Raw genomic sequence first — 72,089 nt, 5'->3', positions numbered from 1 at the left:
TTAACTTCTGAAAAAAGACGCCCTTCAAGTTGCACTCTTTTTCCCTCACCCGGGTTTTGTCCCAATTTGGTTTTCTCGGGGAGGTTTTTAACGAGGCGACGAAGGGGACGTCTTGAAGTTCAAGTATGGTTCATCCCCCCCCCTCCTCCCCCGACTGCTTGTCCAGGTCGAACGATGAAGGGATTAGATACATGGAAACTTCTCCAATATATGTATGAAACAAACATGTATAGTATTCTCCAGTGAATAAAATAAAGCAGTATTTTGTACTATCCACCAAGATATTCTCCAATGAATGAAATAAAACAACATTTTTTCGACACCGCTCGAATTACTTAACATTCGACCTCGCTCGAATTACTTAACATTCGACCTCGCTCGAATAATTTAACATTCGACACCGCTCGAATTACTTAACATTCGACCTCGCTCGAATTACTTTACATTCGACCTCGCTCAAATTACTTTACATTCGACAAAGCTCGAATTACTTTACACTTGACCTCGCTCGAGTTACTTTAAGATCTATGATCAACTACACCGAAACACTACACACGAGCGGCCAAAAAGCCAGGGACTTCACCGCATAGAAAACAAAAAATGACTCCGAAAAGACACAGCAAAAAGGTAATCATTCCATTACAACTGTTATATTACAAAACTTTTTACAAACGGCCCGAAGATGCCCTCACAAAAATAGCAGGGCAAAACAAAAAAGTATAAAGGCCCTACGTCGCGTCATCTCCTTCGGCGTACTCATCATTATACCAAGAGTCGGCGGCGAGCCTGTCCGCATCATCATCAATATCGTCCCCACCAGGCGTACCGGGGTCATAACTACAGGCTTCACGGGCCGCACGTGCTTTAACACGGACACCCTCGAGTTCAGCCTCGGAAACTTTCCCGTCGACCTTCAGGGACTTGTACACATGCTGAGCCTCAGCATGGACCAACATCTCATACAACTCCCGCGGCACGACGGGATTGACAGAAGTATGAGACGTAGACGGCTGCGACTGCCATCGCACTTCCTCAGCCTTCATAGCAACAACTTGTTCGTTTAATCCGGACAACTCTGCCTCCAGATCCTAGATCCACTCTTCTAACCTCGCCACCTTGAGCGCCGACGTCTCCACCCCATTATCCTGCTCAAACCTACAAACACGGAGGGTGTCATCTAAGGCCGCTACGTCAGATACGGCGGCCACCCTACTTTTTTGGCACGTGTCAATTCCTCGACCTTAGCACTCAACTCGCCCCTCAGATCAATAACCTCCATTTCCCTCTGCCCAAGCTCACTAGTTAAGGAAGCCACCCGCGCTTGAAGGTCGGCATTCTCACCTTCACCCCCTTTCTCGCCTCGAGCTCATCCTCCTTAGCCTTAAGAGCCGCCTCAAGCTCGCTGCATCGACCTATGGCCTTCATCAGCTCATCATCCCGCTCTTTCAGCTCCTTAACTTTCCTCGCCAACTCCTCTTCTCTCTGTTTGAGTCTGTCACGAAATAGCTGAAACTCGCTATCTTGGTTAAAGACGTCAGCCAGTGCTCGATGCGTGGTAAGGTATTTTTTGTACTTAGAGGTCACCTTCTTAAAAATGGTTGTCCTCCGTTCATCCCATCGGTCGTGCTCAATCCCCATAATGAGAGTCTGACATGCAAAGGAAAGAAAGTCAGCATAAGCAGATTACGCATGCGAGACAAATCCTAAACAGTAAAAAACACTTACTCGCAAATCCATGCCAGAAATACTCAGCGACAGCTCCGCATCACTCATCATCTGAAGCGCCGCGTTCTCAGAAGCAGCGCACAAGGGGGCGAAGGACGACACCTCCTGTTCAGAATTAGCCAAAAGGTCGTAACCCACGGGAATGATTACGTGTGGGTTGGGACCCTCCGTCCTCACTTCCACGCGGGTGTTTCTCTTCAAAAAGGCCTGCACCTCTTCAGGATCGATGTCTGAGCCTGAACCGTCGTCCTCTGCGAGAACCGCTCCATCTCCTCCGGCCGTCGATGACGCACCAACTTCAACAACCCGTATAGGCTCCCCACCTTGATGTACCCCCTTGGCCTAGGGGACCTCCCCGCCATGATGGCATCCGCCATAAAAACGGCTCCAGCGTCTGGCACAAGTGCGGGCGTCGCCCTCGAGGCAATGACCTTCCTCGTTTCAACACTAGTGGCGACGGTCTTCCCAAGTTCCATTCTTCGCCTCTTTCTCGATGGAGAATCCTCTCCATTAGACGACTCATCTACAAGGTGGTAGATAGGTCGGGAAGAGATCTCATCCCGTACAACAGCATTCTGAGGAGAGTCCCTAGCTGACAGAGCTTGAGTACGACCTGCGCGGATGGACCAGCCAGAGTAAATTGCATCCGTACCGATGCAATAGCCTGGCGAAATGCCGGCAGTGGAGCTTTCTTTTTGGAAGCCCGTCGACCTGTCACCATAAGGAGGTCGTATCAACAAATAACGGTAAACAACAGAAGGCCAAAATGAAAGTAACACTTACTAGACGAGACCTTCGGTCCAAAACATTTGTAGAAAACCGCCCAATCTCGAATACCCGCCATGTGAGGTAACACGCGATCCACCCAGTCTTCAATGCCGATGACGGAAAAGGGTGCACGCCTTTAAGCTAAAAAAACAACACAAGGAAACCACAAATGAATGAAAAACGAAGGGACGAAAAGAAGACAACAAGTGTATGCCAACAACACCTACGATTATGGTTCCACTGCTCGGGAAATCCAGCAGGGTCCGATACCAAGTGTTCGATTTTGATAAAGAAGTACTTGTGCCAAAACCTCCGATTGGTCCTGTCGTCCATTCCAACTATCAGCTCTCTAGTCCTACGATGTCGTAGGTGTATCATAGTGCCTCTGTAAAAGCTTGGTGAAAACAAGTGTAGTAGGTGGCGGATATCGACCTCACACCGGCCAATTTCGCATACTTTGTCAGCATCAGGAAAGCTTTATACAGATACGGGATAGCAGTGCCGGGCAGATGTTGTAAAATCGACAGAATTCCTCCGCCAGCGGGAGAAGAAAGAGAGTATAACCAATTAATAAAGGGTAGACATAAAAGGCACAATACCCAGGTCGATGGACCTCCACGATGTCGCCACCAGCCGGAACTATCCCGACGTGAGAAGGCATACGATATGTAGATCGGAGCTCAACTATATGAGACGGCTCAGTTTCAGAGATCACCTGAACGGGAGCAGGAGCAGGTTCCTTATGAAAATCGCTTCTAAACAAGGAGTTTCTAGGAACTATCTCCTCCACGGTAGGAAAGCTCTCATCCTCTTCAACCACGAAATCCTCGCCGCCGGAAGAAGGAGCCACCGACAATGGAGTGGCGTCGGAAATTTCATCGTGACTACGAAGGGTGTGTGACATGTCGACGATAAAAGGTATGCTATTGAACCCGAAGAAGGAGGTAGCGACTAAGGTAAGAAGGTGAGATATGGAATCATGAGAGCAAAATTGAGAACTGAAGCTGGCAAAGAAGATCAAAAGAAAATAGTATTCATGCAAGGAAATGGATGGTGGAAACTTCTAAAAAACGAAACCCCCACCTATTTATAGGGCTGGATGGCTCGAGAATTGAGGCAAAAGATTGTCAACGACACCAAAACCAGAGCGACAGGAGCGCGAACGCTGTCTCGGGAAAGTGCGTAATGATGACGCGCGTGGCTCTGACGTCACCCCATGGCAACCACACCAATCATGACTCCACTGATTGTGTCGCTCTCTTGACCTTTGTCGACCCGGCTTATGCAACAGCCAAATTCTCCCGAAACAAAGGCAAATCAAGTCTGCTCATCGAGGGCGTGCAAAGCCACGACCTCAACAAGCGGAGGGACTAATTATATAGGTCCAAATTTGGTGACTTGGTGGTAACGGATAAGTAAGACAAATGACGAGGTCAACCCTGATATAACGATTGAAGGTTTCTCTCACAAAGGCTGTTGCCAAAAGCGGTCAGCCGAGGTGAGAAAATAACGGTAGAATAGGTTCAAAGGTAGACATAAAGAATATTACTTTGGATATTCTTTAGGTTGTACTGTTTAGGGTTTTTGGGGAATATCCCTTATAAATAGGAAGAGATAGAAAACAAAAAGAGGATCTTCTTCACTTTCTGATAAGAACACATTGTAAAGGCTGACAAAAGAGAAGATCCAAAAGTTGCCTTGTTCGTTGATGATATTATTGAAGCACACATTGTTCAATATTTATCCATAGATCCAAAGATTCCACACCCATCTTGACTTATCACTTTCTACGTCGCTGACAGAGAAAAGGAACATCCCAATCATGTAATAATTGGGTGGTAGATCCTTTCTTTTTTACATTTATTGTCATTATTTACATTTATTGCATATTCACGCTATCATATTTATTGTCATTCATAGAGTATTAAATGTATTATTTAATGCTCTTGAGAACTACACGTCTCACGAGTATTCCATTTTATTCGATCTAGAATTTATTAAGTTCAACTAAGATTCGCCCTTTAATTCATCATTAATTGGTCTAGTTAAAAGATTTAGCACCTTTTTGCTCAAACAACAATTTGCAAAACTTCAGCATTCTCACGAATATAGTAAAGCACAGAAAGCTCATCTGGGCGACCCCAAAATACGTCAATTGAAATGGCTTTGAGACATGAATAGACGCATCGAGGCACATGAGAAGGGTCGCTCCAATTAATGATGTTATCCTGATAGCAATAAAAAAACAAACTTTACACATAAAACTAAAAAATGATGAACAAACAAACATACATGAATTTAGTACTATATAATCAAATTGAAAACTAAATAACTAATTTCAACATTCAGTATATATAATATAATAATATTAATATTAATCCATTGTGTCAAAGCCGAAAAGCTTTAGAAAGCGCTTCATGTATATTGGGTCACTAAGGGCAAAAATATATTTGTAATGCAAGAAAATTGTAGCAAATTCCTTTGTAAATTTCATTAAAATCTAATATATCTCTTACTTGATTATATTTATTAATTAGTACTGCTCGATTCAAGATAGAATGTGTGCGCAATAAGCCTCGTTCCTTAGTGTCTTGCCTACTCTAAAGTGCAGCTTAAATGAAGGGAAGTGCCATTCCGGAGCTTTTTTGAGCTTCGGGGCATAAGCACGCCATAAATGAGTCTTTGATAACATTGTATTAATCCAATTCCTCATAGTTGAGTTTTAAAGAGCCGCAACTTTTTATTTTCTTTAGATATGTTAAAGATAAAGGTGTATGAGAATGGATTCAAGAACGAGTCAACCCCTTACCAAAATAAAAATGGTACATAGAGGATACGCTAATATTGTAGTATTACTATATCTCTTGTATTTAAGGTTTTATACTCCAAAACATGTTATCAGAGCAATAATCCATTGAAAGAAATTCTATGTTACAACTCTATGTATTAACTTATAAAAGATTATATTAACGAAATATGGATATTGAATAATGGTGGCACATCGGGAATAGATAGATCATTATGCACAAAATGACAAATCAAACAAGTTAAAAACAATTAATCAGATAATAACAACATTAAAACATGACTAGGAATATGAATTAAATAAAGAGAATGTTACCATCGGAATTCAAATATCATTTCATGCCTAAACATTGACGGACAGAGTTAAGCACAAGCATTATTGGGAAAAAGATAATGCTTAATAAAAATAAAGAGAATATTTTTTTGGTGGCGTACCGCAATACTTGGAACTGCAATATATAAATCTTCAACGTTGTGAAATGCTTGCATCAATCTGGCAAAAGAGTGGACTCTCTGATATTTCTTTTCATCTGAGAGTCGCATTGGATTTTTAAGATTGACATTTGCTCCAACTAAGGACGATACATCCAAAATAGAATGTCTCAGAAACATCATCCATCAAATTTATATTCTCAAGTTTATGTATTTATCTCCAAAAAAAGTCACTTTTTTCCTTATCACTTCTATTGTCAAAGGATCCATCATCATAAATAGTAACTTTAAGCTTTTTCAAAACAGGAGAAGTTATAAGAAACTTAGTTACATTATCATACTCATCCCTTTCAACATAAACAGATTGCAAACATGGGACAATAAGCTTATGAATGGTGGTGGCAAATGGGTGGGTTGGGTCTGATTTGGGCGGGTTAAAAATAGGTTAAGCAAAAATAGGTTGGGTCTCAACCGCCCATTTTTTATGCGGGTCAAAAGCGGGTTGGGTGTCAAATGGGCGGGTTGAATATGCTTTAACCCATATTATATAAGTGTAATATTTTTTCAAGTGCAATTTATAAATTTTCTTTTGCTAAGATTATTTAGTGACAAAAATTTAACTGGAATAATATATACTTTTGATCATTAACTTTATTCAAATTTGACTATCATCTTGTAAACTTAAGTTACTTTTCAACAAAATATGACAGTTTTTATTTTAAGAAGAAAATGTGACCAAGATGGCAAGATGCCTGTACACACAAATCTGTGTCCCAAACTTAAAAGTTTAGCCAAAAATTGATGGAATAACTTGTGAACATCCTGAATCGAACGAGATTTTGGAAAGAATCTGATTAGGGTTTTGTAGAATGTTCGAGAAGAGAGAGAATAAGAGAGACTGAATTTGTGGCTCGAAAAATATGATTAGCCTTTCAGCCTTTTTCTATTTATATGTGTGTCCTTTACAAAAGAAGTACTCATTACAAAAGAAGCCTAACTAACTAATTAACTAATGGCTATGTACAATAAAATAATATCTGGCCAAAACACTAAGATTGCCTTATTGGGCCTGAGGCCAAATATTCTGATAGCCCAACACCCCCTTCAAGTTGGAGGGGGGAGAACAACTTCAACTTGGAAGGACTGATGAAGCACGCCAGTAAGAGGCTTAGTGAAGATGTCGGCAAGCTGATTAGAGGTGGTAACATGAAACAACTGAATCAAGCCATCTGCTAACTTCTTCTGTATAAAATGAAAATCCACCTCGATATGCTTGGTTCTCTCATGAAACACCGGATTCTTAGCAATATGAATGGCAGCTTGATTGTCACAAAAAACATAAACAGGATAAGAAATAGGAACAGAAAGATCAGGAAGCAGCCTAGTGAGCCAGGTAAGTTCAGCCACCAATTTACTGAGTGCCTTATATTTTGCCTCAGCGGAGGAGAGTGAAACAATAAGTTGTTTCTTAGATTTCCAAGAGACCAAACAGTCACCTAAAAAGACACAAAAACTAGAGACAGACTTGCGAGTATTAGGGCAAGCTGCCCAATCACTATCAGAATATGCTATGAGAGTACAATCAGGGGAGTTAGAGTAGAATAGCCCAACATCAAAGGTGCCCTTCAAGTATCTCAACATGTGGAGGGCAACAGTCATATGAGGCAACCTGGGAGCTTGAAGAAACTGACTTAAATATTGCACACCAAAAGAGAGATCAGGTCGAGTATGAGTCAAGAAGAGAAGTTTGCCAATCAGACTCCTGTATCTTTTAGGATGATCAAACAACTCCCCAGAATCAGCTTTCAACTTGGAATCAAATCTAAAGGAGAAACAACAAGGGTCACCTCCAAAAAGTTATATGCTTTAAGTAAATCCAAGACAAACTTTCTTTGATTTAAGAAAACACCAGAAGGAGAAGCATTGACTTCAATGCCCAAGAAATAGTGTAACAGACCCAAATCTTTTATTTTAAACTCATTGTCCAAGAAGTCTTTCAAAGCAGAAATCTCAACAAGATTGTTCCCTGTTAAGATGATATCATCTACATACACAACAAGAATCACAATGTTACCAGAAGACCCTTTAACAAACAAGGAATAGTCATTTAAGGAATGAGTGTATCCTCTTGAACACAAAGCTTGAGGCAACTTTGCATACCATTGTCAGGAAGCTTGCCTCAAGCCATAGAGGGATTTATTTATCTTGCAAACTAAGGGAGAAGATGAGGAAGATGAATAAATGGAAAGACCTTGAGGAAGCTTCATATAAACCTCTTCATGTAAATCACCATGAAGAAAAGCATTATTTACATCAAGTTGAAACATAGACCAACCCTGCTTGATAGCAACAACTATAAGGCATTTAACAGTAGACAACTTGACAACAGGTGAAAAAGTTTCAGTGAAATCACTCCCTCAACCTATGTATCACCTCGAATCACAAGCCTTGCTTTATACCTTTCTACACTACCATCTGCTCTATACTTTATTTTATAGACCCACTTGCACCCAATGGGTTTCTTTCCAGCAGGAAGTTCAACAATATCCCAAGTCTTATTGGCATCTAGTGCCTCAAACTCCTTTCTCATTGCCTCTTGCCAGGCTGGAATATGAGCTGCCTGAGCATAAGTGTATGGTTCGGATTCAGTAGGCTGAACAGAAGAACAAGAAAAAGAGGCAGGTAGCTGACATTTATAATCCTGTAAATAGGAAAGAAGATGATGTGGTCTGTCAGATCTCCTTAATGGAGGGATACTAGTTACAGGGACAGGAAGAATATCAGGATTGAAAGCTGGGGGTTGAATAGAGGAAACGGGATTGGAAACAGCAGGAGAATTAGGTGGAGAATGCAAAGGAGCAGAAGTTGTAGCTTGAGAATCAGAACTCGGAATATTAGTAGTAATAGATGGTGATACAGGAGAAGAACTGTTGACAGGAGAGGATGGAGAGGAACTGTTGACAGGAACATCTACAGTGGATATAACATGAGGAGGTGGCTGAGAAGGTACAGGAGTAGTAGTGTCAGGAGGGGGATTCATCACTACACTCTAAGGAAGAGAATGGGACTGTGAAGCAGGAGATGGAGAAGAAGAAGACTTATCAAAAGGAACACAAGCTCATGAAATACAACATCTCTAGAAATGAAATTTGTGAGTATCTAAACAATATAACTTGTATCCCTTTTTGGCAAAGGGGTATCCCAGAAGCACACATCTCATTGCCCTTGGTTGGAGATTATCTCTTTGTGGAATTGGTACAGTTGCATAACACAAGCAACCAAATGATCTTAGGTGAGAATAATGTGGGACTTTCCCATATAATATTTCAAATGGTGATTTGTTGTTGAGCAATTTAGAAGGAAGTCTATTGATGATGTAAGTTGCTGTTAATAAGCAATCACCCCAGAACCTAAGTGGTAGTTTGGACTGAAAGAGAAGTGCTCTAGATGCTTCAAGTAGAGTTCTATGCTTCCTTTCCACCACACCATTTTGTTGTGGTGTGTGAGGGCAGCTGGTTTGATGAATGATGCCATTATCAGAGAAGAAGGAAATGGCTATGTGACTGGAACCAAGTTCCAAGGCATTGTCACTTCTAATGGTTTGAACATTCACATTAAATTGAGTTTTGACCATGAGAACAAAGGCTTTTAGAAGAGAGAATGCATTACTTTTAGACCCCAATAAGTGAGTCCAAGTAGATCTGCTAAAATCATCCACAATTGTTAAAAATTTATCTAGAGCCAGAGTAAGTAGGTGTGTGATAAGGACCCCAAGTGTCAACATGAATAAGTTGGAAATATTTATTGGTCTGAATGATGCTGTCAGGGAAGGGCAACCTAGTTTGTCTAGCCATAGGGCATACATTACAAGGAAAATATTGTTTAGAAGAAATAGAGATAACAGAAATAGTCTGCATTCTCACAAAAGGAACAAGTGCAAGTCTTTGGTGCCAAACAATGTCCATATTATCTTGTGCAGCTTTATTACAAGTGGAAATGGAAGTATTTACAGAAGTGGGAGAAACATCAGAATACAAGGTGCAAGAAGTAAAATTTTCAACAACAGAATTGTGTGGAAGAGATGTCAAAGGCAACTCTGACTTGTAGAGTCCATCATCCACTCTACCAAGCTCTAGAGGCTTCTTCAGAAAATGGCCCTGGATAAAACATCCAATATAAGTTAACATAACTATACAACGCAATTATTGTACCAGTCTATTCACAAATATTAAATTGTAATGAAAAGAAGGGACATAAAGGACATTGTGTAAGGTGATAGATTCCTTTAATGAGTAGGATCCTATACTTGTAACCTTGACTTTATAGCCATTTGGAAGAGAGACTAGATAAGGAATAGTTAAGGGAAAATATATTGAAAAGGACATCTTTATTTGAGGTCATGTGATTAGCGGCACCAGAATCAATTATCCAGATTAGTTTTGTAGAGTTTGTAGAGTTGGTGATTTTTGTCAGCATACAAGAACTAGAACCATACACTATAGGATCAGACAACAATATACCAGCAAAATTGGCAGATGCCATAAGATGAGGTGGAGTGATTGAATCAGATAGTTGAGATTGCTGAAGCAGATTTATCAACTGAGTCTACTGCTGCTGTGTTAGACCAGGCACTGCAGACTTTTGACCCTCAGAAGCCACAATAACACCATTGTTGGCATTAGGAGTGTGGCCAGATGAATTTGGATTGGAATCATTGGAGAATTCACATTCTGTAGTCACATTGGCTGCAATTCTCTTGCCTTTGGTAAACTTGAAATTAGGAGGAAACCCCTGAAGCTTGTAACACTTATCAATTAAGTGTCCAGGCTTCTTGCAATATTTGCAAAAAAGATTACTCAGGTTTCCTTTACTCTGATCAAATTAACCCTTTGAGTATAACTGCCTTTGAGGCTGAACAAAAGATACCTTGTTGTTGAGGCTAAACACATCAACGGATGCAAATTCAAAACTGAAATTTGGACCAGGATTTATTTGTTTTTTTTTTCATCTTGTAAGAGGATGTTATAGGTGTTATCAAGTGATGGAAATGGTTGCATCATCAAAATATTACTCCTAACCCCAACATATATCTCATTTAGACCCATTAGAATTTGGTGGACTCTATCCTCTTCTTCTTTCAGAAGTTCTGCTCTAATAGGGCACCCACAAACATTTACCTTATTACTACGCATTACCCTCAATTCATCCTATAATTTCTTAAGTTTGTTGAAATAGGAAGCTATGTCAAGAGCCCCTTGCATAGTGGAAGCAAGTTCTTTCTTTATTTCAAAAACTTTCGTCCCATTAACTGCCACATATCTTTTATATAATTGTTCCCAGATGCTTTCGGCAGTTTCTGAATATTGAACACTCTCAGCAATTTCTGGAGAAAGTGAACTGGTCAACCAAGAGATGACCATATTATTACATCTGTTCCATTGTTTAATGTGTGGAGAATTTTCCGCAGGTTTGGGGCAAGTACCATCTATGAAACTAATTTTATTCTTAGTAGAAAAAGATACAATTATACTTCTTTTCCACCCACTAAACCCTGTACCAGAGAAAGGTGTGTGGACTAAAAAAATCCCAGGGATATCGGAGGGATGGAGGAACATTGGACTGGAGGAATCAATAGCAGTAACATTACTGGTTTCGTCAGTATTACCCATTGTTCACAATCCAAAATACACCAAACACAAGATATCAGAACAACAACCCCCTGAGTTCGAGGAGTACATCAGCTCTATTGTAAAGCACACAATTTTGAGAAGAAACGATATTACCAGCCTCTTTTGCAACCGAAAAGAGTACGGCCTTGATAATCACGAGAGTCTCCACAAAAACTAGGATTTGAAGGCTGGAAATCAAAAACCCTAACTTCGACGGTGAACTCGAACCCTAGCTTCAAACGAATACTGGAACCCTAGCTTCAACAACGACAGTCGCCAACTCAAAACCAAGAGAAAACCTCAAATCAACCGAGATATTGAAGATATAAGACAGAAATTACAGTGAATTCGAACAAAATCGAAGAAAATACTTTGCGAGAGAAAAAAAACGATTCTGAATTTTCTTTTCTAAAATGAACGAGACCATCACTCGATTCAACATGACGAGATCAATCAGGATCTATGCTCTGATACCATGTGAACATCCTGAATCGAACGAGATTTTGCAAAGAATCTGATTAGGATTTTGTAGAATGTTCGAGGAGAGAGAGAATAAGAGAGACTGAATTTGTGGCTCGAAAAATCTGATTAGCCTTTCAGCCCTTTTCTATTTATATGTGTGTCCTTTACAAAAGAAGTACTCATTACAAAAGAAGCCTAACTAACTAATTAACTAATGGCTATGTACAATAAAATAATATCTGGCCAAAACACTAAGATTGCCTTATTGGGCCTGAGGCCAAGTATTCTGATAGCCCAACATAACTACATCTTTGAACTATCATATAATAATCGGAGAATCAACACGAATTTCATGTTGAAAATATTTTGTTGGATAGTGTTAAAGATCGCATTTTCGTAAGAGGATACTTAGAAAACATTTTATCTCTTTATCACGATTCACCGGAATGCATTAGATCGACTTTTTCTTTATCATTTTTCCCTGTTTCTTCTGATTTTTCTTTTGCATCAGTACACCAGCAATAACACAAAAAAGTCTAATATCAAGCACAAATCAAATCATATCAATTACCATAATGATTCAGGAACTTTACTTTGTCATTGCATCTTTCACTACCAAAAACATGTATTATGATCAAAATCTACCTTGACCCCTCTAAATTAAAAAAATAAAAAAGAAAAGAAAAAAACTAGCTTGCATACAAATCGCATCTATATAAGCTAAAGAATCCACTAATGTTTCTAAATTCTTGTGATGTATAGAGCTAATTAGTAAATTCAGTTCAAAGATATTTTCTAAAAAAAATGCTAAACAAAAGTAAATTGTACTTACTATGTTTAGAAGAAAAAAAAAAAGAAGAAAATACTCACAGTCAGCTATAGTGAGAAGAAACATAGGAAGGAAGAGGAGTTGAATACCTTTATAGCATTTTCAGTTTCAAAAATGGTATAATGTATTTTGAGTGAGCAAAAGTTGGAAGATGACCCATTAGACTAATCCATATTTTACCCATATTTTACACATGAATACCCATATTTTTACGGGTTGAATATGGGTTGAAGCTCAGATTTTACCCAACTTAAATATCATTCATTTAACCCACTAAAATATGGGCAGAACGGGTGGTTTGACAAAATATTGGCTCATTTTACCAGCACTACTTACAACATCACGTTCGCCGCCTTCTTAATGAACCGTAATTAGACTAAGAGTTTTTAATTTTGGAAGACAAATATTTTCTGGACAATTGATAAGTATTTGGCCACGCAATTCAAGAACCTCTAGGATTTTGCAGGAGTAGACACAAGTAGGCAATTTCATTCGGCCATTCTTACAGTTTTGCAAATTAAGATGTTGAACTCCAATAGCAGTAGCCCAATAAAGCCATGGGTGAATATCTTCCTTGTCACATATTTTATTCCAAACAAGAGAGAAATTTTTCAACACGTTGTGATACATCAAAACCATGCTAACAAATCGGACAAAACTACGTTTTCTCCACTTATTGTTAAAGCAATCGAAGTTCACAGTGTCAACATAGATCCATAGATTTTTCCATCTTTTTGATACTAAACTTGTCCTCACAGCAGAATGACTTGGAAGAAAAGAAAGAATGTGACACAAAATGGACTCTGGTAAGTCACTGATATTCCTATCAATATTGTCGATTTCTTGGTTTCTAAGTGATGCCATTGATTTGCTGGATATTCTATTGGTGTTGGGGCCGAAGAGGAAGAATTTATTTGGGTTTTAGGAGAATTGAAGAAGTACATCAGAATTCAGAATCACACATTAATAAGATCCCTTTGAAAAGAAGGAAAGAACTGAATTTTTGCCGGTTAATTAGAATAGCACTCTACTCTAAATTCTATGCATTTACGTGTAATAAGTGACCAACTTGCTTTTTTATTTTGGTCCAAAATAAGTGTCCATTTATATAATCAAGAAAAATTCAATTTGTTTTTTCAAAATTACCCTTATGTACGTATCCCTAAAAAGTCATTTACTCCTCACATTTGAGAATAGAAATAAACTATGGTGCAATATTTAGTGAAGGGTAGTTTAGTCACACTAACTATTTTCGTCTAGAATTTAGTATTTTCTTAATGGGTGTGCCAAAAACAAATTTGTCACTTATTGTGGACCGAAGGGAGTATATTATATTATATATATTAGTATATATTTATATCTATCTGTCGGGTGAAAATCATTTACACCCCTCAATTTTGCTTTAAAACTCAACCCCCTCAACATTGAACATTTTTTCCCTTTTTATGCCCATTGACTTTTTAAAAACCTATTTTACCCTTACATATCAACCTATGTCTCTTCTTTTTTTTTTTTTTACTTTTTTAAAATCATGATATTTTTTTATCTATCTACATGCATGCATGCATGCATGCATACATACATATACACACACACACATGCATGCATGCATACATACATACATACATACATGCATACATACATACGTACATACGTACGTACATACATACACGTAATATTTAAATAACAATCATAAAAGATAACGTTAGATTTTGTGATAAAATTATTAAAAGAATATTTTACTTATAATGTTAATGAACTTAAGTAAAAATCTAAGGAAATGGTCAAAAATACCTCTCTACTATTGAATATTGTTCAAAACTATCCTCCGTCATACTACACAACAACAACAACAATCCAGTGGAGTCCCACAAGTGGGATCTGGGGAGGATAGTGTGTACGTAGACCTTACCCCTACCTATGAAGGTAAAGAGACTGTTTTCGAAAGACCCTCGGCTCATGAACGTAAAAAATGGAGCAATAGAGAAATAATCTAGCAAAAATAGGGGTATTTGATAGAATTGGTCCAACCGATTTTTTTTTTGTAAATTTATCCGATCCAATACCCTTAAACCCACCAAAAAAAGGACCTATAGAATTGACACGTGGCTGAACAACACCAAAACTAAACATAAAAAGTGGTGCACTTCACCTTTAACACCAGAAATTACCATCGCCAACCAAAGCCATTATATTCCGGCAACTAACTCATACACACAACAAATATAACACATGTTTAGTACTAGAATCATCGGCGGCAGCTAAATCCATTTACTCCTAAGCCGTACATCCAGCATTCTTCTAAATCGCCTCCGACAACCAAATCAGGAGTAAAAAGTGCTCCAAATGAAGATGTGGATTTAGAGTCTCTTCCCGTTGCTTGGATACCGACATCTCATATTTCAGTTTGTTTTAACTGTGGTACGTCCTTCAAAAATGCTCTGAACCTTGTTGCCCGTGAACAGAAACTCCGACGAGCCTCATCCGATTGTTCTAGCAAATTTTACTCCATCAGGATTCTTCCCCCTGTCCAGATTCCCCACTTTATGAAAGCTCATATCATTTCACTATTTCAGATTCCAAGAATCTAAAAAAAAAATCCGGCAAACTTGACATCGGCGGCCATGGATGTTCCGCCCATTCTCGAGAAAATTTTGCTATAAAGTGAAACAATTAGTGATCAAATTTTGTTCAGAATTCTTGTTAGGACTTATGACTATGATGTTTGTTTACCCTTAAAATCGGATAACAATTAAATTATACGCGGTTTAAGGATATGTGATATAACTTGATACAAATTATGAAATCAGATTAATATTGAAACTGATGATGAATAAATGCAAACCACACAAATTGAACAGCCTTGGCTTTAGAGTTTGATCACCCTCGAACCAAGAAATGCCTCAACTGATGTAAGAACAGAATAACAAGATGATAAGAACTAGAACTGTATTGCTTTTTGCTGCATATCACAATGTCCTTAACAAATGATCAAACCTCCCTTTATATATTAGGGAGTCATATTCTTGATACAATTCTATTAAATGTAACCAATCTCATGATTCGCTAATTAATCGGCCTCTCCTCCATACGTACCGAGAATTCCACCGTGATCTCTGACCGATCCCAGATATTTCGGCCCTCCGTTATTTGGCTCGACAAAGTTCCCTCGATCTTGTTCTGTCCTGGAGTCACGAGCTTATTGTCTTGACTTCGCGCTTTGGTTCGATATAACCTGGGCTCAAGCTCTAACGTGTCATGCTTCAGCCTCGGCTTGTCATATAATGGACGAACCCGATTTCGATCGTATACAGATAGTCCCCTCATTTTTCGGAGAGAAGATGACGAGAAACAATATGAACTTCTAAACCTCACTTCGATAGAATATGACGTAAGCGACAAAAGGTAACTGAAACGTCCCGTCGGTCCAGTCTCCAAGGCTGTGTGCCAGTTTTTGGTCGGCCACTACTGGTTTTGAATCGTCATAAGCAAACTATAAATATCCCAACTTTCATTTATTCAAACTTTATGTTCAAAGCTTCTTCTACTCTTTTTCTTTAAGAATCTCTTCACTCTCGACCTTTTGTACCCAGATTTCTTGAACCTTTTGCAACCACTAACTGTACCTTCTTAATTTCCTTATCTTTATCTCTGCTTTAAAATGGCGAAAACTCTAAGGTTGTTCCACATAAAGAGATGGCCTCTTCATCACGGTCTGCCAGCTACGGGACTGCGGCGGAACCCTACCCTGAAGAGTTCATTCCTGGAGGGTGCTCGACCGGTGCTGATTTCAAGATCTAAAAAACTTCCCCGGTACTGGGTCGATGTGAGCCGGTATCGAGATATGTATGTTCGATCACTGATGATCTCCTCTCCAAGGTCAAAGAGGATTGTAACTAGGCCAATAAACACGTGGTGGTGCCCACGCCCGAGGAAGCAATTACTACCCACGTGGAGGGTTTTTTAAGTATTTACACTTACCCTTCACGTTGGGTCCCTTAGACCTGATCATTATTGCCTTCTACAAGAGGTACAAAGTGACCCTCGGTCAAATTCACCCCTCAGAGGATAGTGATTCTTCTCCGCTTTTTTGTAAGCAATATCGAGCGCTGTCCATTCACCCTCGATCATCTCATGCGTCTTTACAGTCCTTGACTCTATCGAGGGGGATTAATAAAACTTACTCACCGGGCCAATAGGGCCCCGTTCTCAGGTATAGATGAGGATCGGGACCGAGGCTGGATGGGCCGATTCGTTCAAGTGAAGACCTCGGACTTGATCTCTGCTGAGGACAAGTCATTTCCCGAGAAATGGAACAAGAAGCGTAAGTGTAACTTCGCCTTAAAGATTTTATTTATTATTTCTCCCCTTCCCTCACATCTTATTAGTATTTTTGTGGTACAGTTGTGGCTTGGACGCCGGATGCAGTTCCTCGACTCAAGGAGTGGGTCGAGGACCTTGTGTCATAGAGACCATATTCCGAGCTCGCTTGGCACGAATTGTTGAAGGGTTGGTTGGGAGGCCCGTAATCACGGTAAGTTTTCTTTTCTGATTTAATAATGTTTGATTTTTTCCTTGCGCTGTCGAATTCTTATCGGTTCTGTTCTCTTTTATCGGTCTCCCCAAAGATGTTGCTACGAGGCCTCCATCCGGTGATGAGGATGTGCCTCTCAAGTCCCCTGATCCGAGGCAGGGTGATGAGAAGAACACGAAAAGGGTTCCGAGTTCTCCGAACTTGGAAAAGAAAAAGCCAAAGAGGAGGCCGGCGCGTAAACCTAAGGGAAGCACCAGTGCTCTATCCTCGGACTCAGTCCACCAGCTAAGGGATGAGTCCGAAGAATCCGAAGAAGAAGAAGAAGAAGAAGAATATAATCCAAGCTAGTGGCCCGCATGCGGGCAGGTGTCTTTGATACGAGAGGCCTCTGAACCGGCGGGTGTTGAAACTGAATCGTCTCGACTTAAGGAGGTTGAAGGGAGAACTTTAGCTGAAGCTCCCGAACAAGAAAGGGGTGAGGACACTCCGCCTCGAGATGGGGAGGCCGATAATGTGGCCGGTTTTTTCCCGAACATCGGATAATGTTCTGAAAGGCATACTCGGAGTAATAGACCTCGTCGGTCCGCCTTTATTATTATATGAGTCTATGATTGTCGATGCTCACGCGCTGAAAGAACGATCCACCTAAGAGCCACAAGGGGCGGTAGACACCTTTAACAACTTCTTTGATTGCATAGACTCTACCACTACGGAGGATGTCACTGGGTTGAGTGATATACCGGTGCCGAAGAAGAGTCCAACGAGTGGACCTTCCTCGAGCCCAAAATTAGTTAATCAGTTCCCAGCCCCGAGTTTGAATCTTGACTGGAAATGGTCAATTGTTATGTCCATCCCAGAAGATGCTCGGGTTCTCTCTGCCACTGTGGGAGTGGCCAGTTATTTTCGGTGCTTGGTGACCGAGGAGGATCAGGCCAAGATGAACGAGGTGGAAATGCCTTGTTTGTTCAACGAAGCCCAACAGGCATTAAATCGGGTAACCCCATATACCTTTTAATAATTTCAATTGTGTACTTAGATTATTTTGGAGATGATTGTAACTCCTTTTCCTATGTTTGTTGGCTTTGGTACTCCACCATGAAATGTTCCTCCGCTACCGGAGGAGCTGACCCAATATGCGGCTGAGGTCCGAGGGCTCACTAAGAAAAGAGGCGCTTATAAACTTCTCAGTGAGCAAACAGAAGGGGAGGCTAAGGGCCTCGGGGATGAGTTGGAGGTGGCTCGGAAAGAGCATGTCGACCTGGTTGAGCAGGTAAGAAGAAATTTGGAAGTTAGTGATGATGAATCGAACATGGTGACTAATGGTCCGAACCCGCAGGTCCAACAGAAGGTCAACAAGATCAGGCAGCTCCGGGAAGAGGTAGATGCGGTGAAGGATGAGGCTGAAGAATGGAAAAAGAGCATGGATCGCCTAGCCTTAGAAAAGGAAACCCGAGCCCAACTGGCTTCAGCTGAAGTCCGGCTCCGAGGTATAAAGGAGAAGCCTTTGGCGCGGGCCAAGAAGATCGAAGAGCTTCTGTCCCAGCTAAATTCGGCCATCTCTGATCCAAAAAATTTGTCCACGGAGCTTGAAACGGCCAAATCGGAGGCACAAGTAGTTAAGGCCAATGCTGATGAGGTGGTGGCCGTTTATAAGGCCGATGCCGAGGCGGCACAGGTTCGAGCAAAAGACATCACCGAGCATGTTAAATGGCAATCTCAAAGGGAGGCCCTTGAGAAAATCCATGCTCAAGGTTTCGAACTCTCGGCCGAGATCGAGAACGCCAAGAGCTCGAAGCTGAGGCTAAAAGGTTGGCTTATCCCGAAGATAACAATGACTTCGAGGGCTTAAGTGAGTCCGAAAGTGGGGAAGATCCCGAGGGTGATGCTACCTCCGATGAGGACCAGGACACTTAGGCCTTTAGATGTTTTTATTTTTTGCTTTTTTGCATCTTTTTGAGGCCGTTGTAGATTTCTGTATTAGGCCATTTTGGCCTTTGTAAAAAGATTATTGGATAAATATACATAAGGCTTTCTTTCCCTTTCGGCTTTCATATTTTTCCTTTGCTTTATTACTTGTATTCACAAAGGCCAGAATGCCTTAGCGTTAAGTAACTTAGGTTATGTTTGAAAGTTCAAACAAACCTCACCTTTACATTGCTCTTTGGGGGTTCGGTGGTACCGGAAACTTTCTCTCAAAGTAATTGATTCAGATTATAGTTTGCCGAGGGTAGCCTTTAGAACCGGTTATGAAAAAATTTCTTTTTCGAAGGCCTATCTTTTGTTACGGGTCTCGGACGTCTCCGAGCCGTATTAATATGGCCTTAGCCTTTTAGTTTGGGAGTTGCCCAGTGGACTTGTTTTCCCGAGTTACCCGGGCTTGCCCAAGATAACAGTTTCTGAGTGGAGATAGCCGTAGCCTTTATAATTCAGGGGTCTTCTGATAGGTCTTATGCCCCTGAGATCTAGTGGTTTGGGCTGCCCGAGTTTATTTTTGGACGACAGTCCTCGAGTGAGGGAGTGATCATTCGAACTCCGGTTATAAGCGGCCCTTGACTCGTTACCTTTAGGAGATCGGAAGCATGAAATTCTTTAAGGGATGTAAAGAAGAAATTTTTAAAACATACGATGATTTCAAGGAAGAGACTTCCTTTATTCTTGTGTAAGGTAGTAACATATGTATACATGATTTATGTTAGGGTTCGATCAACCTATTTGGGCACGGTTCATTTGGCCGTTTGGCCCTTATAATACATCCTACTGATCGATACCCTTTAGCTACAAAGTTTCTTTCCTTGCTAACGTCGGCATTCGAGGGTGATGGCCCCCCAATATTCGAGGTTGATTGTAGAGGAAACTCAGATACTGTTAGTGCCAGCTTTGACACTAATTCGTGATCGGTCCTTGATTCTACGTTAGCACGATCCACTGTTGCCTCATTAAAAACATTGCCGGAAAACCCATTTGGGACAAAACCGGTTCAAGGAAAAAAGAGTGCAACGCGTGATTTCAGACCTACAGACTTCAAGCCGCTCCTTGTCGATCACGTGCAAGTGTTAGTCCGAAATATAAAAGAAAATAAATGGGGTCATACCTTAGCAGTAATATCGTTTTAGGTGAGTTACATTTCGATTGCTCGATAGTTGTTCCCGTTCAACATTCCGAGCTTATAGGATATTTTCGCGGTGACCTCGAGAATTTGGTACGGTCCTTTCCAGTTCGGACCCAACTTTCTTTTTGTTCAGATTCCGGGTGTTTAGTGTGACCTTACTTAGTACTAAGTCCCCATTAATGAAATATCGAAGGTTGGCCATTCGATTATAATACCTCTTGCTCCGTTGCTTTTGAGCAGCCAATCAAAGAAAGGCAGCTTCACGCCTTTCATCTAATAGCTCTAGGATCGTATTCATGGCCTCGTTGTTTGATTCCTTTTTTGTATATCGGAATATGATACTTGGCTCCCCGACTTCGACCGGTATTAGAGCGTCGGTGCCATAAACCAATGAGAACGGAATAGCCCCGGTACTGGACTTCGAGGTCGTGCGATATGCCCAAAGGACTTTGGGTAGGATCTCCTTCCATTTTACTTTGGCGTCGGTTAACCTTTTCTTAAGGTTTTGGATTATCATTTTGTTGGTCGATTCGACTTGTTCGTTCCCACTAGGGTGATAAGGTGTCGATAAGATTCTTTTGATCTTATGACCTTCGAAGAAACTTGGTCACTTTGCTGCCGATAAATTGTTTCCCGTTGTCACATTCAATTTTGGATGGCATCCCAAACCGACATATGATGTGGTCCCAAATGAAGTTGATGACTTCCTTCTCCCTGACTTTCTCGTATGCCTGTGCTTCAACCCATTTAGAAAAATAGTCAGTCATAAATAAGATAAATTGAGCCTTACTTGGGGCCCATGGAAGAGGGCCGACGATGTCCATTCCCTACTTCATGACCGGCCATGGTGACAAGACCGAATGCATCAGTTCCTCGGGCTGGTGTATTATCACAGCATATCTTTGGCACTTGTCACATTTTCGTACGAACTCCTTCGCATCTTTTTCCATGTCAATCCAGTAATAGCCATCTCTGATCACCTTTTGAACCAATGATTCAGTGCCTGAATGATTTCCGTAGGTGCCCTCGTGAACTTCCCTCAAAACATACTTGGTATCCCCCGGTCCCAAACATATTGCTAGCGGGCCATCGAACATTCTTCTGAACAAGGTTCCGTCCTCGGATAAGCTGAATCGGGCTGACTTTGTGCGCAGGGCCCTCGATTTGGATACGAGGGAAGTTCCCGGTCTTTAAATATCTATGTATTTATTTCTCCAATCCCAGGTTAAGCTTGTGGAGTATATTTAGGCGTGACCTTCCTCTACTACCGACCTCATGAGTTGTACGACTGCCCCCGAGTTGAGCTCATCGTCTTCGACCGACGACCCTAAGTTTGCAAGGGCATCAGCCTCACTATTTTGATCTTGAGGCACGTGCTGCAAAGTCCACTCTTTGAACCGATATAATGTTACCTGTAACTTATTTAGGTACATTTGCATTCGTTCTTCTCTGACTTCGAACGTTCCATTAACTTGGTTCACGACAAGGAGGGAGTCACACTTAGCTTCAATCATCTACACCCTCAAGCTTTTGGCCAGTTCGAGACCTGCAATCATGGCTTCATATTCGGCCTTGTTGTTAGTCAATTTCACAGTTCTAATGGATTGTCTAACTATATTGCCTGTGGGTGGCTTCAGTACGATGCCAAGTCCGGACCCCTTTGCGTTCGAGGCATCGTCTGTAAAGAGGGTCCAAATTCCTTAAGATGTCCCCAAGTTTACCAACAACTCCCTTTCGAGTTCGGTATTAGGGATGGCGTAAAGTCGGCCATGAAATTACCAAAATTTGAGACTTAATGGCTGTTCGGGGTTGATATTCGATATTGTATCCGCTGATTTCTACGGCCCATTTGGCCAATCGTTCTAAGAGTTCGAGTTTTTGCATTATATTTCGTAATGGGTAGGTTGTCACAAGACATATAGGATGGCACTAAAAATATGGTTTCAGTTTCCTAGAGGCACTTAGTAAAGCGAGTGCCAATTTTTCTAGGTGAGCATATCTAGTTTCTGCCTCACCTAAGGTCCTGCTAACACAATAAATTGGAAATTGCATACCTTGTTCTTCCTGAACTAGGACTCCACTTATCGCTATTTCCGACACTGCCAAATACAAGTATAGTCGTTCGTCTGCCCTCATTGTGTGAAGAAGTGGCGGGCTCGATAGATATCGCTTAAGTTCTTCCAAGGCCCCTTGGCATTTCAAGGTCTATGTGAAGTTGTTTGTCTTCTACAGTAACGAGAAAAATTGATGGCTCTTATCGAATGACCTCGAGATGAATGCGCCAGGTTAGCCTTTGTACGACCTTCACATTGTCCACTACCTTGATATCCTCGATAGCTTTGATCTTGTCGGGGTTGATCTCGATTCCTCATTTGGACACCATGAACCCGAGAAATTTACCTGATCCAACTCTGAACGCACATTTTTCTAGATTCAACTTTATGTTGTACTTCTTCAATATACTGAAGGTTTCCTGCAAATTCTTTAGATGGTCCTCTGCTCGCAGGGACTTAACTAACATATTGTCAATGTAAACTTCCATGGTTTTCCCTATTTGTTCGTTGAATATTCGGTTTACTAGGCGTTGGTAAGTGGCGCTTGTTGATACCCAATTTTTCCATATGTATTTTCATACTCAAAAATACTTTCAAAATAGCATGTGTATGCATATATAAGCATGCTCACGAGTTTTGGTACTTTTCCCAAATTCTAAGATTTTTAAAATTAATTTAGTGTCTATTTTAACGATGCAAATCCAATAATTGCTCCCAGGATTATCATTTTGGGAATAATTTATTTATATTCTCATATTTACACCAAAGTATAATTAAGGTGATTTTCTTGCATATTTTTTATAAATTTATTTGATAGTTTTTTAAGTTAAATGGCATAAAATTGCAATTATAGCCTATTTTACGATTAATAAGCATTTTACGATTATAAAATTATTCCCAGTATTTTTAGATTACTTTATATATATTATTAATTAGTTCAATGTTTTTAATTTATTTTTTAAAAATCAGTTTAATTATTTTATAAAAATTAAAAGGGGAGAAATTGATTTTTTAATACATAGCCATTTCCAGTTGCAATTGTAGCCTCAATTGACCCCTATTCCACCTAAATTAAACGACCCAATTTCATTTTTTAACCCGACCCCTTGACCCAATTTATAAACCCGTCCGGTTTTCTTTAAATCGTGGTCGTTGATCATTTTGATCAACGGCCATAACTCATTCTTTCCTTTTTTAATCTCCTAACCCCCTAACCCTAATTCATTTACCCAAAGACATCCGCCCTCGTCTCCTAAATCCTCTCTAGCCCTCTCCGAAACCCTAACCCTATTCCACCAATCCCCGTCTCATTCCCACCGGAATCCATGGCAATACTAGCCATGGGTGGCCTGTGCTCGCTCTCCCTCACCACTAACTTAAGCTATTCGAAGATTGGAGGCCTGACTTCCATTGTCTCCTTTAGATCTGCCTCAGATCTACAAGATCCATGGCCTCTCCGGCCATTTTTCGGCATGTCCAAAGCAATATGAGTCTCTCCGACTCAGGATACGACTTTCCTCAAGACCTTCTCATTCTAGGGTCTTCTCTGCCATTTTAAGCCTTCTAAGGTTCTATGCTCGTTCATTTCTTTTAGATCTGTGACATGCTTGGTCCTTACTTGACGTTTTAAGGGTTTTCCCCAAATTTTCTCTCCCAAAACCGTTCAAATCCAATTTTTTAGGGTTTCTGGAAAAAGTTTCTATAAAATATTTTCTAACTCTTTTGCTCTCTCTTATGTGTGTTTATACTCGCTTGTTTATTTCTTATTATGCTCAAGTTTGTTTTCTTATTTCGATTTTGCAAGATCTTTTTGCTGTTCCTTGTTCACATGTTAACTAGGTTGTTTGTCCTTTACTCTTTGCTATGTGTTCGTGCTCTTTGATTTTGTTTCACTTTACTGAGTTTTGTTGGTATTCCTGCTAAGTATTGCTCTTACCTGCTTTGTTTAAACTTCTGAGATCTGTTTTCAATTCCAAGATTTTCTCAAGCATGCCTTTGAATCAGTGTGTTTGCTATCGCGTATGTTTGCCTCTCTCAATGATTTCTCACCTCTGATTCTATTTGAAACCCTAAAATTTGGGAGTTTCTCTTTGGGTAGATGGCACTAGGTTTCACTTTGGAACCCTAGGTTTCCAGACTCACGGTGAGCCTGTAATCGAACTCAAATCCTACTTGCCTGTGGTTCTGAAACTTTCATTGTTAGACTCTTCTTTTTTTTGAACTGTATGCTTTTTATATGAGAAAAACTTCCCTTCCAAAAGATTTCACCAAGGATTGATTTTCAAATCCCTTTATTCATGCTAGTGATTCACCACTGATTTCTTTCGATTGAACCCTTTTTTTTTCTTTACCCTACTGGCTGTTTGTTTTTGATCCTTTTGGGTAAAAATCCTAGGCTTGCGATGTTTTCCTTAAAATACTTGGTCTTGTGTATTTCTTCTGGGATTCTGTACCAACGTTTGAATTATTCTTTCCTTAATTACCTGAGGGTCTTTGTGATTACAATAGGATCCGGGATCCTTTTGACTAATTTTCAAACTGATACCTTATTTTTACTTTATAAAGAACACTACTATTCCATCTTTCCTTAATTACCAACTATGCATTTGACCCTATTTGTGCACTACATGGTTTCCTTACCTTAATCGAGCCTTAGTAAACAAATTTCTTCTCCTTATTTCACCTCAATTAGCCGTTTGACCTAGACCTCCTAATTAAAGGAGTCTAGTTGTCTTAATTGATACTAATTAATTGGTTTCTATGTTTGTGCACTCTTTGCATGCCTTACTTGTTTTCAAAAAACTATATAAGGACCTAGTCCTCCCTCTTTCTATAAAAAGGGAATTCTCTCATAATCAGAAACACACGAAAATACACCACTCACACACTGAACTCACTCTTCGGGTTATACTGTTTTTTTCTAATCCTGCTTTACTTGAGATCTTTTAGAACTGCTGTTCGCAATTCGGCTTTTTCAAGGCTACTTTTGCTTACTTATTTTCTTTGAAACCGGTATGTCCTTTGTTTAAATATTCTGCTTCACCCCCTATGTGTTTACTTTACAGCTTCAGGCTTCTTGTTTACTTTATTGCTTACATGCTGTAATTGGTGCTTCATATCTCTTTTCTTGCTTCTGTTTCTGTCATGGATCCCTATCCCTGTTCCCTTCTATGTGCTGAGTTAAGGTCTTGGCCTGACAGTATCCTAATTACTGCCCAGGCCATGACTTGATCCACAATGGATTCTAACTCTCAATGTTTGGCTAGCAAGCTGGTCAGGGGTGTGCCAGCATCCCAATTGGTGGGCATGACCACCAGCCTGCCGTGTCTCTCCCTGATTCCCTTCCCCCTATGCACTTACACTTACTCTTAGATTCTAAGTTCTGCCCCTCTCTTATGAGCCTTGCTTTGGGACCCTGAGTTCCCTCTGAACTTGGACATCTGAGAGCTGGCCTTTCCACACCGCACTATGCTCTTGATTCTGAAATGTTTTTGGGGTGTAAGCACTGCCCGGAGTCCCTTTGAGACTCTTGGGAACTTTGACACACTCCAAATATGAGAAAGTCTTTTGGAAGTCTGATCCTGGAAGTTGGTTTATCTCCTATTGTTGGACTTTGAGTCTGAATTAGGCTGATTAGATGTAGCTGTAACCGCTGCTATAATTTTTTTTACTTTCTTTTTGATCCATTCGGTCTGTAATAACTTTGTAATAACAATTAGGGATGGATAGTGAAAAGGGATGGGGGAATGAATGCATGTAATGGGTAGAAAGCATGCCTATAGGATCTTTTATAATTCTGCATCTTCTGCGCTTAGAAAGCATGCCTATAGGATCTTCTATAATTTCTGCATTTCTGCATGTAGAAAACCTGCCTATAGGTCATTCACAATTTCTGCACTTCTGCATTTAGAAAACATGCCTATAAGTTTTTCTACGCTTCTGCACTTCTGCATTTTCGCATTTTAGAGATCATGCCAATAGGTTCTGCATATAAAATCATGCCTTAAGTTTTTCTGCATATACACACCATTAGGCAAACAATCTTAGGCTTAATAAAAACCAACTCATTCTAGACATCATGTCTATAGGACTCTTGCATTTATATAACTGTTTTAAAACTAATGACACTTAGAGATCATGCCTATAGGAGCAAACCAACTGAATCTGAATCGTCCATCTCGCTAGTAAGTCTAGAATCAGCGGTAAAGTCATTTTAACATCTGCAGAACTTTTGTTTGTTTCTAAAATCAATAATCCTCCTTAAAATCAGTACGCCTTCTGCATTGTTAGATATCCTGATCACAGATCTCACCTAGGCAAGCCAATAGGTAATTGATTAACTGTATCAGTTCTGATAACTACATCTAGTCAAGGCTAATTCGGACTCCTCATCTGAGAAATATGTGATGAATCAGCCTATCCTACGCCTTAATTTAATTAAAGACCTAACCAGTATCTGAAGTCATGCTATGTATTTGCATTTAAGTGAGGAGGCCTGTCTAAGCCCTAATTGCTGTTTGTCTCCCCCTATTTGACTATATGTTTTGATTGTCGCCTAGATTTTTATCCTTTCTTGAACTTCTGAAAAGCCCCAATTCCTTCCCTTTAGGACTAGTAGTTCCAATGCCTCCGGAACTGATAGGATCGGGACGGGTAATAGCATGCAATAAGTAACGATACTATTCCGCGCTTCAATACTTTAACGGGGTGGAAAGGGTAGACATGGAGATGATGATCACGCGATAACACCATGCGTACGATTGGCTACCAGTGTTTTGTGGATGATCCATGTGTTTTACAAACCTAGGACCCCCTTCCTTTATGTAATTATTTTAGATTGACAATTTTCAGTTATTTAAAATTCTGCATTTTGTTTCAGTCATTAAAATTTCCCCTTTAATTTTTGCATTGTCCTCTTCTTCTAAATAAAATTTTCTGCTCACCCACTTCTGTATCTGATTGTTTATATTCATTATTTGGTCCCTTTTTTTTGCACTTAGACATTCTTTCAAATAACTAGGAAATCACCTATTCAAAATTTCAGCATGCTTAGTAACCATTATACATATCTACTCGAGGTCCTTATGTGAAATTGTCTTGTATGCTTACTTGCTTTAAAGTGACAATTGTAGCATGGCCGGGAACCACACTAGTGGATCTTGAGGGGTGTCTAACACCTTCCCCTCGAGATAATTTCTAGCCCTTACCCAAACTCTGGTTTTCCAACTCAAACCTTCTTAGTGTCCTAATGCACTTAATCATTAGGTGGCGACTCTTCAAACTCCAAAACCCAATTCCCAAAAGGGAAAGTAGTTGTCCGCCCAAATGTCGTAAACCCGATTTCGCCTTTTATAAGGGAAAAGGGGGGCATAGACAGAATGGCGACTCCACTGAGGATTCATTCTTTAGGCTTTTACCATTTCATGTTATTTGTGACTTTATTGCTTCTTTATTGCTTTTATTTAATGTCTTTATTTCTCTTCTACTTCGAAACTGACTTGGCTCTTTGTTTTCTTTTCTTTAATGCTTTTACTGCTTTCCTTTAATACTTTTGTAATTACGAGCAATTATTGTAATCATTACTTTATGAACGTGCAAATACATGACAACTTGTTTCATTCTTGTAATTGCATCTTCAACATCATATTCCACTCGTGCCAAACAAATACCATAGCAACGCTTATAATGAGTGGCTGCGCCCTTCCGATATTATCACCCCCTAATTTGGCAAAGGCGTATTTGTGGTAAAACCAGTCGATCAGCGGTGCAGTCGACGGTTCCGTGCCTTTCCCTCTTGAGTTGTCCGCTCAAGGGTACCGGTCTAATACCCCATAGAAACCTTATTCTGTTTAAACTGTGCATGCATCACTGTCAAACCTAGCCGAGTCAGTTATGTTGTCCACATAATGACTCTTTAAGATAGCCTTGTCCAAAGTCCACTGGGTTTCCTTGGAACCCAAACGGACACTACCACGTCTGTGCATTTATTTGGAGAGCTAAATGCCATTTATGCTAATTATTGGTTTAAATAAGTCGAATCCGGCGGGGTAAGGGTCTAACACTTTGTTTTGCAGAAAATGAGGCACGAAGTCCCAGATTCGACATGGTAACCATCATTCACCCAAGGTTGCTAAGCTGGTGGGAAGACCTTCACTCCAGCGATCAGAATCTCGTCCGCAAATATTTGGGAAATTTGCCTTCTCTTTTGGAAATCCAACCCGACAACAAAATCATAGAGGCTGCAACTTTATTTTGGGATAGCGACAGATCTGTGTTTCGCTTCGGGGACCTTGAAATGTCACCTTTGCTTGAGGAAATAGGAGGGTTAGCTGATATTCCTTGGGAGACTCCGGGTTTGCTTATGCCAGAAAATCGCAAGGGCAGGGGTTTCTTCAAGATGATGGGACTAAAGAAAAACTCATACTTGACCTGTTTGAAGGACTCCTACATTCCTTTCGACTATCTGTACGAGAGGTACGGCCATAGCAAGTCCTACCGCAGTTACCCAGATGAATTTGCCCTCACCTCATTGGGGCATATCCACAGAAGGGTCTTCGTCTTCATGTTCTGCTTTTTGGGGATGATAGTATTTCCTATAAAGAAGGCTAGGATCCATACTAGACTAGCCATGGTCACCAAGACTCTAATGGAAGGGATTGGCGGGCAGCCTTTTGGCATAGTACCTATAATTGTTGCTGAGATATACCGAGCCCTGGAAAACTATCAACGAGGGGCCAATCACTTTGAGGGTTGTAATTTACTACTCCAACTTTGGCTCATGGAGCACCTCCAAAAGGGTGAATATCGGCTGTCACACCTCCTTTTTACACACCCGAAAGGGGTATACGGGAATTTTTCCAATTTAAGTAACATTATTCGAAATGGGATTATTTATTCATTTTTTGTTCAGAGTCGCCACTTGGGATGGTTTGTTTTCTGGTGTCCCAAGTCACCGATTTATTTTAATTCCCAAATCGAGGAAAATTCGACTTTCCTTGTGAAGTCTGCGAACCAGAAATTCTGAATAAGGAATTCTGTTAACCCGAGGGAACGTGTTAGGCACCCCCGGATTTCGTGGTTCTAGCACGGTCGCTTAAACTATTACAATTGGCCTATTATCCGATTTTAATACATGTTTTAACATATGTGCATTTTAAACTTTAAAACCGCTTTGAATTATTTTAAGGAAGATTTCAACATCGTCTAAAACATGTCTTTGGATCGCGCCACATGAAATGCACCCGCAATCGGAAACACATTTTATTCGACGTTGTTAAGATTTGGATTTGGGTCACATGAAATGCACACCCGAGTTTAAGGAAGTTAATTTAAATAGCGCGTCTAAAGCAACTACGCACTTTCAAGTCTGCGAGGGCCATGGAAAGTTTAGCTAAATGGCATGCCTCGATTTCTAAGGATTAAAATTAATTAAGCGAGGGCCATGCATTTTGAGATTTTATTTGGCATGGCGCACCTCGATTCCAATTCCAAAGGGTTTCCAAATCTAATTTTGAGGGCCATAAGATTATGGAATATCATTAGTCAAATGTGGTAAATTGATAAGAGTCTAAAAATACTACAATATCTTTACTACTAATATCCATTTCGAGACAGAATCGAAGAGTGAATCCATCAATATAGAAACAGAGCCTTTTAATTCTCTTTCAGTAAGAAAGGATTAGTTGTAGGATAGGAAAAGGACAACACGATATTATGACTCCTAATGATACAGATCGAGAAGTTATATATTAATCAACACACGGAAATCAAACGTCAATTCAACAAAAACCAGTATTAGAGTAAAAGATGTGAAACACAGCTAAACTAAACCAAAGTTGATGAAAGCTCAAACAATGCATTTAACAGTAAAACTCCACCTCTAGATATCATGAGCAGCAGAAATATACACACACAAAAGATCATTCGAACAACATATAAGAAACAAAATGAAATAGAACGAAGAGAGGAAAAAATTGACCTCTATTATCTCAGAAAATTCGGCTGCGCTACATGGCCGGGAAACAGTTACTTCAATCACAGACCAGCAATAACCTCGAATGGAAAACACGACCCAGGAAACAGAAAACTCGCTGGTTGTAATCGCTGACTAGAGGCGACGACCAAAAATTAAAACGGGAACAGAGACGAAGATTTGAGCCGACCTTGAACGTCTACCTCAAACCGTTTCCGACATCTCAGCTCCACATAAACCTCCAATCGAGCTTCAAATGGAATCTGTGAGTTTGAAACTGTTATGGTGTGCGTTCGCCGGTTTCAACGGTGGTCGTTTGTGTGTTGTGTGTTGTTCACAGCGTGAGAGTGGTGGAGGGGTCAGCAGCTGCGGCTGGTTTAGGTGATGGAGCGGCTGTGGGCGTTGGAGTTTCAGGGGGTCGGGGTCTCTTTGTTGTGAATTGATGAAGAAGATGAAATCAGGGGTCAATTCCCTTTGTGTTAGGGCGGATTCGAGGGTCTTTCATTTTTTTTTGGTTTTCTTTTGATTTTTTTAGAAGGCAAACGACTGATCTTCGAGTCTCTTTTTTTTTTGTGTTTTTTAGCTCATGAAGGTGACGAACAGTAGCGATTCTGATTTTTTTTTTTGAAGACGGCTGATCCCATATTTAGGGGTGTTTTTGGTGTTGAGGGTGTAGGTTTATATTTTAGGTGTAGCTACTATTATACAGGGGTAGGGATTAGGTTAGGAGTATGGACCTAGGGATTATGGGCTAGGAAATTGGGCCAAAGACTAAAAAAAAACATGGACTACAAGATTTATAAAGACGGGATAAACCAACCTAAAACTAATTCCTCCTTCTAAAATTACGTACAATTATAATATAAAAATATAAAACTAATTTTAATTAATTGAACTAAACTATAAAACATAAAACTATTTTTTGTGTTTTCAAGATTATATAAAAATAAAGATAAGGTACTATTTTTGTATATTTTTTATTTAAATTCACGAAAGATACGTAAACTAAATTTTTTTTTTAAATTTCTTTTTTTGCGACGAAATAAAGTAAAAGAGTCAAAATTAGCTGAAATGGCGATATTAAACCTAAACTAAATATTTTACGCTAACAATATGTAAAATCTTGGGGAGGGTCAATAACCACATGTCTACAGCTGCCCCTCTTTGATTGGAAACGCGAAGAGTTTTCAGACAAAGAATGACTAGACATGTTTTTGACCCGACCCTTATTTAGGAAAACCGAAAGCTAAAAGAAAGGAGAATGTGACCGAGCTCTGGTATCTAAGCTGCCTACATATCGTTGGCTATAAAGGAATTAGGCCACGTGTAGTTCAGAAATGAATGAGGTGATGGAGTCTGTGAAGAGGATGAGAGAGTCGGGTGAGGTTCCGTCCGAGGCTCCGGTCCGCGGTCCCTTTATTACATCAAAATCACTAATGAAAAAGACTAACTAAGCCTATCAGCTACGAGTTACAAGATTCCTATCTATGAGTCCTCTGAAGCTTGATCTTGGGTCTTGGTTGGTTCTTCATGCGGACCTGATCTGAATCTTGATGCTTGTTAGTTGCAGGTGTTGGTTCAATCTTCTTCAGCTTTTCAAACCAAGACGGGACATGCAGAGCCTGTGAACTCAGCCCTGTCTTGAGCAACTCACATCTTCCATTAACTTCTGTATTTGGATTCACTTTTTTTTCTTTTCTTCTTTTTCTTTATTCTGGATTGAGACTCATTCTTTTGGTCATCTCGAATCCTGTGCCTTGAGGTAAAACCTGTTCAGACACCAAAACAAACAAACGAACGAAATTTTCTGCCCCAGTTTTCACTAGGAAAATTTCGTGAGTTATTTGCAACAAAATCTAATTTTTTTTTTAAAGCAAATAAAATAAGGATTGTATCTATCTAGAAGGGAAAAGATCAGGGGATGGAGCCCTATATCTAAAATGTCAACTCAGGGATTGGAGCCCTAATGTTGGCGAAAAGGCGACTAGGGAATGGAGGCCCTATGTCTAAAAAGCTCAATTCAGGGATTGGAACCCTAATGTTGGCAAAAAGGCGACTAGGGAATGGAGGCCCTATGTCTAAAAAGCTCAACTCAGGGATTGGAGCCCTAATGTTGGCAAAAAAGGCGACTACTAAATTGTGTACTTATGCTAAAATGAACCAAGTAAGGAGTTTTTTTTCCTCGTTTTTTTACTTTTAGTAAAAAACAACAGTTTTTTTTTGAGTAAAATCAGTCTTTTAAACAAATTTCTCAAACGCGTTTTTTTTTCAATCGAGACATCCTTTTTTTTTTCAAATTATCCTAGGAGAGAATTCGTCAGACTAGGTTTTCTATCTTAGAAGAAAGATTCATCAGACTAAGATTTCTATCCTAGGAGAAAATTCATCAGACTAGGTTCTCTTTTTTGATTATCTTAGGAGAAAGATTCATCAGACTAAGATCTCTATCGTAGGAGAAAGTTCATCAGACTTGGTCTTCTATCTTAGGAGAAAAATTCATCAGACTAAGATTTTGATCCTAGGAGAAAGTTCATCAGACTAGGTCTTCTATCTTAGGAGAAAAATTCATCAGACTAAGATTTTGATCCTAGGAGAAAGTTCATCAGACTAGGTCTCTTTATGGTATCTTAGGAGAAAGATTCATCGGACTAAGATTTCTATCCTAGGAGAAAGTTCATCAGACTAGGTCTTCTATCTTAGGAGAAATATTCATCAGACTAAGATTCTAATTCATCAGACTAGGTCTTCTATCTTAGGAGAAAGATTCATCAGACTAAGATTTTGATCCTAGGAGAAAATTCATCAGACTAGGTCTCTTTTTTTTTCTTTGGTTATCTTAGGAGAAAGATTCATCGGACTAAGATTTTGATCTTAGGAGAAAGTTCATCAGACTAGGTCTTCTATCTTAGGAGAAATATTCATCAGACTAAGATTTTGATCCTAGGAGAAAATTCATCGACTAGGTCTTATATCCGAGGAGAAATATTCATTAGACTAAGATTTTGATCCTAGGAGAAAATTCATCAGACTAGGTCCATTTTTGTTATCTTAGGAGAAAGATTCATCAGACTAAGATTTCTATCCTAGGAGAAAGTTCATCAGACTAGGTTTTCTATCTTAGGAGAAAAATTCATCAGACTAAGATTTTTACTGGGAGGAAAATCCATCAGACTAGGATTTTTATCCTAGGAGGAAAAATGTGAAGATCAATGGAAAGATTTTATGCACAATGGCAAGCTAAATAAAGACAAAGATTTGAAAAACTTCCCTTTGTTGACTCTTCTCTTCTTTTCTTTTTCTTCTCTTTTTTCCTTTTTCTTTTTTTTTCTTCTTTTTTTCCTCTCTTTTTTTTTAATCATTTTCCTTGCACTGCTTTGTACCTGTTTCACACAAAGAAAAATTTGTCAGTTTTGAAAACGGTGGTCGGTTTGTGGCCTTGAGTCTTGGACAGCTTGGCTTCTGCTCAATCAGCTTGAGTCGGTTTCAAGAGACTTTGCTCTGCATCAACCCTAAATTATTCACACTCAGTACCATTTGTATTTGTGGGTCAATCAACCTTATCCAAACTGGAGATCTTTGCTCAGGTGACCTTTTTTGATATCTTGAATGACTTCCTGCTTTTGAGCAATTTATCTATCAGAGAGAATCACCAGTTATCTTTCTTGCGCCAAGTAAGCTGACAAGAGTCTTTTTAGGGAAGCCTTTGCACGAATCCTCAAGGCATGTTGATAGTAACAACTGAGTGCTGGCCAAATTTACTTTATGCAACCGAAAAGCTGGTAGCAGATTTCGAAATCTTTTCTTGCTTGTTTTGAGAAAGACTAACTCAATGTGAAGGACACAATGATGCAAAGAAACAAGTATTAACATGAAATGTCCCTGTCGGATGGACAGAAGGAAGAGCTTTTTTTTTCCTTTTTTTTTCTTTTTCTATTTTTTCTCAATAACTAGCTTTAATGGTCATGACATGCATTTTGGACTCAACGGCCTCATCTATCAAACTGATCCAATCTTCCATTTTGCCATTCTTATGACCTTTGAAGTCGGGCTTGTTCGTGCCAATCCTTCACATCATCTTCACGACTCACTTTCGACTAGTGGTGCCCCAAGGGGTCTTCACCAGCAAGTCTCTCTCATTTGTTTATCTCTGCTTACCGTCATCTTACAGTGCCCGTGAGGGTTTTCACTAATAAGACTCTCTCATTTTTCTTTTTCTTTTTCTTTCCCTCTTTTGTGAGCAACTCGACGGTGTTCTACGTCGTCTGATAACTGTTGCTCATTGCATGCTTCTCTTGGCATTCTTGAAGGCTGATCAGGAGGTCTTTATTTGGAAGGTTTTTGGACAGAGGTGGAAAGAAGGGTTGGCATGAAGGCTCAAAGTAGACACAAAATTAGGGGTTGTAGACTTACAACTCTTGGAATCGACTCTTTAAAAAGTGAAATAAAATCTCTGCCCCAGTTTCAGCTATTGGGGATTTTTTTTTTGGGATTTTTTTATTTGGTTGGATTCTTATTTGGTTGGATCGAACCGTGAGGCTGCCTACGTATCCTTTTTTAAGGAATCAGGTCTAACAAAGTTCAAACATCTGACCTAACTAATTTCATCTTTTTTTTCTCTTTTTTTCTTTTTTTTTTCTATCTTTTTTTTGTTTCTTTTTGTTTTCAAAACCAGTTGCCCCGGCTTCTTTTCTTTTAAGGGCATGGACCTTTGACAATTCTTTTCTTCTTCATTTTTTTTTCACTTGAACTTTCTAAGAATTGACCCAGTTTGTACTCTTGGGACATGGACTTTTTTTTTCTTTTTTTTTTTTGACTCTTGACTCTAAACTTGATTCCAAAAGAAGGTGGTGAAAGAAAATAACGCAGGCTCAAAGGGGTGACAAAGGGTATAAAGTGTTTGGATAGTAGAAAAAGGGCCTCCCAGCCTCGAGAACGCCAAACATAGTATCCTTTTGCAATCACGGCATTGATGAACATGCCTGTCTTCTTGGTGTTTCGTGGTCACAGGACACTTTCCATCCCTTATTGTCAAACTTTCCAACAAACTTCAACTGATTAAACATCCTCAAGCCCGATCTTCACAATGATTTGAAGGTGAACACTCGACCTTAATTCCCAATTATTTCAACTCTTTATTCCTCCTCAAAAGTGTTTTTTTTCAATTATCCAATTCCAGATTAAATCAGTTTCTAAGATCTGGCCAAAATTTCCGCATGCATGTCATGTTATTAGAACTAGCGAGAAAAGAACAAAGAACAGAATGACACAAAAGGACAAACTGTATTTTATTGAGTAAAGGATGAAAGGGCTTGGCGACAAGACAAACAACCTAATATCCGAGTTACAAACCTAAAATAACCCGGATAATGAAAATAGCAACAAAACAGATAGACATGACTCATACAAACAGAATAGAAGGATAGAAGGGTTTGACTCAATAAGAGAAATAAAATCTGGATCACAACTCTGAAATAACCCAGATAATAGAAAAAACATCAAAACAAGCTACCAAGATTCCTTCCTAGTGAGGAGAGAATGACTTTCAATTGCTAAACTTGACATTTAGCCACAAAATTGCTCATTAGAATCACCATGGCCTTCTCCAATTTCAGTCGGCAAGTTCCCGAGAGGATTCTCATACTCCATGTCACAAGGCATCAACACCACAAAGTGTGCATCATCATGTGCAGGTAAAGGATTCTGCGTGATATTCTGGGTGTCACTGTCTTGGATCACAATCAGGTTTTCCTGGATCATCCTTTCTATTTCTCTTTTTAAATCCCGACAGCTTTCAACATTGTGCCCCTGGGCATTGGAAAGGTATTCACACCTTTTAGAAGGGTCAAAGCTTCTCGCACGTGGGTCCACATGATTTGGAGGAATAGGTGCAATCATGTCATAATGCTTTAACTTCTCAAATAAGCTTGCATAGGACTCTCCTATTGGTGTAAAATTATCTTTCAACCTTTGTTCCCCTTTATACCTCTGGCTTGGATGTGGGTTATAGGGCACCTGAAAATTTTGTGGAGGCTGGTGGAGATTTTGCGGTGCTGGTGCTCGCCTTCTGGGGTGTTTTGGTGGCTGGCCAACATACTGAGGTGGAGCAACAGAGTATTGTGTGTTCTGAAGTGGATAGTAATGCTCAGGGGAGTCATGGAAAACCTGATGAGGCTGCGCACACCTTCGAGGTGTTCTCCTGGGACCTCTTCTCGACCCTGTTGTCATCATGATTTCTTCATCCTTCTCATTTATGTCACTAAAATTATCAGATTCAACCTGGACAGCCTGAGTTGCGGCTTTAAGAACTGCTTGACTTATAATTTTGCCTGTCTTAAGACCATTCTCTACCATTTCTCCCATTTTGATTGCTTCCGAGAAGGATTTGCCAACTGCGGACATCATGTTTTGAAAGTAATCTGGCACTTGCGCTTGAAGGAAGACAGTGATTAGCTTGTGGTCATCCATGGGTGGCTTAACCCTAGCTGCTTGCTCTCTCCATTTAATGGCATATTCCCTGAAACTTTCACTTGGTTTCTTCTTCAGGTTTGAAAGGGAATTGCGGTCTGGGGCAATGTCGATGTTATATTGGAACTGTTTGACAAAGGCCTGTGCCATGTCATCCCAGACATACCAGCGAGATGTGTCTTGATCCAAAAACCATTCGGATGCTACTCCCGTAAGGTTTTCCCCGAAATAAGCTATCAACAATTCTTCATTTCTTCCCGCACCTCTTAGCAGATTGCAATACCTTTTTAGGTGGGATATGGGGTCTCCATGTCCATCATACTTTTCAAATTCGGGGATCTTGAAACCAGGTGGCAAGAGGACATCGGGGAACATACATAGATCCTTGAAGGCAATACTCTTCTGACCTGTCAGCCCTTGCATGTTTTTCAACTGTTGTTCTAGGCTTTTCACTCTTTGGGTCATTTCTTCCTGTGCCATCTTTCGGGCAGGCTTCTCAATATTTGCAGGAAGATCAAACAAGTACGAGTTGTACTCAGGAGAGTGGTACTGCTCTTGCTGTGTAGCAAATTGTGACTCATGACATGGCTGACCTTGGCCATTGGCCCATGCTTGACACATTTTGGCCATTTGCTGTTTCAGTATTCTATTTTCCTCAAACCACATTAGACTCTTGCTGAACCCTCTGACCCGGAGCCTCTTGAGCATTTGTAACAGCTTCGATGTCAGTTGTCATTGACATTTTTTCCTTGGATCTAGTGTTGTCCGCTTACCACAAACCGACCACCTCAACTTACTTCACAATTCAAAACAAAACATGTTAGAATGGACTCAGTCAGTCCTTATTATTATCAACATCATTTTTTTTCTTCTTTTTTTTTTCATTTTTTTTCATTTTTTTCTCATTTTCCTTTTCAATGGTTGATCGAACCTGATGTGGGTTGCCTACGTATCACGTGGGAACATGAATCAGATCTTGCGTAGTTCGGGAAGACTAGGAATAAAGTAAATTAACTAACTCTTTTTTTATTTCTGAAAGAAAGACTAATAAAGAAGAAAGAAAATATTTTTGGATTTCTACTTTTTTTTTGAATTTCGAAGAAAAAAAATCTAAAGAAGAAAGAAAATATTTTTTGATTTTTGGACTTTTATTTTGAATTTATGAAAGAAATGCTTCTAAAGAGAAAAGAAATTATTTTTGAATCTTGAATTTTTTTCAATTTGTGAAAGAAGAATGAAAATATTTTTGGATTTTGAGAAGAAATTAAAAGAAAATATTTTTGTATTTTTAAAAATAAGGGTCTAAAAGAAAGACTTTCTAAAGAAGCAAATAATGAAAAATATTTTTGGATTTTTTGAAAATGGTGGGCCGGAACCGATGAGGTTTGCCTACGTATCTCACATCCGGTGAGAATCAGACCCGCGTAGTTCGCCCATTTTGACGGAACAAGAAAAACATGACTTATTTTGAAATGACTTTTCTTTTTCTTTTTTTCTTGTTTTTTTTTTTTTTGAATTTCGGGAGAATTTCAAAATTTTCTAAATACCTACCTCTCACTTTTTTTTTGATTTTCTTTTTTTTTATTTTCTTTCCCTATTCTAGAAGCCAGTCAACATGCAAGCCTGAACAGACAGATACGCAAGTAGCACGTAAGATGCATCAGGATGGTCTTTTAATTTGGGTACACCTGTCCTAGACGGACCCAACCCCTGTGTTGAGTTCCCAAAGTCAAATGCACATGATGCAAACAAGCGTTCCTACTAGGGATCCGGCATGAGGCTTTGTTATACTAGGTTTAAAACCTGGGTTTATTGTTCTAGACCTAGCTTACCCGAGCGGACAACTCGAGCCGGGGGGGGTGGGGGGGGGGCAGCGTACTGGAAATGCAGAAGCTCCACCGGCTTTGTAACTTGTCCAAACCTCGTTCTAAAATGGGATAAGACTCTAGACAGAAGAGAAGTCACACGAAGTGCATCCTTCTCCTTGATTTAGAAGACTCGCAGAGAGGAAGGGTTTCGTAGCAGTTTATATACAGTTCACACAATATCAAAGCGGTAAAAGCATTGAGCACATTAGGCTTAAAAATGTAGGAAAATCAGATAATAAATAAAGCCAATCATAACAGCTATTCTAAGCTCAAATTCTTAAGCCCTGAATCGAAGTTCTGGGTTTGGATCCCCAGCGGAGTCGCCAGAGCTGTCACACCTCCTTTTTACACACCCGAAAGGGGTATAAGGGAGTTTTTCCAATTTAAGTGACATTATTCGAAATGGGATTATTTATTCATTTTTTGTTCAGAGTCGCCACTTGGGATGGTTTGTTTTCTGGTGTCCCAAGTCACCAATTTATTTTAAATCCCAAATCGAGGAAAATTCGACTTTCCTTGTGAAGTCTACGAACCAGAAATTCTGAATAAGGAATTCTGTTAACCCGAGGGAAGGTGTTAGGCACCCCCGGATTCCGTGGTTCTAGCACGGTCGCTTAAACTATTACAATTGGCCTATTATCCGATTTTAATACATGTTTTAACATATGTGCATTTTAAACTTTAAAATCGCTTTGAATTATTTTAAGGAAGATTTCAACGTCGTCTAAAACATGTCTTTGGATCGCGCCACATGAAATGCACCCGCAATCCGAAGCATATTTTATTCGACGTTGTTAAGATTTGGATTTGGATCACATGAAATGCACACCCGAGTTTAAGGAAGTTAATTTAAATAGCGCGTCTAAAGCAACTACGCACTTTCAAGTCTGCGAGGGCCATGGAAAGTTTAGCTAAATGGAACGCCTCGATTTCTAAGGATTAAAATTAATTAAGCGAGCGCCATGCATTTTGGGATTTTATTTGGCATGGCGCACCTCGATTCCAATTCCAAAGGGTTTCCAAATCTAATTTTGAGGGCCATAAGATTATGGAATATCATTAGTCAAATGTGGTAAATTGATAAGAGTCTAAAAATACTACAATATCTTTACTACTAATATCCATTTCGAGACAGAATCGATGAGTGAATCCATCAATATAGAAACAGAGCCTTTTAATTCTCTTTCAGTAAGAAAGGATTAGTTGTAGGATAGGAAAAGGACAACACGATATTATGACTCCTAATGATACAGATCGAGAAGTTATATATTAATCAACACACGGAAATCAAACATCAATTCAACAAAAACCAGTATTAGAGTAAAAGATGTGAAACACAACTAAACTAAACCAAAGTTGATGAAAGCTCAAACAATGCATTTAACAGTAAAACTCCACCTCTAGATATCATGAGCAGCAGAAATATACACACACAAAAGATCATTCGAACAACACATAAGAAAAAAAATGAAATAGAACGAAGAGAGGAAAAAATTGACCTCTATTATCTCAGAAAATTCGGCTGCGCTCCATAGCCGGGAAACAACCTTCAACCACAGACTGGCAATAACCTCGAATGGAAAACACGACCCAGGAAACAGAAAACTTGCTGGTTGGAATCGCTGACTAGAGGCGACGACCAAAAATTAAAACGGGAACAGAGACGAAGATTTGAGCCGACCTTGAACGTCTACCTCAAACCGTTTCCGACATCTCAGCTCCACATAAACCTCCAATCAAGATTCAAATGGAATCTGTGAGTTTGAAACTGTTATGGTGTGCGTTCGTCGGTTTCAATGGTGGTCGTTTGTGTGTTGTATATTGTTCACAGCGTGAGAGTGGTGGAGGGGTCAGCAGCTGCGGCTGGTTTAGGTGATGGAGCGGCTGTGGGCGTTGGAGTTTCAGGGGGTCGGGGTCTCTTTGTTGTGAATTGATGAAGAAGATGAAATCAGGGGTCAATTCCCTTTGTGTTAGGGCAGATTCGAGGGTCTTTCATTTATTTTTTTGGTTTTCTTTTGATTTTTTAAGAAGGCAAACGACTGATCTTCGAGTCTCTTTTTTGTGTTTTTTAGCTCATGAAGGTGACGAACAGTAGCGATTCTGATTTTTTTTGTTGAAGACGGCTGATCCCATATGTAGGGGTGTTTTTGGTGTTGAGGGTGTAGGTTTATATTTTAGGTATAGCTACTATTATATAGGGGTAGGGATTAGGTTAGGAGTATGGGCCTAGGGATTATGGGCTAGGGAATTGGGCCAAAGACTAAAAAAAACATGGACTACAAGATTTATAAAGACGGGATAAACCAACCTAAAACTAATTCCTCCTTCTAAAATTATGTACAATTATAATATAAAAATATAAAGCTAATTTTAATTAATTGAACTAAACTATAAAACATAAAACTATTTTTTTGTGTTTTCAAGATTATATAAAAATAAAGATAAGGTACTATTTTTGTATATTTTTTATTTAAATTTACGAAATATACGTAAACTAAAATATTTTTTTTAATTTTTATTTTTTGCGACGAAATAAAGTAAAAGAGTCAAAATTAGCTGAAATGGCGATATTAAACCTAAACTAAATATTTTACGCTAAAAATATGTAAAATCTTGGGGAGGGTCAAAAATCACATGTCTACATCGGCAAGAGATTTTGCGCAGAGACTGGGATGATCATATCGCCTTCCATCAGCCAAGGCGAATGAACTTTATGCCTAACATGTTTGCTCAACCAGAAGATGCTAAAGGGTGGGTAGAGTTGTTTGAAAATCTGAAGGAAGACAAAGTGCAGTGGATGTTCGAATGGTTCCCTACTGAAGAGTTCATCGTCCGATCTCGGGACGCACCATTTCTTATACTCATTGGTCTGAGAGGAACTTATCCCTATGCCCCTCTCCGAGTCACGAGACAGGCAGGAAGACAGCAGGTTATACCAAAGGTCGAAAAGATGAGTCACTTTAGGGCCGGCTTCCAAGACGACGATAGCCCATACAAGTGTCAAGCTCAACACATGTGGCACTGCAAAATCATCCTGGGAAGGGATTCCATAGAACCAGACAGATACCATGCTGGTTATACTCCATACTATCCAAGTTGGTTGGAGGACGATCATAGTGGGTTAGGACAACCCGGGTCCGTTCGAGGTCATAGGGTCATCGACGAAAAGGCTGAAGTACAGGTTAAGTACAATCAATTGCGCAAGAGGATTCGGGAATGCGAAAGTGAGCACCAGGAAATTCAAGAAGCCCATCAAAAGCTGATTGAAGAATGGAAAGATATGGCTGTCAGCGCCAACAAGCGACTAGGGTATTTGGAGCGGGGTTTAGTAGAGTTGGAAAGGAAGTTCATCCAGAGGATCGAAAACTGCCAGAACGTTGAGGGAAACGAAGGAGGACACTTGGCTAGAGCCTATTTGCTGCTAGGACTGCGTGAGATGGTGAAGCTGTTCGATGGAGCTAAAGATGCCGAGTCTGGGGAAGGTCCTTCTGAGACCAAGTAGTTAGGGGTCTTTTCTTTAAAATGTAATAAGGACAATGGCCATTAGTGACATTTTACTTTCTGTAATTTTAGTGTCATTTTGGGATTCGTCTTATTTCTATCAATAAAATTAGGCATTTAGCATTATAAGTTCTCCAAATTAACTTGTCGCTAGGCCTACCTCGGGCACAACGAGGCTCCCAAACTAGGCCACAATTTATATTCTTGCACTATGTGTTTAAATATTGCAATGTTTTCTCCTCGTGATCCTCACTAACTTGTTACCTTTTTTGTTTTTACTTTTTGTTTTATTCCCCTTCCCCAATGGTTAGTTCGTGCATTCTGGCATCGTCATCCTACTCCACAAGATCCAAGGGCCCTCCACCCCCTCCTCCTCCGAGTCCTATCAGAAACAAGAACAAGGGGAAAATGGAAGATTTGAGCAACAGAAAGGAGAACTTAGTTGAAAGGGTAGAGGTTCCTCAGGGTATTCAGGTTTCCAAGGAAAGTGCCTCCCAGCTTGAACAGAAGATATTGAAGTTTCAGGAAGAACTGGACCAAGTTCGGAACTTGGCAAACTTGTCATTTTCTCTTACTACCCCGGATGTCAACTTTCCCAATGCTCAAAATCCTACACCTCCACAAAGCATCCCGAAACCGCAAAATCAACCCGCTCCCCATCACCACTGCAACACATGCCACACTTCGAACCACACCCCACTGCTCATCCCTGAACCGCTAAACACCACAAATGATCATCTCCACAACACTCCCATCTATGTGGAAACCATACCACACTATACTCAACCAATCTCAAGCACACCAGAGTCTGATGACAAAGAATCTCTTATCAGGAACCTGGCCACAGAACTCAAGAAGCTGACTAGCCGAGTCCAGGGTGTTGAAGGAAACAAAGGTATCGAAGGGCTGAATTATGAGGACCTTTGCATTCAGCCAGATGTCGAACTACCCTAGGGGTATAAACCTCCCAAGTTCGAGATATTTGATGGCACAGGGGATCCCGGAGTCCATTTGAGGACATACTGCGACAAGTTGGTCGGAGTCGGAAGAGATGAAAAGATTCGCATGAAACTCTTTATGAGAAGTCTGAAAGGAGATGCTCTATCTTGGTACATTAGCCAAGACCCCAAGAAATGGACAAGCTAGGTAGGTATGGCGTCCGATTTCATGGACAGGTTCAGATTCAATACGGAGAATGCGCTAGATGTATTCTATATCCAGAATTTGAAGAAGAAACCTACAGAGACATTCCGCGAGTATGCTACTCGTTGGAGGTCAGAGGTTGCTAAGGTCAGGCCGGCCTTAGAAGAAGAACAAATGAATAGGTTTTTCGTCTGAGCTTAGGACCCACAATATTATGAGAGGTTGATGCTGATTGAGGGTCAGAAATTTTCCGACATCATCAAGCTAGGGGAGAGGATCGAGGAAGGTATTAAAAGTGGTATGGTCACCAACTTTGAAGCATTGCAGGCCACCAACAAGGTTCTACAGTCTGGTGGCACATCCAAGAAAAAGGATGTGAGTGCCGTGATGGTTGCACAGAGAACAAAATCCCCAATAAAGTACCAAACCTATCCATTACTGCCACTCACATATCAACCTACTCCAAACTACCAAGCACCCCCGCCCTCTTACCAAGCTCCACCACCTACTTACCAATCATCTCCACCCCCCACATATCAACCTACCTCACCAAGATATTCCCAACCCGCACCCGTCTATCAAGCCTATAATGCTCAGCCCTCTCACTATCAATCACCTCCCACCCGCCAAAACTTCCCTAGACCCCGACCAAACTTCGACCGCAGACCTCCCAAACAATACACCGCCATCACTGAACCGATCGACCAGCTATATGAAAGGCTCAAAGCTGCTGGTTACATCACCCCTATCCCTGCCATAACTCCAGAAAATCCTTCCCAATGGATCAACCCAAACAAAACCTATGCATACCATTCCGGCATGAAGGGGCATACCATTGATGAGTGCCGCTCTCTGAAGGATAAAATACAAGCTTTAATTGACAACAAGGTCATCGTGGCAAAGGAGCCTGCTCCTAATGTTCGCAACAACCCTCTGCCTGACCACAAGGGTGGAGGCATTCACATGATCGAGATAGAAGATGATTGGGACCCCAAAGGGTCGATTGTATTGATTACGGAGGGTGACGATCCAAAGAAACCAACAGTCACTCTTAATCCGATTGTTGTCCAGATCCAGCCTTCTGGGGATGCTGAAGTAAATATGTTCATACCGCTTGAGCTTGAAACATCGTCTTCTACAAAGACGCCAGGACCATTTGAGGTTGAGTTTGGATCCCCGAAAGCACCTGTGCCATTTGAAGTTGCTGTGTTACCTCCCAAAACAAGGGTACCCATTCCTGTAGCAATGTCAGCCATAGCACCATTCCATACGAAGGCCATTCCTTGGATTACACCGCCAAGGAGAGAAGGAAAGGGAAAACCAAATCTGGAGAAGCAATTGCAGCACAGGGTATGACCAGAACCGGCAGGGTTTATACTCCAGAACATCTAGCTGAGTCCAGTAGGCAAGCCTCCGGACGACCAACCGTCACTAAAACTGGGCCTGATGACCTCTGGAGGAAGATACAAGCAAAGGAGTACTCAGTCATCGATCAGCTGAACAAGACGCCAGCCCAGATCTCCATCTTAGCTCTGCTACAAAGCTCTGACACACATAAGAATGCCTTATTGAAAGTGCTGAGCAAGGCATATGTGCCCAGCAACATAACTGGAGGAGAAATGGCAAACATGGTAGGGCAAGTATTGGAGAGCCACAAAATCACCTTCCACGAGGATGAGCTGCCACCGGAAGGGCTAAGCCACAACAAGGCATTGCACATCACTGTGCAATGCGAGGATTATTTCATCACCAGAATTCTAGTTGACGGAGGGTCCAGCCTCAATATTTGTCCATTGGTAACTCTCAGAACATTGGGAAAGAGCCTGCATGAGATCAAGGATGGAGCCATCAATGTCAAAGCTTTCGACGGATCCCAAAGATCCACTATTGGGGAAATCAGCTTGTGTCTGCAAATGGGACCAACTTGGTTTGACGTTGACTTTCAAGTGATAGACGTCCCAGCATCTTACAACTTGCTATTGGGACGGCCTTGGATTCATGCCGCTAGAGATGTGGCATCAACCCTGCACCAGGCAGTGAAGTTCGAGTGGAATCACCAAGAGGTGATTATTCATGGCGACGGTAGTAATCCCATATACAGTCGCCAGACAATTGCAGCAATCGGAGGAAGAAGGAAGATAGGCGGGGAAACCTACCATCATATTGAGCGGTTCAACGCCGTAGACAAGGATAAATGGTGGGATAACAAGATTGAAAGCATATTGAATTGGTGTGGATACGAACCTGGTAAGGGGCTCGGCAAAAACCTCGAGGGAATCGCCAAACCCATCAAGCTGAAGAAACACGGTACCGCTTTTGGTTTGGGATATGAGTACACCTGGAAAGAGTTTAGTGAAAGGTCGCCACCATGGCGCGGTCCTTACTACCCATTGGAGCATCCGATACCTCGCCTGGAGCAGACTTTTCAGCCAGCAGACATCATATATGGGTCAGAAGAAGAGGAAGCGTTGGCGGCAATGAAGAATCTATTCTTGGAAGACGACAATATGGACTGTTATGTCATTTTCGAGGAGGGAGGGGAGGAAGGCCCTTCCATACAAGCTGTGAGCCGAGGAACGCGCCTCAACAATGGTCCATCAGAACCACCAGGGCCCGGAAAGCTTCGGGGTAGCAAGGCTGAGCAAAGCACCATGCATCATCTTTATTTTTCGCTAGTTGAATTTTTCTTTTCCGCATTTTAATTTCGAAATAAGAGCTCCAATGTTCAAAAAAATTATGAAATTTATCAAAGCATTTCAGTTTCTTATAAATCTTGCTCTTATTACTTTATATCATTTACTTTATTCTACACAGCATTACTATTACTTTTCTTGATGAACCGACGATTGTGACATGCAACGAGACAACGCAACAAACGGATATAGACTTTGAAGAAGATGATATACCAGAAGAGATTCTTAGAGAAGTTGAGGATTTTGAGAATAGGCCTAAGTCTAACTTGGACGAAACTGAGGTTATCAACTTGGGGGATACCGAGAATGTCAAGGAAACGCGCATCAGTGTTCACCTGTCACCGTCAGAAAAGAAAGAGTACACGGAATTTCTAAGGGAATATGAGGACATATTCGCCTGGTCGTATGATGATATGACTGGTCTCAGTACATCTATTGTAGCTCACAAACTGCCAACCGATCCCACATGCCCACCAGTAAAACAGAAGCTCAGAAAGTTCAAACCTGACATGAGTTTGAAAATCAAGGAAGAAGTCACCAAGCAAGTCAAAGCCAAGGTTCTTAGGGTGGTAGCGTACCCAACATGGTTAGCCAATATTGTGCCAGTACCGAAGGAGGACGGGAAGGTCAGAATCTGTATCGACTACCGGGATCTCAACCGGGCCAGTCCAAAGGATGACTTCCCCTTGCCGAAACATACACATTCTGATTGACAACTGCGCCAAGCACGAGCTGCAGTCATTCGTTGATTGTTTTGCTGGGTATCATCAGATATGGATGGACGAAGAAGACACAGAGAAAATGGCTTTCATTACGCCGTGGGGATGTATTGTTACAAGATGATGCCGTTTGGATTAAAGAATGCTGGGGCCACCTACATGAGGGCCATGACTACTATTTTCCATGACATGATACACAAAGAGATCGAGGTGTATGTAGACGATGTCATCATCAAATCAAAAAAGCCACTGACCACATGGAAGATCTGAGAAAGTTCTTCAACAGATTAAGAAGGTACAATCTGAAGCCGAATCCCGCCAAATGTGCATTCGGGGTTCCCGCCGAAAAACTGCTTGGGTTCATCGTAAGTCGATGAGGAATAGAACTGGATCCGTCAAAGGTTAAGGCCATTCGAGAATTGCCACCGCTAAAGAACAAGAAAGAGGTTATGAGTTTCTTGGGAAGACTCAACTACATCAGTCGTTTCCTAGCTCAGTCCACTGTCATTTGTGAGCCAATCTTTAAGATGTTGAAGAAGGATGCCACCACCAAATGGACTGATGATTGTCAGAAAGCCTTCGACAGAATCAAGGAATACCTGTCAACGCCGCCAGTTCTGGTTCTACCCGAACTAGGTAGACCGCCGTTGCTCTACCTTGCAATATTGGATGGGGCATTCGGTTGTGTTTTGGGACAACATGACGAAACGGGGAGAAAAGAGCAAGCCATCTACTATCTCAGCAAGAAGTTCACCCCGTACGAGGCCCGACATTCTCTATAGAGTGCACCTGTTGTGCTCTGACTTGGGTAGCCCAAAAGTTGAGGCATTATTTCTGTGCCTATACCACTTATCTCATATCGAGAATGGATTCGTTGAAGTACATCTTCCAGAAGCCCATGCCCACGGGCAGGCTAGCCAAGTGGCAAATCCTGCTGAGTGAATTCGACATTGTTTGCGTGACTCAGAAGGCAATTAAAGGACAAGCACTGGCAGATCATCTTGCCGAAAATCCCGTGGACGGAGAATACGAGCCTCTAAAGACGTATTTTCCTGACGAAGAGGTCTCTTTCATAGGAGAAGATATCGCAGACTCCTATGATGGCTGGAGAATGTTTTTTGACGGAGCAGCAAACTTCAAAGGAGTTGGCGTAGGAGCAGTTCTAGTATCAGAAATAGGTCAACATTATCCGGTGTCTGCCAAGCTCAGGTTCCCGTGCACCAACAACATGGCTGAATATGAAGCCTGCATCTTAGGGCTCAAGCTGGCCATTGATATGAACATTCAGGAGTTACTAGTGATCGGGGATTCAGATTTGCTCATACATCAGGTCCGAGGAGAATGGGCAACCAAGAACTCCAAGATACTCCCTTATCTGCATCATGTACAGGAGTGGAGGAAGAGGTTCACAAAGACAGAATTTCAGCATGCCCCTAGAGTCCAGAATGAGTTTGCCGACGCATTGGCTACTCTTTCATCTATGATTCAGCATCCAGATAAGAACTTCATAGATCCTATTCCAATAAAGATTCATGACCAACCAGCTTATTGTGCTCATGCCGAGGAAGAAGCAAACGGAAGACCATGGTTCCACGATATCAAGGAATATTTGGCAACAGGAAAATATCCAGAACTTGCAAACGCTACTCAGAAGCGCACACTGCGAAGGTTATCCAATCACTTCTTTCACAGCGGGGGAATCCTGTATAGGAGGACTCCCGATTTGGGATTACTAAGGTGTGTCGAAGCAAAGGAAGCATCCAGGTTGTTAGAAGAGGTTCATGCAGGGACCTGTAGTCCATATATGAATGGTTTTATCTTAGCAAAGAAGATACTCCGGGCAGGATATTTTTGGATGACTATGGAAACAGACTGCATCCAGTATGTCCGAAAATGCCATCGCTGTCAGATACATGCAGACATGATAAAAGTGCCTCCAAACGAGCTTACTGCAACAAGGCCGTTCGCCGCTTGGGGAATGGATGTTATCGGACCTATCAAGCCTGCCGCATCAAGCGGGCACAGGTTCATTCTGGTGGCAATTGATTATTTCACTAAATGGGTTGAAGCAGCATCATATAAGGCAGTGACCAAGAAAGTTGTGGCAGACTTTGTCCGCGACCGCATCGTTTGCCGGTTCGGCATCCCAAAGTCAATCATTACTGATAATGGTTCCAATCTCAACAGTGACCTGATGAAAGCAATGTGTGAAACATTCAAGATTAAACACAAGAATTCTACAGCCTACAGACCTCAGATGAATGGAGTTGTAGAAACAGCCAATAAGAACATTAAGAAGATACTAAGGAAGAAGATAGAGAAACACAAGCAGTGGCACGGAAATCTATCTTTTGCTCTATTGGGATACCGTACCACAGTTCGCACATCAACCGGAGCAACTCCATATATGTTGGTTTATGGTACAGAGGCAATCATTCCCGCCGAGGTGGAGATTCCCTCCTTGAGGATCATACAGGAAGCGGAACTTGACGACGCAGAAGGGGTAAAAAGCTGCTACGAACAACTAGCTCTAATAGATCGGAAGAGAATGAATGCAGTTTGCCATGGTCAATTGTATCAGAACAGGATGTACAGAGCCTTCAACAAAAGAGTCACGCCGAGACAATTCATGCCAGGGCAGTTGGTGTTGAAGAAAATTTTCCCGCATCAGGATGAAGCTAAGGGGAAGTTCTCTCCTAACTGGCAGGGCCCGTACATGGTTCACTGGGTTCTAACAGGAGGAGCCCTCATACTTGCAGAAATGGATGGAGAAGTCTGGCCAAAGCCAATTAATTCAGATGCAGTCAAGCGTTACTATGTGTAATCTTTATGCTTTTCTATATGATGAAATTTGAACTACGTCTGACCTGATTCCCGTTTAAGAGGGGATACGTAGGCAGCCTTATGGGCTCGGTCACAATTCAATAAAAATTTCATTTCCCCCCGCAATTGGAAACTACGGCAGAATTTTGAGGAGGACCCTCAAAATTCTGAAGTCGATCTTCAGCCATTCATCGCACGCAGCCGCCGGAAGCACCGGCCCAGTAAACTGGGGCAGAATTTTAAGGAGGACCCTCAAAATTCCGAAGAGAAAGGTTGCAATGTCTTGAACCGCGTTGCAGTCGTCGGTTCATCTAAAAGAAAATCATTTTTAAATTATGTATTTACGTTACATCTTTTTACTAAATCATGCATGACTATTATCAAAGTTGCTTTGTTTAGCGACGCTACCCCAATGATACACAACACCAAAGCAGGACGAGCAAAGTCCGAGGGAAGACGGATTAACCTCCCCCCTTACAAAACTCAATATTTTTCTTTGGATGCAGGTACCCAAGTCACAAATCAACCTTCACACCTACTCACAGTTGCTATCCGCATACAATATCCCCAGCAGCCACAATGTCGCAATCGGCTATCAGCTATCAGCTAAGAATCGTTATTACTATTCGTCTTTCATCTCTTGCATAAGGCTACCATTCTGCCTTCCGAGACTAAGCACTGTCTCCATCTGCATTCTCGCATTGCATGAGGCTACTATTCTGCCTTCCGAGACTAAGCATTGTCTCCATCTGCATTCTTGCATTGCATAAGGCTACTATTCTACCTTCCAAGACTAAGCATTGTCTCCATCTACATTCTTACGTTGCATAGGGCTACTATTCTGCCTTCCGAGACTAAGCATTGTCTCCATCTGCATTCTTGCATTGCATAAGGCTACTATTAAGCATTGTCTCCATTTGCATTCTTGCATTGCATAAGGCTACTATTCTGCCTTCCGAGACTAAGCACTGTCTCCATCTGCATTCTCGCAGTGCATAAGGCTGCCCTTCTGCCTTCCGAGACTAAGCCCTGTCTCCATCTGCATCGGCTGAAAGATCGCCACCTTCATCTACATCTTGCATGGCTGAAATATCGCCATTTTTTATTTAAATCCTGCATCGGCTGAAATATCGCCACTTTTATTTACATCCGCTGGCTGAAATATCGCCACCTTCATCTACATCTTGCATGGCTGAAATATTACCATTTTTATTTACATCCGCTGGCTGAAATATCGCCACCTTCATCTACATCTTGCATGGCTAAAATATCGCCATTTTTATTTACATCCGCTGGCTGAAATATCGCCACCTTCATCTACATCCTGCATCGGCTGAAATATCTCCATTTTTATTTACATCCGCTGGCTGAAATATCGCCACCTTTATTTAAATCTTGCATCGGCGGAAAGATCTCCACCTTCTGCATTTTCATGGGCCGAAACATCGCCAATTTGTCCAAGGGCGTCACTGCTCGGAGGCACCATTTTCATAGCCCGAGAACGCCATGCCATGGCCTGAGGACCCCACTTTTATCTTTCGCATATCATTATTCAAAGGCATCATGGTTCGGAGGCATCATCCTCATGGCCCGAGAACATCATTTCATAGCATGCGAATCCTTTATTATACGCTTCATGGCCCAGGACGTCATGGTCCAAGGACGTCATGCTAATCGTCCGAAGACAACATTCATGGTCCGATGGGAACTTGCATCACGTTTAAATTTATACACAATATATGTTTGCATTGCTCACTTGCAGGTACACCGGCTATCAACGGCCGTCTCAGCAGGAGCGATCCTGCTCCAGTTCCCGCAGCCTACTAGACTCTGACCATCTTTCCCAACCTGAACAGCGCGTCCGTCTTTCGAAAAACTCCATCGGATTTTCCGTCAATGGACCCTGAACTACATATGGCCTGATTCCTGTAAGACCAGGGATATGTAGGCAGCTCAGGAACTTGAGCTTGGTCAAGACTTTTCAAATCGTTTCCTTCGGTCAAAATTGGCCATCATATCTTTACCCGACACCTCTTTCATCCCTTCTCGGGTAAAGAGGGGCAGCTGTTGATACCCAATTTTTCCTTATGTATTTTTTTTACTCAAAATGCTTTCAAAATAGCATGTGTATGCATATATAAGTATGCCCAAGAGTTTTGATATTTTTCCCTAATTTTTAAGATTTTTAAAATCAATTTATTGTCTATTTCTAGCAGTATAAAATCCAATAATTGCTCCCAGGACTATCATTTTGGGAATAATTTATCTATATTCTCATATTTACACCAAAATATAATTAAGGTGATTTTTGCATATTTTTCTATTAATTTAATTGGCATTTTTAAAGCTAAATTGCGTATAATTAAAATTATAGCCTATTTTACAATTAATAGCATTTTACAATTACAAAATCATTCCCAGTATTTTTAGATTAATGATTATATATTATTAATTAGTTCAGTATTTTTAATTTATTTTAAAATCAGTTTAATTATTTTATAAAAAATTAAAAGGGGAGAAATTGGTTATTTAATACATAGCCATTTTCAATTGCAATTGTAGCCTCAATTGACCCAAATTCCACCCCAATAATAAACGATCCAATTTTGATTCTGACCCGACCCCTTAGCCCTATTTCTTAAACCCGTCCGGTTCTCTTTAAATCCTGGCCGTTGATCGTTTGATCAACGGCTGTAACTCGTTCTTTCCTTTTTTAATCCCCTAACCCCACTCTAACCCTAATTCATTTGCACAAAGACGCTGCCTCTAAACTCCCTTCATCTCCCAAAAACCACTCTAACCCTCCGAAACCCTAACCCTATTCCACCGATCTCCGTCTCACCTCCACCGGAATCCATGGCACCCCTGGCCATGGATGGCCTGTGCTCCCTCTCCCTCACCCTCAGCTTGAGTTACTCGAAGTTTGGAGGCCTGACTTCCATGGTTTCCTTTAGATCTGTCTCAGATCTGCAAGATCTATGGCCTCTACGGCCATTTTCCGGCATGTTCAAGGCAATATGAGTCTCTTCGACTCAGGATCCGACTTTCCTCAAGACCTTCTCATTCTAGGGTTTTCTCTACCATTTTTAAGCCTTCTAAGGTTCTATACTCGTTCATTTCTTTTAGATATGTGACATGCTTGGTCCTTGCTTGACTTCTTAAGGGTTTTCCCTAAATTTTCTTTCTCAAAACCGTTCAGATCCAATTTTTAGGGTTTTTGGGAAAAGCTTCTTTAAAATATTTTCTGACTCTTTTGCTCTCTCTTATGTGTGTTTATACTCACTTGTTTATTTCTTATTATGCTCAAGTTTGTTTTCTTATTTCGATTTTGCAAGATCTTTTTGTTGTTTCTTGTTCACATGTTAACTAGGTTGTTTGTCCTTTACTCTTTGCTATGTGTTTGTGCTCTTTGATTTTGTTTCACTTTACTGAGTTTTGTTGGTATTCCTACTAAGTATTGCTCTTACCTACTTTGTTTAAACTTCTGAGATCTGTTTTGAATTCCAAGATTTTCTCAAGCATGCCTTTGAATCAATGTGTTTGCTATCGCGTATGTTTGCCTCTCTCAATGATTTCTAACCTCTAATTCTATTTGAAACCCTAAAATTTGGGGGTTTCTCTTTGAGTACATGGCACTAGGGTTTCACTTTGGAACCCTAGGTTTCCAGACTCACGGTGAGCCTGTAATCGAACTCAAATCCTACTTGCCTGTGGTTCTGAAACTTTCATTGTTAGACTCTTCTTTTGTTTGAACTGTATGCTTTTTATATGAGAAAAACTTCCCTTCCAAAAGATTTCACCAAGGATTGATTTTGAAATCCCTTTAATCATGCTAGTGATTCACCACTAATTTATTTCGATTGAATCCCTTTTACCCTACTGGCTGTTTATTTTGATCCTTTTGTGTAAAAATCCTATGCTTGTGATGCTTTCTTTAAAATACTTGGTCTTGTGTATTTCTTCTGTGATTCTATACCAACGTTTGAATTATTTCCATATCTATATGACTCTTTCCTTAATTACTTAAGGTTCTCTATGATTACAATTGGATCCGGGACCCTTTTGATTGATTTTCAAACTGATACCTTATTTTTACTTTATAAAGAACACTACTATTCCATCTTTCCTTAATTACCAACTATGTATTTGACCCTATTTGTGCACTACATGGTTTCCTCACCTTAATCGAGCCTTAGTAAACTGATTTTTTCTCCTTATTTCATCTCAATTAGCCGTTTGACCTAGACCCCCTAATTAAAGGAGTCTAGCTGTCTTAATTGATACTAATTGATTGGTTTCTATGTTTGTGCACTCTTTGCCTGCCTTACTTGTTTTCAAAACTATATAAGGACCTAGTCTTCCCTCTTTCTATCATCAGGGAATTCTCTCATAATCAGAAACACACGAAAATACACCACTCACACACGGAACTCACTTTTCGAGCAATATTGTTTTTCTAATCCTGCTTTACTTGAGATCTTTTGGAACTGCTGTTTGCAATTCGGCTTTTTTCAAGGCTACTTTTGCTTACTTATTTTTCTTTGAAACTGGTATGTCCTTTGTTTAAATATTCTGCTTCACTCCTATGTGTTTACTTTACAGCTTCAGGCTTCTTGTTTACTTTATTGCTTACATGCTGTAATTTGTGCTTCATATCTTTTTTCTTTGCTTCTGTTTCTGTCATGGATCCCTATCCCTATTCCCTTCTATGTGCTGAGTTAAGGTCTTGGCCTGACAGTATCCTAATTACTGCCCAAGACATGACTTGATCCACAATGGATCCTAACTCTCAATGTTTGACTAGTAGGCTGGTCAGGGGTGTGCCAGCATCCCAATTGCTGGGCATGACCACCAGCCTGCCATGTCTCTCATTGCTTCCCTTCCCCCTATGCACTTACACTTACTCTTAGACTCTAAGTTCTGCCCCTCTCTTATGAGCCTTGCTTTGGGACCCTGAGTTCCCTCTGAACTTGGACATCTGAGAGCTGGCCTTTCCACACTGCACTATGCTCTTGATTCTGAAATGTTTTTGGGGTGTAATCACTGCCCGGAGTCCCTTTGAGACTCTTGGGAACTTTGACACACTCCAAATATGAGAAAGTCTTTTGGAAATCTGATCCTGGAAGTTGGTTTATCTCATATTGTTGGACTTTGAGTCTGAATTAGGCTGATTAGATGTAGTTGTAACCGCTGCTGTAATTTTTTTTACCTTTCTTCCATTCAGTCTGTAATAACTTTGTAATAACTATTGGGGATGGATAGTGGAAAGGGATGGGAATGAATGCACGTAAAAGGTAGAAAACATGCCTATAGGGTCTTTTATAATTCTGCATTTCTGCATGTAGAGAACCTGCCTATAGGTCTTCACAATTTCTGCACTTCTGCATGTAGAAAACCTGCCTATAGGTCATTCACAATTTTTGCACTTCTGCATTTCCGCATTTTAGAGATCATGCCAATAGGTTCTGCATATAAAATCATGCCTTAAGTTTTTCTGCATATACACACCATTAGACAAACAATCTTAGGCTTAATAATAACCAACTCATTCTAGACATCATGTCTATAGGACTCTTGCATTTATATAACTGTTTTAAAACTAATGACACTTAGAGATCATGCCTATATGAGCAAACTAACTGAATCTGAATCGTCCATCTCGTTAGTAAGTCTAGAATCAGTGGTAAAGTCGTTTTAACATCTGCAGAACTTTTGTTTGTTTCTAAAATCAATAATCCTCCTTAAAATCAGTACGCCTTCTGCATTGTTAGACATCCTGATCACAGATCTCACCTAGGCAAGCCAGTAGGTAATTGATTAATTGTATCAGTTCTGATTACTACATCTAGTCAAGACTAATTCGGACTCCTCATCTGAGAAATATGTGATGAATCAGCCTATCCTACGCCTTAATTTAATTAAAGACCTAACCAGTATCTAAAGTCATGCTATGTATTTGCATTTAAGTGAGGAGGCATGTCTGAGTCCTAATTGTTGTTTGTCTCCCCCTATTTGACTATATGTTTTGATTGTCGCCTAGATTTTTTATCCTTTCTTGAACTTTTGAAAAGCCCCAATTCCCTTCCCTTTAGGACTAGTAGTTCCAATGCCTCCGGAACTGATAGGATCGGGACGGGTAATAGCATGCAATAAGTAACGATACCATTTCGCGCTTCAATACCTTAACGAGGTGGGAAGGGTAGACATGGAGATGATGATCACGCGATAACACCATACGTACGATTGACTACCGGTGTTGTGTGGATGATCCATGTATTTTACAAACCTAGGACCCCCTTCCTTTATGTAATTATTTTAGATTGACAATTTTCAGTTCTTTAAAATTCTGCATTTTGTTTCAGTCATAAAAATTTCTCCTTTAATTTTTGCACTGTCCTCTTCTTCTAAATAAAATTTTCTGCTCACCCACTTCTGTATCTGATTGTTTATATTCATTATTTGGTCCCCTTTTTTGCACTTAGACATTCTTTCAAATAACTAGGAAATCACCTATTCAAAATTTCAGCATGCTTAGTAACTATTATACATATCTACTCGAGGTCCTTATGTGAAATTTGTCTTGTATGCTTACTTGCTTTAAAGTCACAATTGTAGCATGGCCGGGAACCACACTAGTGGATCTTGAGGGGTGCCTAACACCTTCCCCTCGAGATAATTTCTAGCCCTTACCCAAACTCTGGTTTTCCAACTCGAACCCTTCTTAGTGTCCTAATGCACTTAATCATTAGGTGGCGACTCTTCAAACTCCAAAACCCAATTCCCAAAATGGAAATGAGTTGTCCGCCCAAATGTCGTAAACCCGATTTCGCCTTTTAAAAACGGAAAAGGGGGCATTCGACAGTTGATTCTAGAGGAGGCCCATAGTTCGCGGTATTCCATTCATTCGGGTGCCGCGAAGATGTATCAGGATTTGAGGTAGCACTACTGGTGGAGGCGGATGAATAAAGATATAGTTGGGTATGTAGCTCGGTGCCTTAATTGTCAGCAGGTGAAGTATGAGCACCAGAGACCAGGTGGATTGCTTCAGCAGATAGAGATTCCGAAGTGGAAATGGGAGCGGATCACCATGGACTTCGTATCTGGGCTCCCACGGACTTTGAGGAAGTTCGATGCCATTTGGGTTATTGTGGATCGGCTGACCAAGTCCGCGCATTTCATCCCTATGTGTACTACCTATTCTTCGGAGCAGTTGGCAGAGATTTATATCCGGGAGATTGTCCGTCTGCATGGTATTCCAGTTTCCATCATTTCAGACGGAGGTACTCAGTTCACATCGCGATTCTGGAGAGTCGTACAACAGGAGTTGGGTACTCGGGTGGAGTTGAGCACAGCCTTTCACCCTTAGACGGACGGACAGTCCGAGCGCACTATTCAGATTGTTGAGGATATGCTCGTGCGTGCGTGATTGAGTTTGGAGGTTCTTGGGATCAGTTCTTGCCATTGGCGGAGTTTGCCTACAACAACAACTATCAGTCCAGCATTCGGATGGCACCGTACGAGGCTTTATATGGTAGGCAGTGTAGATCTCCGGTGGGTTGGTTCGAGCCGGGTGAGGCTAGATTATTGGGCACAGACTTGGTTCAGGATTCTTTGGAGAGGGTCAAGGTGATTCAGGATAGACTCCGTACAGCCCAGTCCAGACAGAAGAGTTACGCGGACCAAAAGGTTCGTGATGTTTCCTACATGGTTGGAGAGCGGGTTCTACTTCGGGTTTCGCTTATGAAGGGCGTTATGAGATTCGGGAAGAAAGGGAAGCTGAGGCCAAGGTTTATTGACCCTTTTGAGATTTTGAGATGTGTTGGGGAGGTTGCTTACGAGCTTGCCTTACCTCCCAGCTTGGCAGGGATTCATCCGATATTTCATGTCTCGATGCTCCGGAGGTATCACGGTGATCCATCGCACGTGTTGGATTTCAGTTCAGTCCAGTTAGAGAAGGATCTATCTTATGTTGAGGAGCCAGTGGCAATATTGGACAGGCAGGTTAGGAAGCTGAGGTCAAAGAACATTGCATCAGTGAAGGTCTAGTGGCGGGGTCAGCCGGTCGAGGAGGCGACCTGGGAGACCGAGCAGGATATGCGCAGCCAGTACCCTCATCTTTTCACTACTTCAAGTATGTCTTTGTGCTCGTTCGAGGACGAACGAATGTTTAAGTATGGGAGGATGTAACGACCCGGCCGTTCGTTTTTAGAATTTAATCCCCGATCCCCTATTAACTGCTTTCCCCGTGTTTATTTCTGCTACTTTGAATTGCCGGGATGTTCGGTTTTGAACTTCGGAGAGTTTTGGGACACTTAGTTCCTAAATGAGAGCTTAAGTCTTGGAAATTTGACCATAGTCGGAACAGTGTGAAGACGACCTCGGAATGGAAATTCGATGGTTCCGTTAGCTCCGTTGGGTGATTTCGGGCTTGGGGGCGTGTTCGGATTGTGTTTTGGAGGTCCGTAGCTAATTTAGGCTTGAAATGCCGAAAGATAGAATTTTGAAGTTTCCGGTTCGATAGTGACATTTTGATCCGAGGGTCAGAATGGAATTCCGGAAGTTGGAGTAGCTCCGTAGTGTTGAATGTGATGTGTGTGCAAAATTTCAGGTCATTCGGACAAGGTTTGATAGACTTTTTGAACGAAAGCGTATTTTGAGAAATTTGGAGTTCTTAGGCTTGAATCCATGGTTAATTTCAGGTTTCGATGTTGTTTTAGGTGTTTTACGGATTGGTACAAGTTTGGACAATGGTATTAGACTTGTTGGTGCCTTTGGTTGATGTCCCGGGGGCCTCGGGATGATTTCGGGTGGTTGACGGAGGAAATTTGGAGTTAAAGTTGCAGCTCCAGCTGCTGGTTCTGTCATAACCGCACCTGCGGTTTGAGTTTCGCAGGTGCGGCGCCGTAGATGCAGCTGAGTTACCGCAGAAGCGGGAAAAGGGGAAAGACACCAGGAACCGCAGAAGCGGTAGATTTTCCGCAGGTGCGGTACCGCATCTGCGGGCGGGGAGCCGCAGATGCGAAATCTGGGCATTTGAGTGTTAAATCGCAGATGCGACCTTTGTTCCGCAAATGCGTGACCGCAAAAGCGGTTCCAAGGCTGCAGATGCGGAAACTGCTGGACGGTTGAGTTAAAAGGGGTTCCGCGACCTTGGGGTTATTTCCACCATTTTTATCTCGACTTTGGAGCTTTTTGGGCGATTTGAAAGAGGGTTTCAAGGGAACTTCATTGAGGTAAGGAATTTGGACTTAAAACTCGTTCCTATGTCATTATTTCACGGATTAGAGCTAGAAATTATTGAAATTAAGGGTGAAAATTTGGGAAACTAGGGCTTAGTATTGGAGACCTTTGATTGAGGATTTGATGGACCATTTGAGGTACGATTTTGGTAATTTTGGTATGAATGAACTCGTGAGAGTGTGAGGATTCTGGAAATATAAATTTCACCCGATTTCGAGATGTGGGCCCGAGGGGCGTTTTGGTCATTTTACCTAATTTCGCGTATTACCTTAGAATTTAATTGTAGAATCAGTTACTTGAAGTGTTATTTACATTATGAAATTTAATTGAATAGATTTGGGCCATTTGGAGTCGGATACTCGTGGCAAGAACGTGGTTTCGGGTTGACATTTGAGCCGGTTCGAGGTAAGTGGCTTGTCTAACCTTGTGTGGGGGAAAACACCCCTTAGGATTTGGTATTATTGATATTTGAAATGCCATGTATGTGAGGTGACGAGTGCGTACTTGTGCTAATTGTTGAAAAAATCCGGTTTTCTTTAAGTAATTTCAATTGTGTTTCCTTTTCCTGTTTATACTACTTGCAATTTAAGCCCGTTGTTAGCTTAGGGAAGCATGTCTAGTTGATTTAATTGCTTTACTTGCCCGAACAGCCTTATGTGGATTATGTGTAACATGCTAGAGGTACCTGTTTACCTTAGTATGGAATTTGAATTGAATTGTGTATTTCTTCGTGTTGTTGCTGTGTGTTTACTTTGGGACTACAGGACGGTATCCCGGTAGATCCCCCTGCATATTTACTTTGGGACTACGGGTTTGTATTCCGGTAGATCCCCCTACAGTTTTACATTGGAACTACGGGATTGAAACTGGTAGATTCCCCAGTACTGAGTATTTATATTTGGGACTACGGATGTGGTATTCCGGTAAATCCCCGCGCATTTATGAGTTGGACTACGGGACTGCACCCGGGAGATCCACTGGAAATTTACATTTGGGAACTACAGGACGGTATCCTAGGAGATTCCCCGATTGTTACTTCTGCATTGAGCTGTATTGTTTTTTCCGTGATTCTTGTTTTCTGTTTCAGTTGCCGTTACTCTCTATGTCCTGTGATACTTTCACTGCTGCACTTATTTATACTGTTCTTATTTACGCTGTTGAATTCTTATATTCTATTTAACCTCAGTAGGGCCCTGACCTTCCTCGTCACTACCCAACCGAGGTTAGGCTTGGCACTTACTGAGTACCGCTGTGGTGTACTCATGCCTTTCCTGCGCATGTTTTTCATGTGCAGATCCAGGTACTTCGACTCAGTCCTATCACCCCTGAGGCGAGGCGACTACTATAGTGACTTCGAGGTATATTTGCCGCGTTCGCAGACCGAGGAGTCTCTTTCTATTCTTGCTGTTTAGTATTAGCCCTTATGTATTTCCGTTCTTGTTAGACATTCTGGAGTTAGAGCTATGTAGTATTTCTTACTCATGGGTTTCCGGATCTTGGATTTATGTGTTAGTTTTGAAAGTTAAATATTGTGTAAGCCGAGCGGCACATTTAAACGATGTTTATTTCTTCATTCCTGTTTCAAATTGTTTTACTTCCACAAAAATTTGGTTTTCTTTCGCAAGTTTCTCTTCGCTGAACAAGTTAGTTATGAAGGACCTGGTTTGGGGACTGAAGCAGTCAACACTGCCTATTAATTGATTAACAGGTGCATGATCAAGTCCTCGCTCAAGAAGACTCCCTATGAACTGCTCAATGGGAGAAAATCCAAGTTGACTTACCTGAGGGCATTTGGATGCAAATGTTTCATTCTCAACAATGGTATTGAGGCTTTCTGAAAATTTGATGCAAAAAGTGATGAGGGGATTTTTGTTAGTTACCCTTCTTAAAGCAAGGGTTACAAAGTCTGGAACAAAAGAACTCAATGTGTAGAAGAAAGTATGCATGTGATTTTTGATGAATCCCATGAATCAAGTGAGAAAGTGTCACATAACAAGGAAGATGAAGATGGAGAATTTTCCAAAGCTCCTGGAGAAGCTATAGATATTGCCAATGGAAAGACTGATTTGATGAGTCAAGTCAAGCAAAGTGATGAAGAAGATGCAACAGAACCTCCAGTAGATACAGAGGAACCTGGTTCTTCTATAACCTCAATTGAAGTTGAGCATAGGCTTGCTGATGTTGTATCAGGTACTCCTGGTACAGAACAAAGGAGTGGAAGTTATAATTCTGTTGATGTCAATGATGGTTCAAATATGAGGAACCTAGTCCTTCAAATTATGAAGTTCTGGAAGGCGGAGGACCAGGTAGCAGACATCTTCACAGAGGCATTCAGCAAGGAACACTTTGAAAGAAATCGTCTGGAGTTGGGATTGATCAAACTCAACTAAGGACTTGGTCCCTTGATGATTGGCTGTGTTAAGAAGGAAAGGTACAAAAAAGTACTTTTTTAGTGACATCTAACTCAAATCTATACTGTTACAGGCATACACACATGGCAGTTTCAGGACAAAACAAGTAAGAGTGACATTGCACTTCTAGAAGTTTTTGCTCAAATTTTCAAAAATTGTCACGGAACCTGGTTCATGTGACTCAAGTTAGTAGCCTCTTCAATAATTATATGCTTTTTAAACTTCTTGAGTGTCATTTAATTCATTTATTCTCACATCTATCCTAATTTTTGAAGTCTAAAATGTTACACCTCTTCTGAACCGACTTGTTGCCTAAAAAACCATTTCTTTTTCTCACACCCAATCATAATCGATTCTTTCCATCCTATTTTGAACCCAACTCTGTCACCTTCCTAAATCCCAACTCCATCTGAATCAAACCCCTAAGAAGTCTTCGGTAGATTTTGATGGATCTTTAACTGAAAGTGGACGAGGTAGATCCAATATTCTAGAGAGTTAGGTTAAAATTGTTGTTGGGTTTGTAAAAGTCTTAAAGGGTGGAAGAAGTGGTAAAGGAAATCAAGGGAATTGGTGAACGTGCTGAAAAGGAGGAACTAAATGAAGGACCTGGTCCTTCTAGTCCTTCTCAGGATATTGATTCTGATGATGATTTTTTTTTTGCTATGTGTTTAAACAAACCTCTGATCCAGTAAAAAGGATTGGTGAAAAGTAGGTTGATTAATGATGAAGTGGCGTCACCCGCTGATATGGTGAATATGGAGGATGAGGAGAATAAAGTGAAAAAATCTCCACTTGTGAGGAAGAATTCAAAGAAGAGCCAAATGGATTAAAGAAAGTCGACTGAGAAAAATGTAACAGATTATAAGGGTGAACAGATTGAGAAGGAGAAGAGGGAGACCCGACCGTCAGGAAAAGAAACGGTAGTGTGAGTGAGTGTCTGGTTCATTAAAGAAGCAAAGGGCTGAGTTATCGGGGTTGGAGAGGAATGAGACTCTGAAGTCTCAAAAAGTGGCGTTGGGCAGAGTTTTTGACTCTGATATTGCTTAAATGGAGGAACTTCTTGACATTGTTAAGTTCCAAAAATGGAATCATCTTTTTGTTCCTCAGAGTTCCAAAGTTTATGAAGAAGAAGTGAAAAACTTCTATGCAAATTTGTCTGTTACGGATATACTACATGTGAATGGTATTGAGTTTGTTCTTGATGAGGAGAAGCTTGGGAAGATTCTTGGCGTTCCAACTGATGGTTAAGCTCGCTCAGAGATATAGAGAACCAAGTCATTGTGGTCCCTTGGTAAAAGAGAATGCTTCGTTGAAGGCTGAGAATGAAAGATTGAGGAAACATGTGGAGGACCTAAGAGAGCAGATGATCACTGATCAGAGGACTGCGAATGAACTAACAGTCAAGCTCATCAAGACCTTATCCCCTTAATTTTCTTCCTGTCCAGTGATCCATGTTATTCACCCTTGCCAAATTCCCTCAAATTCCTATCTTCTTTTGATCCCTGTGTTTGATGACATTTGTACTTTGGTTGTTTAAATTGCCATATTATCTATTGATTGAAACTGTTGTGTTTTTGTTATAAATACTCTACTATGGGAAATCAATCTATTTTGTGCAATGACATTCACTTGTTGTTCTTGTTATTGTTATGTTGTGTTGCCCAAGTGGTATGAGTTAATAATTCTGAACTTCTTTTTGGGTGTGCTTCTTCTGTTATTCTTTTCAATGATGCCAAAAGGAGGAAGTTACATAGGTGTCAACAAGGGGGAGGAACAGAATTGAATTGATATGCTGTGTTGTGCATGAAATATAGGTCTGCTTCGCGAAGGATACGTTGTTGTTGATATGTTGATTATAGGTCTGATCCGTAGGGGAAATATGGAAGGAATCTAGTTCTCAAGGGAAATATCAATTTTGGGTTTGCCATCATCAAAAAGGGAGAAATTGATAAGTTATGCTATTTCATATTTTGATATTTGCCAAACGTTCTCGAGGAACCAACTAGGGGCCAGACGTGATCAGTACATGTAAGGAATCTGGTTCTCAGGGGGAATATCAATGTTGGGTTTGTCATCGTCAAAAAGGGGAAAATCGATAAGTTATGCTATTTTGTGTTTTGATGATTTGCCAAACGTTCTCGAGGAACCAGATAGGGACCAGATATGATCAGTTCCCTTTGCCGTCGTAGACTGAAAATTGAAAGGGAGGAAACAGGTTCTTAGGGGGAATATGGCTTATTCGTGGGGGGGATTGAAAAGTATGGATTTTAACCTATTATGTGCTCTCTTTTGCTTAGGTTTTGGGTCGAAAATGCGTAAAGGTATTCCTGAAAACTGACTTAATGTGCTTGCTTGCGGGGTTTGGTCAAAATGAGGCAAAGATGCCATAATCAACTCATGAAGGTTGCACGAATCCAAGGCTGGACTAGAACGCTGACAGCGGCAGAAAAGAGCAGCCGCGTAAGGACCATCGCTGAGGCGACCACAAATACGCAGTCCGCGGAAGTGAGATTCAGAGAGGCTATTTTGGGTACAACAGTGATAGCTGACTGCGATGGAAAAGCGCGGCCGCGGAATATCTGGCGCGGTCACGATGGTAATTTCGCTGAGGGCGTACTCCTAGGTTCAGAGAACCTGTAAGTTAAGCTTTGCTTGAAGAACGCGGCCCGCGTCCAAATTACGCGGCCGTGGTGTAAGCTAACGCGGACGCGGTGGGTTTTATGTCGTCCGCGAAATAGGCCCCAGCCCAGAATATGGAGAAACGTGAACCGCGGTTATTATTACGGGGACGCAGTAGCTCAAGCGCGAACGCGGTTAGAATTACGCCTTCGCGAAACCTCCGTGGGGGCATTTTTGTCCGGGAATTTCAGCCTAGTATAAATAGATCTTTTTCACATTTTTAGGGTATGTAATATTTTGCTGAGCACGTGAACGGCTGGTTTTTACCTTTTTGAGTAATCTTAGAGTGGATTTGTCTTCAATCTTTAGATTTTCATCTTGTATTTGAATATTATGGCTTATATTTCATCTCCATCTTTGATTTCTACTGTTATTATGAGTAGCTAAACCCCATAGCTAGGGTTGTGACCCAACCCTAGTTGGGTATTTAATAGGTCATGAATTTTAGGGCTTAATTGTTTATGGGTTAGTGATATTTAGCTTAATTCATGCTTTAATAGGAGAATTGGTGGTTGCAAATACTGATTCGTGCCTTGATGACTTAGACTCTTCTTGAGAAAGAGAGACTAAGTCTAGGAAAATTAGGCTAACAAGGAATTGGGGTGCATTCAAGAGATTGATAGCCCCAATTAAAGGGTTAAACCTAGAGGTAGTAATACCCGACTTGAGCCAATATCATTTGTTATTCATGAACACTCATTTGGACTTGAGAAAGTCAAATCGAAAAAAGTCACTCAAACTACCGAGAGTACTTGTGTGTGATGGTTATATCACGAACCCAATCATAACAAGCTTGCCCTGAATTCTCGATACCCGTTAGATAACCACCTAGGCGGAAGTAACTGCCCTAGTCCCTTTTAATCCTTGAAAACAACCAACAAAAATAGTGTACTTAGCTTATTCTAGCATATTATAGTATAGCATTAGAAGTATAATCAATCATAACCATGTTTGGAGGTGCAATTTGGAACAACATGCACATCTAGATTAGTTAGATACCTAACTCCAAATCAATTAACTCTTTGTGAAAATCGATCCCGACCTTTGTTGGGTAAAACAACATCGACCATCCTTGCCACTCGATAGTGGTACAGGCTTGGAACCGTTTAGGGATAGCGTGGAATCTGGTTCTCATATGAGAATATCAATTCTAAATTTTTCATCATCAAAAAGGGAGAAATTGATAAGTTATGCGTCTTTGTTTTGATGATTGACAAATTCATGAGAGAACCAGATAAGGAACCTAATACAATTGGCGTCTTAGCGTGCAGAGCAACTAGTCAGATGTCAGGTTCAATTCTCAATGAAATCGGATAAGGGAAAAGCAGAGGGAACAGATAGGGATCAGTTTCTCGTGTCGCAGTACAAGTCAACTCTACACCTGTTAAAGCTACTGCATTGTACTGGCAACAGTACAGTAGCACTGTTGAAGCGTGCTGTGTACTGGACACTTCCTTGCATCATCTTTGATGACCTCACACATATATTATCAATATGAGGCAAGGGATTTCAAGTGCTAGCTGTCACCTCTCTCAAGAACAAAGTTGCTACAACCTCAAGGACCAGAGATTGAAGATATCTTAAGTCCTTAGGTTTGTTGAGTCTTTGTCGTTTTGTTCTTCATTTATAATCGTACACTACTTTCAAGAAGTGTCTTTGGAGGACAGATTTCAATCATTGTTTGGTTTGGTTTCTTGACAAGAGTTAGTCAAGGTTTATTGCTTTGTAATAGAGTTATTGCAAAGGGCTTACAATAGAGTTATTGTAAGGGGTGAGGGATTAAGAATTTAATTCCTAGATTGCAATAGGTTGTAATCTAAAGTTTGCTCAGTTTCGTGGAGTTGAAATCCTACTAGGGTAGGTCGTGATTTTTATTCCCTTGAGCAAGGAGTTTTTCACTTAAATATTGTGTGTTCTTTATTTGCTGCATATTTACTGTGGGAACAGATAGAGAACCAGGTTCCCTATATTGTTTGGTTTTACTTGTCACTTATTTACTATGGGAACAGATAGAGAACCTGGTTCTCTATATTGTTTGGTGGACTCCTAGTTTCTGTCAGCACTCCCTCTAAGAAAAAAAAAATGAAGTATGTATTTCACAGTTTTACCCATAATAATGATAACATTTCAAAAGGCCTCAGGAAATAATTAGGGGAATAAACAGTTAATGATAAGGGTAAAACATGAAGAAAAAAATCATCTTTTTCTTGATTTGCTAAAATAGACAAGTAAATTTTTTTTTTATGAATAGAATTGTATTTAAAGTGAATGTCTATATTTAGAGAGATTTTAGGGCTTATTACTTGGTGGCTAAGTCACTTTTTCTCCTATAAATAGAGGGATCATATTCCATTGTAATTCATCTCAAGCAATAAGAATTCTCTCTCTCTTTCTTTGCAATATTCTTCTTTTATTGTTTTATAACACGTTATCAGTACGAGACTCTAACCAATTGAGTAGAAGCTTTGGGATTGAGCATAATGATTGCCAATTGTTTGATGAACTTCCTTCATGATTAAATTTTGGATTTAAGGTAAGTATTTTATTTTTTTCTCTTTTAAATTCTTAACATTCTACGATTTGATTTTAAATACAAGCAAAGACAATAAATTGTGATTATAACTCTAATAGAGTTTGTAAGAAATTAGAACCACGCGAAGTGGTAAAATTTTGATGTCTTCCATGATCAAATTCATGTATGATCATGAGCACAAGAAGTGGAAGTCCGTCCTATTGAATTTGCTTCATTCTCATTCCCTTAAGAGAATATGGTAGCAATATGTAATAAGTTTGAAAGAAGACAAAACTATTACCGTAAATGTATCAATGGATATGGATGTGGTAATAGACGAAATTATAATCGTCATCATCGTGGTAATGAGAATAATAAGGATTCTCAAAATAATCTTTCACTCTATGAAAGTAATGTTTGTCATTGATTTGACATGAGATTCTATAAAACATATATAGATGATTATGGTCCATTTAAGGGTGGCATGTGGGCCGATTAGGATCGGTCCCAACCCAGGACCGCAAGCCCAAATGGGCGGTGGGCCTAAACGGTCCTAACCGGATAGGACCGGGACAAGGTAGGCTGGGTAGTGGGCCAGTCTTGTGCATGAGGCCCGCGAGACCGGGACTGGCTGGGAAGTGGGCCGGTTCAACCGGTCCTAAACAGGCCTAAACGGGCCCAACGGCTCCAAATTTAAAAAAAAATCTGCCCGTTAGGGCATTTAAAAAGTAGTCGTTTGGGCTGCCAAAATAGCCATTTAACCCCTCCCCCCCCCCCCAACTTTATTTCAACCCCAAACTTTTTATAATTACACTTTTTCCTTATTTCTCTTTCATTTTTCTGACCAAATCATCAATCTCTCTCTAATTTTCTTCTATAATTGGTTACTATATTATTGCAAATTTAGTAAAAGCAAGGGAAAATCCAAGAGTGATTGCAAGAATAGTCCTTTTTTGGGCAATATTTTTTAAAAAATAACACTTTTAGTAATTACTAATTTAGCCTTTTGAAAAACTATAAATACCCCCCCCCCCTCCTTCATTTGTTCACTCATCTCTCATTTCTCAAACTCAAATTCTCAATTCAAGTTAAATCATGCCCTGTACTTCTAGAGTGCGCTCATATATTTAGGAACACTTTGAGGTGGTAGAAGAAAATGAAGAAGTTCACAAAGTAAAGTGCAAGAATTGTGGTCTAGTCTTAAATCTTCATCTAAAGTGGGTGGGCACATGCTGTTTAAGGAGGCATATGAAGAGTTGTCTTGAGCGTCCTCCAGAAATTCGTATTTAAGTTGATTTGAGACAATTTGTGTTATTTTTAAATTATTAGACGTATTTATGCTTAATGTTTTAGTTTGTTGGATTAATTTGAAGTATTATTATGCAATGAAAAATTGGTTTTACTCTTTTTCATTAATTTAGTTGTTGTTAAATGTAAACTTTAATTTGTAAGTTTGAAATAAAAAAAGAACATGTAAATTATAAGTGCAATTTTTTTCCATCTTCATTATATTCTATTATCTTAAATTCTTATTTCTTAATAAAATATTCAAAATTTTAAATATGAGGATTTTAAAGCCTTTGCGTCCTTTTATTCAAACACTCTTTTTATAAGATTATTTTTTTGTTTTATATTTTTACTTCATATTACTATAAATTACGATAGTTATACAAANAAAATAATCAATTTTACTTTCTTCTGAGTGGATGTATTAGAATAGATTGGGTACGATCTTAAGGAGCTTGAATCTCAGTTTTGGGAGTGATATAGTGAAGTTTGTAGGTGGTTAAGTTGAAATTACGAGTAAAAACTAGACATAAAAAAATGATATGTGTATCACACTGTGTATCATTTGTGTATCAGATATGTATCATATTTGTATCAATTGTGTATCACATGTATATCTATGTATACCTGTGTATGAAATACATGCGTGATACATGTGTCGCAGGAGAATTATTTGAACTCGATTTAATTACGAATTCGATACAAAACCAGTTCAAATCACCTCCAATCTTTCTCAAATTTTGTATATTGACTTATCTATATGTTTTCAATGTATTTCAACTATACCCATTGAAAAAGTTCTTTTTTTGCTTAGATTTTTGGAATATTGTATATTTTTTTCTGTATTTCATCACCTTATTTGTTACCTCATCCATGAAATTTCTTTCCGTCTTGCATCTAATGTTGCTAATCACGCTTAAAAATATGGAAGGTGATTTTTGCATGTGATTCTTTGAGAGAAAGAACCTTATTTATTTGGTTTTTCAATTTTTATATGTGCTTGGCTAGTTTTTGTAAGTTTATGACTAATGGCTAGAGGTTGGTAAGTTGAGATTTATTTGGGACATTTGTGTAAGTTTTCCTACTTTATTTTCTTACCTTTTTTTCTTCATAAAACTTTGAGGCACTGAACAAGTCCTAATCTTGATAAATGAGGTTGTGATAAATTCAACTAAATACTTCTGGTTCGTACATAGGCGACACTAAGCCTGTCAAACGGGCCGGTAATTAGGGGGGCGGGTGGGCTGGGTTAGGGGGTTGGTCCGTTCATCAAAAGAGATCCGGTTAACCGGACCGGTCAAACCCAGTCAACAAAAATTACTGTTGAACCGGTTAACCGGCCCGACCCGTATCGGTCCGGACCGGTTTAACCGCTAGAAATCTGATTTTTTTTTTGAAAATGTCATATGACCGTTGCCCAACGGGTTGATTGCAAGAATAGTCCTTTTTTGGGCAATGTTTTTAAAAAAATAACACTTCTAGTAATTACTAATTTAGCCATTTGAAAAACTATAAATACACCCCTCTTCTTCACTCATCTCTCATTTCTCAAACTCAAATTCTCAATTCAAGTTAAATCATGCCCCGTACTTCTAGAGTGCGCTCATATGTTTGGGAACACTTCGAGGTGGTAGAAGGAAATGAAGAAGTTCACAAAGTGAAGTGCAAGAACTGTGGTCTAGTCTTAAATCTTCGTATAAAGTGGGTGGGCACAGGCTGTTTAAGGAGGCATATGAAGAGTTGTCTTGAGCGTCCTCCAGAAATTCGTATTTAAGTTGATTTGAGACAATTTGTGTTACTTTAAAACTATTAGACGTATTTATGCATAATGTTTTAGTTTGTTGGATTAATTTGAAGTATTATTATGCAATGAAAATTTAGTTTTACTCTTTTTTCGTTAATTTAGTTGTTGTTAAATGTAAACTTTAATTTGTAAGTTTGAAATAAAATAATCCAAATGTTGCCCAATTCTGTTGCTGAAGTTAACCGAACTAATAATAATCCAAATGATGCCCCGTCTGACCCTCCTGTTACTGCCTCTACTTTTTCTAGACAACCTTCTACAATATTTTTGTGTTTAAATTTGAATTAAAAAATTTAGGTCACAATTCTATAATATAATTTTATAAGGAATTGCCTTAGATAAAAAAAATAGAAAGTAATAGTTGGGCCCACTTAGGCCCACATAGGCCCAAGACCGGCCCACTTAGCCCGGGACTATTAGTTCGTGGTCCCGGTCCCGGGCTGGTTCTTACAAAAAGCCCACGAAATCCGGGACCACATAGGACCAGCTCACGAAGCTCATTTAGGAACAGGCCAGGCCCACATTATAGCCCTATTTGTACTACACACAAAAAAAATGCCACAATAAAGTAGAAGTTTATTGATATAAAAACTCATATCATAATAAACTTGGAGTTTATTGATAAAAACTATTGCTATCATAATTGCACACTTTTATCTGTCTTATATATCTAGCATGACATGAAAACTTGATATGTATCTAAAGTTTATTTATATGGCTTATATGACTTAACTTATATGACAATCCCTGAAGGATTATTGCTTAAAGCATATACAATTCTTGATCTTGAAGTACCACATCCTCAGTGCAATTGTGCACAAATGTATCTTGCTACAGCTATACGCATGATAATATGATAGTAGTTTTTACCCCTATGTTGGGATATTGAAATGACGATTCCAACAAGATCATATGAAGTCAATTCATCTCTATCAGGAATGACTCTCAAGGTGCAACATATTCATTCAAGTTAATATGGCTGATTTATTCATCAAATCTCTGCCGACGTCAACCTTCAAGAAGCTAGTGCACAAGATTGGAATGCGAAGGCTCAAGGATATGAATTGATGCTCTCATCAGGGGGAGTTAATACGCGTTATACTTTTTTTCCCTTACAAGGTTTTGTCCCAATGATCTTTCCTTGCAAGGTTTTTAATAAGGCAACCAAAAGGCGTATTGTTAGATATGTGTACTCTTTTTACTTCTCTAGAATTTTTTTTCCTAATGGGTTTTGTTTTAGTTAAGATCTTAACGAGGCACATTATCTATTGAATAGACTTTCCAGGGGGAGTGTTATAAATAGAATTGTATTTGAGCTGAATGTCTATATTTAGAGTGTTTAGGGCTTGTTATTTGGTGGCTAAGTCACTTTTCTCCTATAAATAGAGGGGTCCTATTCCATTGTAATTAATCTCAAAGCAATAAAAATTCTCTCTTGCTTTGCAATATTCTTCTTTTGTCGTTTTATAACATTTTTAGTATAGTGGACAAATAAAAATGAACGTAGGAAGTATTTTTGGTACAATTTTTGATTGCGGGATTAATAATTAGTGGGATTGTTAAACCACAATTATAGTATTATTTTTATACCACTCTACATGGAAAATAATTCTCGGATTACCAATTTTGGGATAAACCAACAAAATGACACATTTATCATTCTCCAAAGCTTTTTAATAAAGACAAGCTTAAACTTGAAAATAAATTTTTGTGCAATTTATAAGTTTAAATCAAATACATATTTTATAATATATCTTATATATCCAATTTTTCGTCTAATGAACTAAACATTTACCAATAAAATATGTCTACTAAATAATTCGTTATTATTTACCACAATATTATAATCATCAGGGACGGAGCCAATGAATAAGCTACGAATTCATCTGACTAGTAACTTCGGCTTAAGCTCTTACATGTGTTAAAAATCCAACTAAATAAGTGTAAGATATAGAGTTTGAACCCAGTAAATTAGATACGATGTGGTAGAATTTCGAATTTGAACCTAAAAAGTTAAAATCTTAGATCCGCCTCTAATAATCATGTCATTATAATCTAGAGATAACTTGTTCGCCAACCATACGATCCCATAAGGGCTTGCACAGTCTACATAGTTGATTAATCCTCTAAACTGGTAAAACGATCAAAGACATGCACAGGGATACTCATGCATTTTGTATTGTATAAAAGAACAGAAAAGCAATGAACCACGCTGATGTTCAAGGGTTTCAATTAATTGGAAAAGGAAATGTAAATTTCCAAATAATTCTTCCCTAAATGAATGTCTAATCCTGCTAGCGCTAAATTGACTTGTTGAATAAACTCCCCAATGGAGACGTAATAAAATTAACGAGAAAAAAATACAGGATCTTACACAAATTAAGCCATGGAAGAGAAGAGGGCACACTTAGTGGCGCCAACCTTCAGTAGCGCGGTTCATTTTCTTTAGACATGAGAATATGGTTCCTCACGTAGTCAGCCCTGTTGTTTTGCAAATCGGGCATAAATTCTTCTGCATGAGCCATTGCTTAATGCAGCCAGCGTGAAAGTCGTGGCCGCAATTCAGTGTTCCAAGATCATCTCCA

The 72,089-nt window shown here is 40.1% G+C and overlaps 3 protein-coding genes across 3 annotated transcripts in view; all 3 read right to left on the bottom strand.

The window, feature by feature from the left end:
- Nucleotides 1–6,834: 6,834 nt before the first annotated feature.
- Nucleotides 6,835–11,399, bottom strand: LOC109243414. Its single transcript, XM_019410344.1, has 8 exons — nucleotides 11,025–11,399; nucleotides 10,363–10,560; nucleotides 9,594–9,887; nucleotides 8,495–8,779; nucleotides 8,164–8,383; nucleotides 7,982–8,083; nucleotides 7,618–7,813; nucleotides 6,835–7,552 (listed from the first exon to the last, which is right to left on the bottom strand). Exons 1-8 carry the CDS (start codon nucleotides 11,397–11,399, stop codon nucleotides 6,835–6,837), a joined length of 2,388 nt encoding a protein of 795 aa, XP_019265889.1.
- A 9,761-nt stretch (nucleotides 11,400–21,160) lies between these two features.
- LOC109243413 lies at nucleotides 21,161–36,719 on the bottom strand. Its single transcript, XM_019410343.1, has 2 exons — nucleotides 36,343–36,719; nucleotides 21,161–21,434 (listed from the first exon to the last, which is right to left on the bottom strand). Exons 1-2 carry the CDS (start codon nucleotides 36,717–36,719, stop codon nucleotides 21,161–21,163), a joined length of 651 nt encoding a protein of 216 aa, XP_019265888.1.
- Nucleotides 36,720–71,717: 34,998 nt separating this feature from the next.
- LOC109243415 (probable E3 ubiquitin-protein ligase RHG1A) overlaps nucleotides 71,718–72,089 on the bottom strand; it is a 4,361-nt gene continuing 3,989 nt past the window's right edge. Inside the window, exon 5 of the mRNA XM_019410345.1 lies at nucleotides 71,718–72,089. This exon is cut by the window's right edge and continues 14 nt beyond it. Within this exon, the coding sequence (XP_019265890.1) occupies nucleotides 71,972–72,089 (118 nt within the window). The 3' untranslated portion in view covers nucleotides 71,718–71,971.

Source organism: Nicotiana attenuata, unplaced genomic scaffold (genome assembly GCF_001879085.1).
Source record: "Nicotiana attenuata strain UT unplaced genomic scaffold, NIATTr2, whole genome shotgun sequence".
Classification (NCBI taxonomy): Eukaryota; Viridiplantae; Streptophyta; class Magnoliopsida; order Solanales; family Solanaceae; genus Nicotiana; species Nicotiana attenuata.
Note: the sequence above shows the minus strand (reverse complement) of the source record. Positions and strands in the feature narration are given on the sequence as shown.

Bases quoted from the DNA above. Each gene is read 5' to 3' on its own strand.
- LOC109243414 (XM_019410344.1), bottom strand. From the start codon at position 11,399: ATGGGTAATACTGACGAAACCAGTAATGTTACTGCTATTGATTCCTCC. The intron at 9,888-10,362 runs GTGCCTGGTCTA...TGTTTTATCCAG, and splicing joins CTGAGGGTCAAAAGTCTGCA to GGCCATTTTCTGAAGAAGCC. The intron at 8,384-8,494 runs GTAACTAGTATC...TCTTCTGTTCAG, and splicing joins CTGATATTCTTCCTGTCCCT to CCTACTGAATCCGAACCATA.
- LOC109243413 (XM_019410343.1), bottom strand. From the start codon at position 36,719: ATGGGAGAAATGGTAGAGAATGGTCTTAAGACAGGCAAAATTATAAGT. The intron at 21,435-36,342 runs GTATAAAGGGGA...AACCTTGTTCAG, and splicing joins AACCCACATCCAAGCCAGAG to AAGAATGTTCGATGGCCCGC.